The sequence below is a fragment of the Agelaius tricolor genome, unplaced genomic scaffold (genome assembly GCF_023055355.1).
Source record: "Agelaius tricolor isolate 1412-34295 unplaced genomic scaffold, bAgeTri1.0.p SCAF_101, whole genome shotgun sequence".
In the NCBI taxonomy this organism is placed as follows: domain Eukaryota; kingdom Metazoa; phylum Chordata; class Aves; order Passeriformes; family Icteridae; genus Agelaius; species Agelaius tricolor.
This window is the reverse complement of record NW_027269361.1, coordinates 1-63709: the sequence shown is the minus strand read 5'-3', so window position 1 is coordinate 63709 and position 63709 is coordinate 1. Positions and strand designations below refer to the sequence as shown.

Here is a 63709-nt window from a genome sequence, read left to right as displayed (position 1 = left end):
GGGCACACTCCACCCCCAGTCTAAAAAATCGGGATATTAGGCAATTTCCCCTTTTCCTTCCTCAAATCCCCAGCCGGGGTGCAGCCACCTGCAGCACCGAATAAAGCAGCGAGAGGAGCTCCCAGAGAACCCCTGCTGCTGCTGCTCCTCCAGGGTTTATCGGGTGTCCCCTAAACCCAAAATCCCGGGAGCAAACGAGCCCCCGGCGCAGCAGAGCCCCCGCAGCCGCGGGTACCGGGTTCAGCCGCCGCGGTTTGCGTGGGGAAAACGCTTCGAAATCGCCTTTAAATTGATTTAATGAGGCTGAGGAGGGGAAAACAACGTCTGGGAAGAAATGGGAGCTCATCAGAGGCAATTTCGTGGCGCGGAAGGATTTCGGAAGGGTGGGGAGTGGTGGAAGCTGCTCATCCCCATCCCGATGCTTTTGAGATCTTTCCATGATCTCTTTCCGTGCCAAAAAAACGTCCCAAAAATCTCCCAAGGCTTTTCCCCACTGACACAGCCATGCACCAGACCAGCGGGACGCATTTTCCATTCAAATTTTTAACTTTTTCCCGTCTGGAATCTGTGCCCCCCGAGCTCCGGGGAAAGTTTGAGGCCGAGGAGGGTTTAAATTCCCTCCCTCTCTCCTGATTCCCTGTTGCTTTTCTGCCCTCAATCCACAGGGCACGAGGGGTTTGGGGACAAATCCCGGCTCTGCTCCACATCCCCGGGACAGCCGGCACGGGCAGGATTCGGGGAGATTTAATTCCTGATTGGAAATTCCAAGAGCTGTGAGCGGGAGCCGCGGATTTTGTGCTGCTCCAGCCCTGAAAAAGGGATCGGCAGGGCTGGGAGAGGAGGAGGAGGATGGCCCGGGGATGTGGAGTGGCAGGAAGTGGGATCTCCAGATCTTCATGGAATGGTTTGGGCTCGGAAGGGACCTTTCGGATCGTCACTGCCACCCCGGAATTGTCCCTGCACGGGGCTTGGAGCACCTGGGAGGGCGGCACGTGTGGGACAAACGGAGCTGGATGAGCTCCAAGGTCCCTCCCAAAAAATCCCGCGATTCCACGATCCCGTTCCAGGGCTCAGAAATCCCTGAAGGACACACGGAAAAGAGGGGAAAGCCTCAATCCGGTATTTCCCTGTCCTTGGAGCAGCGCTCCCTCATCCCGGAGCTCCTCCGGGGGTGGGTCCGGGCTCGCCCCATCCCGGGAGAGCGGAGATTTCCCGGGAAGCGCTTCCACAATCCCGCCTGCTGGGTGGAAAAGGGGCTTTCCCCCCTTCCGCCCATTCCCGCTGGGTTTGGGGGCAGAAAAAAATTGGTAAAAACACCGGGATCCAGCCCAGGACGCGATAGGAGCCGAGAGGAGGCTGTGGGGGGAATTTTCGGTTCTTTTCCTGCTCTGGGAATTCTCTGCGGGGCCGAGCTCATCCCGCAGCGCATCCCAAGGGACTGGCAGGGATTTCTCTTTTCCCAATCCCACTCCCTTCTCCTTTTCCAGCCCTTCTTCATGCCACAGCCCCCGGGACGGCGCGGGAAGGAAGGAGAGCCGGGAATTCTCCTTCCGCCTGAAATTTCGCTCCTGGGAAGGAGAGAAGAAATGATCCATAAAATTTCCATGGGACACGCACAGGCCGGGCAGGCGGTGCCTCTGGAGCTCACAAAATATTTAAATTTTGCCGTGAATTTGATTTTGATAGTTTGGGTGATTGGGAGAGGGAGGGATTTCGTTTTCCATCGGTTTTCTCTGGGGTGTGCCGGGAAAAAGTCCCGCGCTAGGGAATTTATTGAAGGAAAACGGACCCGGGAGCTGTCGGATCTGAGGGGGAGGTGGGAGGGAATGGCCTGGGGGCGTTTCCCCAGAAATTGAGGGGGGCTGGAGGTGATGCTGGGCTGGACCGGGACAGGGGGGCTCGGACCGCTCGGGACCGCTCCGTACCGGGACGGGGGGGCTCGGAGTGCTCGGGACCGCTCCGTACCGGGACAGGGGAGCCCGGAGTGCTCGGGACGGCTCCGTACCGGGACAGGGGGGCTCGGACCGCTCGGGACCGCTCCGTACCGGGACAGGGGGGCTCGGAGTGCTCGGGACCGCTCCGTACCGGGACAGGGGAGTTCACACTGCTTAGGACCGCTCCGTACCGGGACAGGGGGGCTCGGACCGCTCGGGACGGCTCCGTCCCGGTGTGGGGCCGCTCCGTGCCGGGAGCAGGGCTCTCCCGCCGGTGCGGCCCGAGTCTGGGCTGAGGGGCTCATACTGGGACAGGGACCCCCAAACTGGGGCTCATGAGCTCCATACTGGTTGCAGGCCCCCTTCCCCCTCGCATGCGCGCTCCGGACGGCACGCCCCCGCCGCGCGCACGCGCGCGATTTACGTCACGCCCCGCCCTGCCACACCCTGCCACGCCCAACCGGAACACCGCCTTCCTTCTGCGCGTGCGCGACTCTGACCACGCCCATCGCATGCAAATGAAGGGTGTGGTCAGCCTCCCCACCCCTGATAATTGGCGCATGCGCTTTGGGTGAAACGACGGGGCGTGGCTCTCTAAACCCCGCCTCCCTTGTGACGTGCTATCGATCAGGTGGGCGCGGTATGAATAACCCCGCCCATCTCACGTGCGGAGCAACGGGCGGGGTCACGGCGAGCCCCCGCCCACCCCGTCTCGCGCAGTTGCCATAACGACGGCGGCTGCGCGCGGGGCCGGGGGCGGGGCCGCGGCGGCGGCGGCAGAGGGGCGCCCCCTGGCGGAGAGCGCTGAGGGAAGGGGTCTGTGAGGGGCGCGGCGGGACAGGGGGCGCTGAGGGAGGGGGGTCCCGAGGGTGGGAGTCTGTGAAGGGGAAATTCCGGAGGGAGGGGGTCAATGAGAGAGGGCGTCTTCAAAGGGCGGTTCCTGAGGGAGGGGGACCTTGAGGATGAGGGAGTCTCTGAGGTGGGGTCCGCAGCGGGGCCTGTTCCTCTCGGGGGCTCTCAGGGGCTCTGGGCTGTTCCTGAGGGGACGCGCCGAGCCCCGGAACTGTGTTTTGGGGCGGGGAGATGCTGCTCTCTGTGGAGGAGGGGGTGCCTGGGCAGCGCTGGGTTTTGGGCGGCTGGAAATGGAGCCCATCAAGGTGTCCCCTTCTCCAAGGAAGCCCTTGTGGATGGGGACACTTTGTGATGGCCTTGGGACTGTAGCTTAGAAATGGCTCAAAACCCCTTTAAACAGCCCAGAGGTGCTCCTGCCGCCTGTCCCAGGTGACACGGCCGTCCCCATCACCGCCACCATGGGCTCTGTGCGTTCCCTGTCTGCCGCCAGCGCTGCCCCGAGCCACAGGAAGGCCGAGGATGAGGAGGATGAGGAGGTGTTGGTCAGCCAGGAGCCCGTGCAGGACGGGGCCAAGATCCCCTACATGGAGTTCATGGGCCAGGACAGTGCCACCTGCCCCACCTGTCAAGGCACCGGCTGCATCCCCACAGGTGGCTGCTGCTCTGGGGCGTAAACGCCCCAAAATCCAGCTCTAAACAGCAAAAAAAAGGTCACTTTTAATGTGTTATTCCCATAAAAGGTCACTTTTTTATGTGTTATTCCTATTTTGCTTCCTAGAGCAGGTGAACGAGTTGGTGGCTCTGATCCCCTATGGTGACCAACGGCTTCGTCCTCAGAGAACGTAAGGGAGGAGTTCTTTTATTGCTTTAGTGGTTGTTTTCACCCCAAAATATAGGGTTTAAAGTGTGATTTTAAATATTTCTACCATGAGTACCACGAACCCACTCCCACCTTCCATCCCCTCACTGGAGTTTTGGGAGCAACTGCAAAAAGACCCCAAAATGCTGCTTTGGTTGCTCATTGCCCAACCCCGAATGTGCAATGGGAGGATTTTTGAGCCATTTTGATATTAAAAATGCGACAGCAGCTCTTGGGTGCCTCTTCCAAGGAAACCAAACAGGGGATGGGGTTGTTTTTTAAGAAACTAATCTTGCAGAGGAGGTGAAGAATTTCATTTTTATGGATTTTTTTTCCCAGGAAACTCTATGTGCTGCTCTCAGTGTTGCTCTGCCTGCTGCTGTCTGGCCTGGGGGTCTTCTTCCTGTTCCCCCATTCGGTGCTGGTGGACGATGATGGCATCAAAGTGGTCCAGGTGTGGTTTGACAGGAAAAACTCCGCTGTCCTCCTGGCCATCACGGTAAAGTTTCCGTGGATTTGGGAAAACAAATCCCAAGGGGAACGAGCCAGCGAGGTCAGGGCTGTTTTTGTCCCCTCCAGGCCACCCTGAGGATCAGGAATTCCAACTTCTACTCGGTGGCAGTGAGCAGCCTGAGCAGCCAGGTGCAGTACATGAACACCGTGGTGGGCAGGCAGCAGCTCACCAATGTCTCCAGCATCCAGCCCCTGAGGGACAAACTGGTACTGACTGGGAGAGGTCACCTCGTGATTTCAGTGCCCAGGGGCCACAGCTGCTTTTGCTCTGTGCGCTCCCTCAGAAATGGGGTTGAAAGGTGATGGAGCTGCACTGAAATCTGATTTTTCCGCTCTGTTGCAGGTGAATTTCACCGTGAAGGCAGAGCTGGGTGGATCCCTGTCCTATGTGTAGTAAGGATTTACTGCTCCTTGGAGATACCTGGGGAGGGAGACGGGTGGAGCTGCTTTGATTAAAATTTGGGAAATTAATTGTAAATCACTTACTTTTCCTACTCAATTCCTTTGCCAGGAATTTTCTCAAGGTGCTGTGAGATGGTTTTGTTAACACCAAAGTGAAAAATACCAGCAGGAGCTGCCAAAAAATCCCAAATTCTTCAAGTTTCTCACTTGCTGACCAATTTCCTTGATCTTTTCCAGTTTTTTCTGCACTTTGCCCAAGGTGAAGGTCCACAACATCGTGATCCTCATGAGGTGGGTGCCGCTCCCGCTCTGGGTTCTTGTAACTCTTTTCCCACCTTAAAGATTCTGTTCTGTGGCTCCTGAATCCCAAGGGAATTCCAGCCACGGATTTGGGCCCCAGGGAGAAAATCCTACTTGGATTTTCCCCCAAATCCACCTCAGGGTCAGGTTTTAACCCAGCCCAGGATGGGTAAATATGGGGTGGAGCGCACGGCTCCTTCCAGAGGCTGCAATTCCTGCCATCCCCCCCTTTTCACCAAAACCCACAGGAACTGGGGGGGTTTTTTGAGGAAAAGAGGAGTCTGTGATGAATCCAAACCTGTTGGGCTGTCCCTTTGCCCTGCCAGGACCTCGGTGAAGCTCTCCTACATTGGCCACAGCGCCCAGAGTGCCCTGGAGACCTTCCACTACCTGGACTGCAGCTCCAACTCCACGGCCCCGGCCCGGGGGACGCCCTGAGGGCTCTGCAGGGACAATCCCGGCGCCTCCTCTGCACCCCCCGGGGCTGCTCCTTCCCTTCCTCTTGCCCAGGAATCTGGAACTTTCCCTCCTCAGCCGAGGGCTGCAATCCCGGAGATTTGCAGTGGTTTGCACCTGTTCTGGAAGCTCGGCACCGAAAGGGTGTTCTGGGGTGAATGGATTTAATTTTTGAGAGTAAATGGGTTTATTTTTTTCAGGGGAAATGAGTTTGTTTTCCTGCTCAATGGTGGCAGCACCTCAGGACCCCAAAAAAGGGAGAATTCCCGCCTGGAATGAGCCCCTGTTACACCCTAGAAGGAGGCAAAGGAACCCAAGTCTTTGGAATAAACTTCTCCCTCATTTTCCCCCTGTGGCTCCGACCCCTTTGGCATCCAGAGGCTCTTCCCTGGGGTTTGAAATCCGGGAATTTGCTGCTTTTTGTGCTCCACTTCCCAAAGCAGCGGGGACTGGAGGGGGTTCTGTGGGAGGCTGGGATTCCAAGGCCTCCCTGCCGGGAGCTGGACATTCCTGCCAGCCGCGATCCCGAGCAAAGCCCAGCTGCCAGCCCGGCCCCCGCAGCCCTTTGGCATTTTGCCCCTTTTGGGGAGGTTTTTTTCTGGAATTCCAGCCCTCCTTTCCCATGGGATCCGGGAGCCAGACACAGCTACATGGGAGGGGATCCTTCCTCAGTGGAAAAATTACTGGATTTTCGGGTGACAGTGGCACAAAATGCACACTTTGCTCCCTTTTCCAGCAAGAGATTCCTGCCCCTGCAGCATTTGTAGGGCTGAATTCTTCAATAAACCTGATTTGGATCTTTCCATGTGCTGTCCTTTGTTTTTTTAAAGAAAAGCTCTGGATTTGTCCTAAATCCAGTGCTCTGCTGGAGTTGCTCCTGTGGTGTTTTTTGCCCAAAAATCCCTGTTCTGCTGATGGATTTCTGCAGAATCCCAGAATGGGGTGGGGGGATGCTAAAGCCCCTCCCCAGCAATGGGGAATCCTCTGGGAATTCCATCCTGGAGCCTCTCTTCCCTCACAGGGAGGAATTCCTTCCCAAAATCCCACCTAAACCTCCAGATCCCAGTGGGAAGCCGCTCCCCATGTCCTGTCCCTCTGTCCTTTGTCCCAGGTCTGTCCCCAGCTCTCCTGAAAGGTCACCCTGGAACCTTCCCTTCTCCAGGCTGAAAAATCCCATTTTTCCCTGCCCTTCCCAGGAATTTTTGGGGGAAAATGAGGGGGAAAGAACTCGACCAGGTGCCTGTTCCCAGCTTGGACCATGCCCAGAATCCCAATCCCAACCTCCTTCCCTGGTGACCAATTCCCACTGAGTTTTCCCTTTTTTTTTAGGAAAAGGAAGAAATCCCAAACTTTGCTTTTTCTCCGTTTTCTTCCCCTCCTGGCTGGGTTTAATCCCGATTTTCTGGGGGTCTCCCCTCATTCCCTTTTCCCCTCTTTGCCCCCAGCCCCATCCCACTTTTCCAAGGATCCTGGGGGGTTTTTTGGGGGGGCTGCCCCCAGGAGGGACCCCCGAATTTTCTGCTTGGCTGCACCAGGAGGGGAAAGATTTGACCCCAAACCCTTGGTGCAGAGCCCCCATCGTTAGGAGAGCGTCTCAAAGGGCACTTTTGGGTGGAAAATCCTCTTTAATCCCCCAATCCTCCTTAATGAATTTCCCCTGCCAATGTTTTGGTGCTTGGCCACAACTGGCAGCTGCTGCACTTGAAGCTTGGAGGGTTTAAAACTCAAATTCTGCCCCAAAATGGCTTTTTTAAAGCTGGTTTTAAAAATCTTTTCTCCAAGAGAAGCTTTGCCATCCACAGAGGCAAAAAGAGGAGTTTTGACCCAAAAGAATTGGGGTGAAGCTCAGGAATTCCACACCCAGGAACTGCCTGGGGCCTCTTGCAGGAGAGATCTGAGCAGGTTTGGGGCTCTTCGGGGTCACTGGGCTGATTTTTGTCAAGATCATTAAAAAAATCCCATTTCTGAGCTTTTTGCTCGTAATGAACAGCCTGGCGAGGAGAGGAATTTCCATGTGGGATTTTTTTGTTGCACAGCAAGAGTGGAGTCTCCTGCTTCCAGTGCTGCAAAACAGCCCCAAACTTGAGTTTTTTGCAGGTAGAAAACAGGATAGAATTCGTGGGGAGGAGAGGACAGCCACCCCTTGCCCTGGTGACACCGGGATTGTCCCAGTCCTAATTATAGGATTAATATATAATTATTCCTAATTATATAATTATTCCACAATTAACCTCCTGCTTTCCCAAAAGTTTCTACTTCAAAATTTTGCACTTTCAAATTTTTCCTTTTTTTTTTTTTTGGCTTTTCTGGGGGATTTTGCCCCCCTCTTCCCCCTTAGCTTGAAGTACCCCAACCCAAAAAATGTGCAGTTTTAACCCGAAATGAGGATTTCAATAGGATTTTTTCCCAACCTAAAGAACTTTATGGTGGTTGAAATGGGGAAGAAATATTTAAATTACTGCAAACACACCCAAAAAAAAAAAGAGACTCAACTCAACTTTTACTTTCGACCAAAAGTTTTTTTTTTTAGATTTTTTTTCATTTTATACCAACAGATGTTAAAAAATACAGACTTGTTTTACAAGAATAGCACCATTTTTTGATTTTTTGTGTGTTTTTTAACTCATATTATACATGAACACTCCTGCTGAGGGGAAAGGGGAAAATTCGGGGTGAGGAGGGGATTTTTGATACCTGGATTGGTGAAATCCCATTTTTTTTTTCAGGGAAAAAGGGATCACTGACATTCCCACCTCCACCTGACCTCAAAAACAGGTCTTCCAGGAAGAGAATAAATAAATATTAACGGGTTTTTCCTTTGATTCTGGTGTTGGGATGAGGTGGTTGCTCCCTGATTCGGGGTGAGCCCTTTCAGTGCAGAACTTCTCAGCTCCTTTTTTGGGGTGGATCCCATTTAATGTGGTTTTTTTTCTTTTTTTAAGGAATTGGGCTGGACTTTTTAAAAAAACAAAAACCAAACCAAACAAACAAAAACCACGACAACCAAAAACAAACAACCACACCAAAAAAATCCTTTTTTTTTTTACAAGAAGCAGACGGGGCCGAGGTCGACCCCAAACTCCTGCTCGGGTCCCCCAATGTCCATAGGTGCAATGTCCACGATGGGCAGGCGCGAGGTCTTCTGCGAGCGGTACTCGATGACAGTCCTGCCCCACTTCCCTGTGTGTTTCTGGGGGAAAAACGGGCAAAAATGGGGTCATTTAACCTGTTACATCCTCGCCAAACCCTTCAAATCCCAGCTGGAACCCAAATTTGTCATCAGGCATAGAGGGAGGGGTCCCACTTCTTGGTGTGTTTATAAGGAAAAAAAAGGGGTAACAATGGGGTTATTTGATCCTCCAGAACTCAGTTTGAGCCCAAATTTATCATTAGCATCAGAAAAATGGTGTTGTTTAATCCTCCAGAACCTTCCCAATCTCAGTTTGAGCCCCATTTCATTGTTAAACCAAGAAGGGCCACGTTTCTCAGTGTATTTCTGGTGGGAAAACACTGGAAAATGGGGTTTGGAGTCCCCATGCCTGGAGCACCACAGCCAAATCCTGGCCGTGGTGGCACTTGGTGACAAGATGCTGTCCCCTCGCGGGTTGGTGGCACTTGGTGACAAGATGCTGTCCCCTCCCAGGTCGCTCTCTCTGAGCTCCCCAGTTCCTCCCCATGTGGCGAACCCCGCGGTTTATGGATTTCCCCCGATTTCCCCCCTCTCCCCCCGGCACGCACCGTGCAGCCGTCCTCCAGCACGCTGTAGGTGAACCTGCTGTTGCCCTCGGCGCGGATCTCGACGTCGTTGGAGCCCTGGATGAGCAGCGCCTTCCTCAGGCTGCCCGACTCCTCGTCCAGGTAGGCCACGCTGTTGCGGCAGTGGTAGGTGACGTTCTGGGAGCCCTCGGTGGACAGCAGCCTCAGGAAGGTCATCTGGATGTTGGCCGTGTTGGCCGCCAGCTCCTCGGTGCCGTAGCTGAACTGCAGGGGGGAGGGAGGCTTTCAGACGGCTTTTTTGGGGAATTTTGGGGGAATTTCCACGGTTTGCTTTCCCAGACCTGGAAACTGTCATGGCCTGATGCAAAGATTTCCATGAAAGTCTCTAAATCAACTCGTTCTGGTACAAAACCCATCAATTTCACCTCAAGGAAGGACATCGCTCCAAGTTTTCCTTAAAATCCCTAAATCCACCAATATGTGACCCAATTTCACCCCAAAGAAGGACATGACTCCCAGTTTTCCTTAAAATCCCTAAGTCCACCAATATCTGATCCAAACCCTATCAATTTAACCCCAAAGAAGGACACCGCTCCAGGATTTACATAAAGTCCACTGGATCAACCAGTTCTGATCCAAACACCTGCTAAGTTTCAACTCCAAAGTTTCAGTAAAATGCCCTAAATTAACCGTTTCTGATCCAACAACCACCAGTTCCACCCCCAGGATGGACATCAGCTCCAAGATTTCCATATAATCCTCAAATCACCCAATATCTGATAGAACCACCAAAAATTCCACCCCCAGGAAGGCAATCGGCTCCAGCTCTTCTGTGGAACTCCAGCCCCTCCTTCCCCCCCGTGCCCATCCCAGACACCCACGTGGAAGCCGCCGTTGATGGTCTCGCCGAACCAGACGTGCTTCTTCTCCTTGGCCTTGCTGCTCCACCAGTTCTTCCTGGGGATGCTGCCAGGGCTGGGGTACACGCACGTCTCCCCCGTGGCCATGTTGCAGAAGACCTTGATGGCGTCCAGGGTGCAGCCCTGGTTGGGGTCGATCCAGTAATCACCTGTGGACGGAGGGCGTGGGGTCAGTGAGTGACCACCTGGTGGTGGGGTCAGTGAGGGGGTCAGTGTGGTGAGTGAGTGACTGCCCATGGTGGGGTCAGCGAGGGGGTCAGCGTGGGCCTTGGTGGCCGGGAGGGTGGTGGAGGAGACAAGGAGGAAGAGGCGGACATGGGGATGGACACAGGGATGGACACAGGGATGGCCACAGATGGACACAGATGGACACAGGGCCGGACACAGGGCCGGAGCCTCTCTCTCACCGCTCTTCCAGTCGGGGTGGCAGAGTTTGATGTCTCGGCAGGTCCTGGCCGGGTTCTTGCGAGAGCCCTCGGGGCTGCGGATGCTCTCGATCTGGTTGTTGAGGGCCTTGAGGGTGGCGTCCACCTCGGCGTCGTGCGGCCGCAGCCCTGGCGCCGCCTCGTCCGCCCGCATGTAGCGCCCGGGGTCAGGGCCCTTCTCGGGCTGCCCCAGCCCCGCGAACGCCGACATGTCGATACCGGTGCCGGGGGGCCCGGGGGGGCCGGGCGGGCCAGGGTTCCCGGGGGGGCCCTGCGGGAGGGAGGAGCAGTCATGAGGTGATTGCCAGGGCTTGGATCCCTCTGATGCCCACAGGATCCCTCTGATCCCCGCAGGATCCCTCTGACCCCTGCAGGATCCCTCTGATCCCTGCAGGATCCCTCCCTCGCAGGTTCCCTCTCTCTCACAAGGATCCCTCCCCTCCTGGATCCCCTCTCTCTCACAGGATCCCTCTCCTCCTGGATCCTCTCTCCCCTCCTGGATCCCCTCTGTTCCCCGCAGGATCCCTCCCCTCCCAGATCGCCTCTCTCCGGCGTCCCCGCTCACCGCCGGGCCAGGCTCGCCGCTCCTCCCGCGGGGTCCAGGGGGCCCGATGGGTCCGGGCATCCCATTGGAGCCGTCCTTGCCTGAGGGGCCCACTGGGCCGGGGGGACCCTGAAAAACCCCAAAAAGGGCTCAGGGCACAGCACCTGACAGGGCACAGCCACCTCCAGGTGTGGCACCGGTCCAGGGACGCCTCCTTTTCCCTTTTTCCCCCAAAATTCCAGGACTTACCCTGGGCCCGGAGGGACCCGCAGGTCCGGCAGCACCCTGGTCTCCGGAAGGACCCTGGGAAGGATGGGAGGATGGAGGATTTGGGATCCCACGGGAGATGTGGGATTGGGGTGTGGGATGTAGGATTTGGGACATACGGGGGGCTGTGGTCCCAAATCCCAGCACTTACGGGGGGCCCGGGCAGCCCCTGGAGCCCGGTGAAGCCCCGGTGCCCCTTCAGGCCGCGCTCTCCAGCCTCGCCCGCCTCGCCTTTGTCACCGCGCGGCCCCTGGGGACCCTGCAGGGGGGACACGGTGGGTCAGGAGTGGGGGTGATCCCAAACCAGGGTGCCAAGCTGCGACCCCAAGCTGGGATCCCTAACTGGGATCCCAGGAATTCCACAGTTCCAGGTGGGACGCACTCACCGGCATCCCTCGGGCGCCAGCGGGGCCGGAGGGACCCATGGGACCCTGAGCACCCTGTAGGAGAAAGGAGGGCAGTCAAAAACAGCGGGAATGGGATTTGGGATTTGAGGTGTGGGAATGTGTGGTGTGAGATTTAGCATTCCCAGCTGCCCAGGGCACTGCAAGTGTTCCTGGTTTTATCTCCTGGGGTGCCCAGCTCATTCCCAGCTCCAGCTCCTGGAGCTCCCAGGCAGATCCCAAACCAGGAATCCTCAGGAAGTCGTTCGGAGCTGCTCCCAGTGCCATTCCCAGATGATCCCAAACAGCTCCATGGCGTGGATTTGGGATATTCCCGGTAATTCCCGTCTCCCCCCATCCCGAGGTGTCCCACTCACCGTCTCTCCCCTGTCTCCCTGTTTTCCAGTGGGTCCCACGGGTCCAGGAGCGCCGGGAGCGCCGGGAGCGCCGGGAGCACCCACAGGGCCAGTCTCACCACGATCGCCCTGGGAACAGGGAATGGGCTCAGGAATTCCGGCTCTGGGATGGGGGCAAGCACAGCATAATGGGAATTCCCAGGAATTCCGGCCCTTGAGAAATCTGGGATGAGCTCACCTTCACTCCTGCCGCCCCATCCCTGCCAGGGGGTCCATCAGCACCGGGATTTCCCTGGAAAAGAGGAGGAATTCAGCTTTTGCCTTTGGGATGGGGGGGAAAACTCCTTTATCCAGGCAAATTCCTATGGGGAAAACGTGCTGGGATTTTCTGGGATCAACCTAAAGGCTGTCTCCACCCAGGGTCAGCCAGGGATCCATCCTGGATGTTCCAGACATTCCTAAATTTCTTACCTCCCGTCCAGGCTCTCCGGCTGGTCCAGTCAGCCCAGGGGGTCCCACGGGCCCAGGGGGTCCCCGGTCACCGGCAGATCCAGGTGCTCCCTGTTTTCCAGGCTCTCCCTAAAAACCAGGAAAACCCCCTCATGAGTGAGTCTGGGTGGATTGAGGGAATCAGGAGAGAGGGAGGGAATCCAAACCCTCCTTGGCCACAAACTTTCCCCAGAGATCAGGGGGCACAAATTCCCGTGGGAAAAAGGTAAAAATTTGAATGGAAAATGCGTCCTGCTGGTCTGGTGCATGGCCGTGTCAGTGGGGAAAAGCCTTGGGAGATTTTGGGACATTTTTTTGGCATGGAAAGAGAATCCCAAAAGCACCGGGATGGGGATGAGCAGCTTCCACCACTCCCCACCCTCCCAAAATCCTTCTGCATCACAAAACTGCCTCTGATGAGCTGCCATTTCTTCCCAGATTTTGGGATTTTTTTGGTGTTTTGGGGTTTTTTTTGTGTTTTTTCGGGTTTTTCTCACCGAGGGTCCGGGCAGCCCCGGGAAGCCGCGCTCACCACGCTGCCCTGGGAGCCCCACGATGCCGCGCTGTCCTGCCAGCCCCTGGGGCCCGGGGGGCCCGTCCGGACCCTGCGGGGACACAAAGGGAGGGAGGGCAGGGGTCAGCGCCACTCGGGGGCTGGTGAGGGGCCGGGGGTGGTGTCCCCAAATCCCAAATACCGCGGGGCCGTCCTCGCCGGGCTCGCCCTTCTCGCCGGGGGGGCCGGCGGGGCCCTGCAGCCCCGGGTCTCCCGCTCGGCCCGGGGGTCCCGCGTCGCCCCGGGCGCCCTTGGGGCCGTCCTTGCCCGCGGAGCCGGGGGGTCCTGGGGGTCCAGGGTTACCCTGCAGGAGAGATCGGGGTTAGAGAGAACTCGGGAGGGGTTTCCATGCTCCTGATCCATCCCTGAGCCGTGCCTGATCCCATTCCCGATCTATCCCTGATCCCAGCCCTGGCACTGCTCTGGGACTGGGGAGTACTGGGGATGCCTCTTGGGAAGGGCTGGGCGGTGGCACCTGGGGGTGGCTTTGGTTCGGGGACATCGTGGGGAGCTGCCTGGCCTCCGAAGCTGGGGGCAGCAATCCTGGCTGACCCCGACTGGCCTGAGTGATCCCAGAGCTTCCCGAGTGATCCCGACTGTCCCAAAATGAGCTGTTCCCACATGATCTCAGTTTTTCCCCAGTGATCCCAACTGACCTGAGCAATTGCTGATCTTCCCAAGAGATCCTGGCTGCTCCCAGTGATCCCAGTTCTCCCCCAGTGACCCCAGTTCCTCCCCAGTTCCCCCCCTGAGTTGCCCCCAGCTCACGTTGGGGCCGGGGGGTCCGACGCGTCCAGCGGCTCCAGGGAATCCGGTGGCTCCCTGGGGACGGAGGCAAGAGAGGGTCAGACCCGGCTCCTCCTCCCCTCCCCATCCCCTCCCTCACCCCACACTCACCGGGGGTCCCTGAGCACCCCGGGCTCCTTTGGGACCGGTGACACCTGTGGGACCCTGGGAAGAGGCAGAAAAACAATCAGGACACTCAGGACCTGGAGATTCCTGGGATGAGGGACCCCCACAAGGGCTCAGCCCCAATACTGGGGGTCTTGGCTGGACCCACCTGCGGTCCAGGAGCCCCGGAGGGACCCTGAGGCCCGGGGGCTCCGGCGTCACCCTTCTGGCCAGGCTCGCCTTGCTCGCCCTTGGCTCCGGGCTGGCCATCAGCACCCTGGGAAAGAGCCGTGGTCAGTGGTCAGCAGCCACTGGGGAAACTGGGATGGACTGGGGGCAGAACTGGGATGGAGTGGGGGCAGAACTCACCGGGGGTCCGGCGAATCCGGCAGGGCCGGGGGCTCCGGGCTCTCCGCGCTCTCCCTGTGGGGGAAACGGGGTGAAAATCAAGGGAATGGGGCCAATGTGGCACTGCCAGTACCAGGGGGGGACAGATGGCACTTACGGGGGCACCACGGGCTCCGGCAGCTCCAGACGGGCCGGGGGGGCCAGACTCGCCCTGGAAAGGAAGGAAAGGAAGGGGGAGTTGTGGGGGATGGAGATGGATGGGTCTGTCTGGGTGGGGCAGCGTGGGGCTGCCCCAGGGATCAGGTGGGATCTGCCCCAGAGATTGGGATGGGATCTGCCCCAGGGATCGGGTGGGATCTTCCTCAGGGATCGGGTGGGATCTGTCCCAGGGATCAGGTGGGATCTGCCCCAGGGATCGGGTGGGATCTGTCCCAGGATCGGGTGGGATCTGTCCCTGTGGGAGCACTGGCAGGGCCACCCCGGTCTCACCTTCTCGCCATTGGGGCCAGCGGGGCCAGGGGGGCCGATGGGACCGGTCAGACCCTGTGGGGACAGAGGGGACAGTGAGGTCACCAAGGCCCTGGGTAGCCACCATGGACATCCCTCACTGACCCCCATGAGGAGGAGGCCACCAAGAACATCCCTGGATGGCCACCATGGGCACCTCTGGCTGGCCACCATGAGTGTCCCTGGCCAGCCACCAAGGATATCCCTGCTGGCCACCATGAGTGCCCTTGACCGGCCCCCTCCCACCCCATCCCTGCCCCACTCACGCGAGCTCCGTCCTTTCCGGGGGCTCCCTCAGGTCCTTTCTCTCCAACGTCTCCCTGTGGGGTGGCACGGGGCCAGTGTGAGCCCAGCTGAGCCCTGGTGGCACTGGTGGCAGCCCATGCCCTCCATGTCACCGTCACTCACCCTGTCCCCCTTGGGACCGGCGATGCCAGCGGCTCCTCTCTCCCCGGGCATCCCCTGCAGCCCCGGGGGGCCCTGGGCGCCGTTGGGGCCGGCGGGGCCGGTGGCGCCCTAAAGCAGCAAAGGGACATTATTGGGGTGTCACCCCCGCGGTGGCACCGCCATCGGCGCTGTCCCCTCCCTGTGTCACCCACCTTGGGTCCGTCGGTGCCAGGGGTGCCGGGGAGGCCACGGGGACCCTGCAGGCCTTGGGCGCCAGGAGAGCCGCGCTCGCCGGGGAAGCCGCGCTCACCCTGGGGACAGAGGGGACAGCTCAGCGGGGACACGGGGACAGCTCAGCGGGGACACGGGGACAGCTCAGCGGGGACATGGGGACACCGTGGGGGTGGCACCAGGGGGTGGGGAGGGCACTGTCCCATGCTACCCTGGAGGGACTGGAATGAGGACGGAACCAGCGTGGATCTGGTGGCCCTGGGTGGGGACAACCAGGCCCTGGGACCCTCCAAAGTCCCCGTGGGATGAACATGTCACCAAATGGGAGCACAGGTGACACTGACACTGGCCCCTCAAAGCCCCCCAGGTGAGAGGTGACACTTACCCTGGGACCCACAAGCCCGGGGGCTCCGGCTTCTCCAGGAACGCCCTGTGGGAAGGGGACAAACGGGTCTGGGGTCAGACCTGAGGGATTTGAGGGATCTCGATCCCACCTGGGGGGGACTGGGGAGTCTCACCTGGTCTCCGGGCTTGCCACTCTCGCCAGGGGGACCTGGTGGCCCTGGCAGTCCCTGGGAGGGGACAGGAGCCATGTGAGAACAGTGACAGCAGGACCCTGGGGGTTGGGGTGGCATCACCCCAAACCCCAAACCCCAAACCCCAAACCCATGAGCTCACCTGGAAGCCGGAGGGGCCGGGGGCTCCTTGCTCTCCCCTCTCCCCTGCCGGGCCCTGTGGGATGGACGCTGCTCAAGGACCCCAAAAACCTTTGGGATTTCAGACTTCCCCCACCCCAAGATTTTGGGGATCCCACAAAGCCCCAGCACCACAGGGGCTGGGGATTTGTGGGTTTTGGGATCCCCCAGCAGATCCAGGGGGCTTTAGCCCAAATCTGGGGTTTTTAGCCCCAGTCCTGAGCTCGCCCTGTTGCACTCACAGCAGGTCCTGGGGGTCCGGCAGCTCCGGTCTCTCCATCCTTGCCAGGAAGTCCCTGAGGAGATGGGAAACTGAGCCCCAAATCCCATAATACCTATTTCCCCCCTTCCCGTGCCTCAGTTTCCCCCTTTGGGGGCTTTTAGGGTGGGGTGGCACCAGAAGGTGAATTTTTGGGGTTTGTGTGACAGAAAACCTCACCCTCAGCCCCGGTGCTCCAGGAAGTCCTTTTTCACCAGCTTTTCCAGGCTCACCCTAAAAAAGGATGGAGGACTTAGGGTTCCGGCCCCAGGGAGAATTCCCGGGTATTTTTAGAGGGAAAAAGGTTCTTACTCACATTGGCACCTTTGGGACCAGGGAATCCCATAACACCAGGCTGGCCCCGAGCCCCCTGGGGGCCGGGGGGTCCGGGACGCCCGTCCTCACCGGGGGCACCCTGTGGGGACAGCGGGGTCAGTGGGGACAGGAGCCCACCCCAAACCACCCCAAACCACCCCAAACACCAAACCACCTCCAAACCCAAACCCGAACCCCAAACCACCCCAAACCCCAAACCACCCCAAACCACCCCCAACCCCAAACCACCCCCAACCCCAAACCACCTCCAAACCTAAACCACCCCCAACCCCAAGCCCCTTTTGGGGTGTCACTCACTGTGGGGCCGACTTTGCCTTGGGGCCCAGCGTCCCCAGGGCGTCCTGTGAGACCCTGTGGGGACAAAAAGGGTTTGTGGTGTGACCATGACCCCATGGCCGTGGGGTGACCCCAAAGGGCACCCCAAAGAGCAAGGAACCCCAAGGAGGGATTTTGGGAACCCCTAATGCACCTTGGGAATCCCAAAGAGCATCTGAATTAGCAGAGGGCATCTTAATTAGCCTCAGAGTTTCTTAATTAGCACCAAAGAGTGCCAAGAGACCAAAAAAGGTCTTAATGCCAAAGGGCATCTTGGCTAACTCCAAAAGGGCCTTATTGACCCCGAAAGCTCCTTAAACAACCCCAAAAGCACCTTGAACAACCCTAAGAGCACCTTATCAACCCCAAAGCACCTTATCAACCCCCAAAATCTCCTTAACCACCCCCAAAATCACATTATCGACCCCAAAACCACCTTGACCACTACCAAAATCTCCTTAAACCAACTCCAAAATCACCTCACTGACCCCAAAATCACCTTGACCACCCCCAAAACCACCCTTACCAATCCTAAAAGCACGTTAGTGACCCCAAACCCGCCTTCACCACCCCCAAAATCAGCTAATTGACCCTCAGAGAGCTTTAACCAGCCCCAACCCCCCTGATCCATCCCCAGACCCCCAGGTGCCCCCCGGTCCCGTTTTTGGGGTCGCTGCTGTCCCTCACCCTGGCTCCAGGCAGGCCGGGCTCTCCGGGGCGTCCGGGGTCGCCGGTGGCTCCTTTGGGGCCGGCCAGGCCAGCGGGGCCACGCTCGCCCGGGGCCCCCTGCGGAGGGATGTGGGGTCAGTTTGGGGTATTTGGGGTCACTGTGGGGTCACTTGGGGTTGTCACCCCCGGGACAGCCCCGGTGTCCCCAGAGTCCCACCTTGGGGCCGGCCAGCCCGTCCTGTCCGGGGAAGCCGCGGTTGCCGGGAGCTCCCTGTGGGGGACGATGAGGATTTGTAAGGTCAGGGGAGGGTTTTAGGGCTGAGTGAAGGATTTTTGGGATTGGGGTCAGTTTTTCAGGATCAGGGTTATTTTTTTGGGGTCAGGGTCAGTTTTTTGGGATCGGGGTCAGTGTTTGAGGTCGAGGGCACCACAAACCCTCTCTCCAGGTGGCCCCAAAGGTCCAGCAGCTCCGGGTTCTCCACGGGCTCCTCTCTTCCCTTCCTCCCCGGCCGGTCCGGGGGCACCCTGGGGTCCTGCGGGGCCCTGAGGGCGAGGAGGAAAAGGGGTCACAAGGAGCCTTCATCCCCTCCCTGGCTCCCCCGGGGACTAAACCCATAAACCCGAGTCCCCTCGTGCCCCCCCATCCCCGCTGGCGCCGGGCGCGGCAGGGCCCCATTGATGGTGCTTAATGAGGCGAGGGGGGAATGTCCCCAAGGGGGGGGACGGCCCCACGGGGGGACACTGAACACTGCGGCCATTGTCCCTCTGTCCCCCGGCCACTGTCCCCCCGCGGGGAGGGCGGGGGGACGCTGCTGCCCCAAGGGGCCTCGTTAGGGGAACGGCTCGTTAGGGCCGAGAGGCACCGGAGGGGAGAGAGGGCCCGGGGTGGACACTGGGACGGACACTGGGGTGGGACGGACACTGGGGTGGGATGGACACTGGGGTGGACACTAGGACGGACACTGGGGTGGGATGGACACTGAGGGGGGATGGGCACTGGGATGGACACTAGGATGACCAATGAGGGGCTGGGACTGGACACTCCATGGACAGTGAGGGCCAGGGCTGGACCCCCAGCCGGGGGCTCTGGTGTCCCCCAGCCCCACTCACCGTCTCTCCCTTGGGTCCCTGCTCGCCTTTGAATCCCGCGATGCCAGGCTCGCCCTGAGGAGGGGGGACAGAGTACAGTGTCCCCACAGCTGTCCCCACCCCATCCCTGGCCTGGGCTCCAGGTCCTTGTCCCCATCCCATCCCATCCCATCCCATCCCATCCCATCCCATCCCATCCCATCCCATCCCCAGGGTTCCTTTAGGGCTCAGGGCCGGGTGACCCAGGAGTGACCCAGGAGTGACCCGGGGGTGACTTTGGGGAGGGGACACCCAAAGGAAAAAGGTGTGAAGGGGGCGTGGCCTGGGTATAAAGGGGCGTGGTGATTCGCTGGTAGATGGGCGTGGCCAAAGGGTGTGGCGTGGTCAGTGTCCGGGGCGCGGTCACCAGCATGGCCGGTCCCGGGGGCACATCGGGGGTCTCTCACCGTCTGTCCCTTGGGGCCCAGCGGGCCGGTGGCTCCCTGGGGTCCAGGTGGGCCGCGGGGGCCGGGGAATCCTGGAGCGCCGGCGATGCCTGGAGCGCCCTGCGGACACCGGGGGACATCAGGGACCCGCCACAGCCCTCAGTGTCCCCAGCGTCACCAGTGTCCCCACTGTCCCCATCTCTGCCGGCAGTTGCTGTCCCCCTGCAGCTCAAATCCCACCCTGTCCTTGCAGCCCCAGGGTCCCCCAGCACCCCCCCAGTGTCCCCACACATCTCTGTCCCCCAGCGTCCCCCATCCCTGAGTGCCCCACGACCCCCAGGGGACCCAAATGTCCCAAAATCTCAGCGCAGCATCTGCTCCTCACCCCGGCCCAGTCCCTGTCCCCACAGCCAGGGGCTCACTGGGACATCCCTTTCCCCATCCCTTTCCCCATCCCTGTCCCCGTCCCTGTCCCTGTCCCCACTCACCGCCGATCCCTTGGCTCCGGGGATGCCATCAGTCCCGGGGTTCCCCTATAAGCAAACCTCGCTGAGCTCTGTGCCTCAGTTTCCCTGGATCCGGCCCTGTCCCCGCCGCTCCCAGCTCAGGGCACAAGGCGGGGGGACAAAGCCACCGGGGCGAGGGGACAAAGCCACCAGGACGGGGGGACACAGGCACTTACGGGGGCGCCGGCGGGGCCGGGCGAGCCGGGGGTCCCGGATTCCCCGCGGGGGCCCTGGGCACCCTCGGGTCCTCGCGCTCCGGTGGGACCCGCTTCACCCTGGGGGGAGGTGACCGAGAGGGTCAGGGGTGACATCGGGACCCTGCTGTCCCCACCGGGACCATCCCTGTCCCCTCACCTTGGAGCCGGGGGCGCCGGGGAAGCCGGGGGCTCCTGCGGGGCCGACGGGACCCTGGGGGCGAGAGCAGCGTGAGGGTTCCCCCGGGCTCCGGGGGGCCGTGAGGGACCCCGCTGTCCCCTCGGGGGAATGGCACAAGGGCGGGGGACGTGCCAACCCCCCCTGCACTTACGGGCGGTCCGGCCGGGCCCGGGAGGCCGTCGTTGCCACGAGCGCCCTGTGGGGAGACGGTGCCGGGGGTGAGGGGGGGTCCCCGGGGCGGGGGTCGGGTCCCCCCTGCCACCCCCAGGCGCCACCGGCACCACAGGTGCCGCCGCACTCACCGCAGCGCCCGAGGGGCCCGGGCGTCCTCGCTCTCCGGGCAGCCCGCGGGGACCCTGTGGGGACAGAGGGTGACACGTGAGGGTGACAGAGGTCAGGCCGGGGGGTGCTGGCCCTGGCCGAGCCCACCCGGCCGTGCCTCAGTTTCCCTCTCGCAGCGCGCACTCACCATGGGGCCGGGGGAGCCATTCTCGCCTGGGGAGCCGGACTCGCCCTGCGGGGAGGGACACAGGTGACACAGGGCGGGGACGGTCCCCTGGTGCCACAGGGACAGGCACCGGAGCCAGGGGACCGCCACCCCAGCAGGGGACAGCCCCTGCACCCCAGGAACTGTCCCCAGCCCCAGGCACTGCCACCCCCTCTCACCTTGGCTCCAGGTGCTCCCGCCTCTCCCTTGGCGCCGTCCAGGCCGGGGTAGCCCTGGGGACAGCGACACGGCGGGGGTGTGACAATGACAGAGCCGCTCCGGGTGACGCGGGGACGGGGAGGGGACACGGGGAGAACACGCACTCACCCGGTGGCCTTTGACTCCAGGCAGGCCGGGGGTCCCGGGGAAGCCACGAGCGCCCTACGGGAGAAGGGAGAGTTGGGGACTGGGAAGGGACAGCGGTGGCTTTGTGGCGGGGGCCACCGGTGCCATGCTCACCTGGGGGCCGGGGGGGCCGCGGTCACCGGATTTCCCGGGTTTGCCAGTCTCGCCCTGCGGGGAAAATGGGATTTTTGAGGGGTTGGGGACACAAAAATGTCGCTTTTTGTTCCTTCTCAGCCCGGCTGCCACCGCGGCTGAATGTCACCAGAGTCCCTTTGTCACTCACATCGTCGCCGGGTTTGCCAGGAGGTCCCGGAGGTCCCCGGGGACCCATCGGACCCTGCAGAGGACAAAGAGGTGGTGATGAGCGGCACTGGGGGCTGGCAGTGCCCGGGTTTGGGGACGTTTGGGGACACCTGGGGACACTCACAGCAGCGCCAGGCTCGCCGGGCTCACCGGGGTTGCCTTGAAATCCTTGGGGACCCTGGGGGGACAAGGGGACATCAGCGGGGGTGGCCCCAGCCGGCCCGGCCAGCCCGGAATGTGAGGAGGGGGGCGATACTTACGGGGGAGCCGGAGGGGCCGGGGGGCCCGCGGGGTCCCATGGGGCCCTGGGGGAACACAGCGATGTCACATGGGGGGGACGCCGGCGGGGGACGCCCCCGAAGCCACCCAGGACCCCCCAAAACTGGGGGTTCCCGAGGGGGGTCCCAAATGGGATGGGTTTGCACGGGGCTGGGGAGGGGTTTGGGGCTGTGGGAAGAGGGTTGGGCAGATTTGAGGGGATCTGGGGGGGTTTCATGGAAATTTGGGAGGATTTGGGGGGATTTGGGGGGTTTTTGGGGTGCCATTACCATAGGTCCCTGCATGACGCCCATCTGAGCCCCTCCAGCCTTCTCATCAAAGCCCCCAGCCATCTGAGCCGCGAAGTTCTGCCAGGGAAAGGAGGCTCAGCGCCCCGGAGACCCCCCAGAAAACCCCAAATTCCCCTCAGAAAAACCCAATTCTCATCAAAATCCCCCCAGTTCCCATCAAAATCCCTGCTACTGCACTCAAACCCCAAATTCCCTCAAAACCCTCCCAAATTCCCTCAAAACCTCCCCAAATCTCCTCAAGCCCCCCCAATCACCTTAACCTCCCTAAATCCCCCTCAAAACCTCCCCAAATCAAGCACCCCCAAAATCCCCTCCAAGCCCTCCTCAATTCCCACCAGAGTCCCATGAAACCTGCACAAATTCCCCTCAGCGCCCCAAAATCCCCTCAATTTTCCCCCAAACCCCCCGATCCCATCTCCCCTCCCCCCGGATACTCACCCCTCCCCCGAGGCCGGGGGGTCCCGGGGGTCCGGGGGGCCCGGGGGGGCCGGGGTTTCCTGGGGTTCCGGGCTCCCCATCCCTGCCCCGGGGGCCGGGGGCGCCCTGGGATGGGGGGACAAAGAAAGCGATTTTGGGTGAGTTCTCAGCAGATTTTTGGGTTTTTTGAGGGAGGTCAAAGAGGATTTTAGGTTTTCACAGTGGATTTTGGGTATTTGAAGGGACTTTTAGGGGTTTTGGGGGTCCCTCTCTCTCACCTTCTCGCCCTTCTCGCCGCGGTCCCCTCGCTGTCCCTGCTCACCTGCGGGGCCCTGGGGGGGGGGAAAACAGGATGGGGGAGGGGGGGGTCAGGAGTCCCCTCCCCCCCTCCCGCCCCTCCCCCGCTCTCCCAAACCCCCTCCCCCAAAATTCCAGAGATTTCCCAGCCTGGAGCTGCTCCCACCTGCGGGCCCGGGGGTCCTCGGGGTCCTACGACCTGCGGGGACACAGAAGCGGGGGCATCAGGGCTGGAAGGGTCCCAGCCCCTTTGTGGGGTCTCCCAGCCCCGCCCCTCCCACCTCAGCCCCTTTTTGGGGTCTCCTCCTCACTCACATCTTTGATATCACCGGGTTCACCTTTCTGTCCCTGCAAAGAGAAGCCAAGGGTGAGACCCCAGAACTGCCCCAAAATTCCTCTCTCTGACCCCCCAAGGGCCCAAAACTGCCCCAAAATTCTTCTGTCTGACCCCCAGCAATGAGCACAAAACCACCCCAAAAGCCCCCAATGCAAAGCAAAGGATGAACCCAGAGACCTCAAAACACCAAAACCACCCCAAAATTTGGGACAATTGCCCCCAAATTCACTTACCTTGGGGCCAGGCTTCCCTGTAGGAAAAAAAAAAAAAAAAAAAAAAGAAAAATAAAGAGAAATTAACGGGGGGGGGACACAAGAATTTGGGATGGGGGCAACACGAGGTGGCTCCATCCTGGTCGGGCTGTTGGGCCAAACTGGGGGGCACTGGGGGCTCCCCCAAAGCGGGGCCAGCAGCGAGGGGCTCGAGGGGGCTTTTTGTACAGGTTTGGAGGCATTTTGGGGGTGCTCAACCCTTTAATCCCCCCCAGCTGGGGCAGGGAAGGGTTAAAAAAAGGCAACTTTGGGGGTTTTGGAGGTTTGGGGGAAGCGGGTTTAGGGTTTTCCTTCACTTTGGGGTGAAATTCCACAATTGGGAACCCTGCTTGGGGCTGTCTGTGGGGTTTCCATTCATTTTGGGGTGCATTCCCACAATTTCGGGGGATTTCTACCAAAGCCCGTTTGCCGGGGGTGCAAAATCCCCTCCTACCACCCTTTCCCCCATTTTTTTTCTGTCTAAAACCCCCCAAAACCTCCAAATTTTCAACCAGGGCTAAAAACCTCAATGATTTTTCCCCTGGGGCCGATTTTTCCCCGTTGTTTTGGGGTGAAGTTGCCTTTTCCCTGCGCTGCCGCATGGATGGCGCCATCCATGGCCGGGTAATTTATTTATTAATTCTCTAATGAAGGGAAATAAATAAATTACAACCGCTGGGCTGCTCGGTGGGGCAAATGGGGCAGCACTCTCCGAAGGGGATCTCGGGGCTGGGGCAGTCCCGCAGCTCCTCGCACATGATCTCGTCGCACAGCACCGTCCCCGTGTCGCACACGCAGATCCGGCACGGCTCCGGCTTCCACACGTCCTTGTCGCTGTAGCGGTGCCCGTCCTGCAGGCAGCTGCCAGCCTCGGCTGCGGGGACAGCGCGGGGACAGCGTGGGGACAGCGCGGGGACAGCGCGGGGGGAGGCGGTGGCGCTGCCAGGCTCGCTGTGAGCGCGGCGGGGAGGAGGGGACGCCAGAGGGGCCCCGCAGCCCCCGGTGAGGGGGGACAGCCCGGGGACAGCCCGGGGACAGCTCGGGGACAGCTCGGGGACAGCCAGGAGCGGGGTGGCGGCGCTGCCAGCCCCGTCCTGCAGGCAGCTGCCAGCCTCGGCTGCGGGGACAGCGCGGGGACAGCGCGGGGACACGCGGACCAGGGGGATGGCACTGCCAGCCTCGGCCTCATCACCAGGAGGAGGAGGAGGAGGAGGAGGAGGAGGAGGAAGGGGAGGCCAAAGGAGCCCGGCACCCCCGCAGTGAGGGGACAGCGCGAGGACAGCCAGCGGGGGGTGGTGGCACTGCCAGCCCCCTCTGAGCCCCAAGCAGTGACACCCCCCGAGTGTCCCCGCAGCTCTGGTGGCACCAGTGTCCCCACGGGCTGGGGGACAAGGGGCGCTGGTGTCCCCAGGCTGAACTCATGGGTGACCCGGAGGTGCCCGGGTGCTCCCGGAGGGTCCCGGGGGTCCCCCAGGGTCCCCAGGAGGTGCCTCGGGGTCCCCAGGCTGCACACCGGAGCTCCCAGGTGTCCCCAGGGTCCCTGGAATGTCCCCGGTGTCCCCAGGGATATCTCCAGGGCTGGCCCTCAATGCACCCCCTGTCCCCAACTGGACCCTGTGACCCCAGCCGGACCCTGTGTCCCCAGCCTGTTCCTGCTCCAGGTCACCGCCCACACCCCCGGCTGTCCCTCTGCCCCCTCACTGTCACCTGCGGCCCCCATGTCCCACCTGTGCCCCTCAAGCCATCTCAAACTGTCCCCTTCCTGTCCCAGGCTGTCCCTACTGTCCCTACACTCCGTCCATGCCACACACTGGACCCCAAACTGTCCCCCAGTGTCCCCACCATGTCCCCCCCGCCCGGCCTCGTGCCATCCTCCAGTGTCCCACGCTCCCTGCCCCACCGTGTCCCCCCTCTGTCCCCCAGGCTGCCCCGGGCTGTCCCGCTCTGTTCCACTTCATTTCCCACTGTCCCCCGATGTCCCCAACTCCCCTCGTGCTCTCCCTCCCTGTCCCCCAGTGCCCCTCCGTGCCACCAAGCTTGTCCCACATTTCCCTGACACTTTCCCCGCTGTCCCCCCTCTCCCCCGCGCTGCTGTCCCCGGGACTGCCTCGAAACTTTCCCCCTTTGTCCCGTGCCTGTGTCCCCAGGAAGCCCCCGATGTCCCCACGCAGCCCCCCGGTGTCCTCAAACTCCACTCTGCCCCCTCCCCGCCTCGCTGAAACTTTCCCCGTCCATCTCACGCTGTCCCCCAATGTCCCCAAGCTGTCGCCCGATGTCCCCAGGCTCCGAGCCGTCCCCCCCGCCACTCTGAAACTTTCTCTGTCCATCCCAAAACGTCCCCTAGTGTCCCCCGATGTCCCCTGCTGTCCCCCATCCTCTTTCTGTTCCACCTCCCCTCTGTCCCCATTGTTCCCCGCTGTCCCCTCGCTGTCCCCTCGCTGTCCCCCCCCCTCCCTTCTCCAACTTTCCCTCAACGTGTCCCCCTCGCCCCCCCCCCGGCGATGCCCCAAAAGTTTCCCATCCCTCACCGCTGCAGGTTCCATCTGTGTCCCCGCTCTGTCCCCGCTCTGTCCCCTCTGTGTCCCCGCTCTGTCCCCGTTCTGTCCCCTCTGTGTCCCCATCCCCGCCACTCACGGAGGTCTCGGTCCTGCGCGGCAGCGGCGGCGGCGAGGCAGAGCAGGAGGAGGAGCAGGAGCCCGGGCCGGGGGGCGGCTCCGGGGGCCGCGCCGGTGGCTGCGGGCTCGGGGCGGCGGGAGCGGCGCCCGCCGGGGGCCGGGCGGTGTCCGGGCATGGCGAGGCGGCTGCGCCCGATCCGCGCCCGGGGCCGGCAGTGCCCGCTCGGCCCCGCGGCCCCGTTTAAGTCCCGGCCCCGCCGCCCCCCGGAGCTGTAATCCGAGCCGGGCCGGCCCCGCCGGGCCCCCCGGACCTTCCCCCGGTGGCTCCGGACCCTCCCCCGGCCCCCGAGCGGGGCCGGCCCTCCCGAGCCCTCCTCGGGTCCCCCGAGCCCTCCCCCGGCGACCACCGGGGCCAGAGCGGGCGGAGGGACCCGGGCTCAGGGGGGCTGTGGGGTCTGGGGGCTGTGGGGTCTGGGGGCTGTGGGATCTGGGGGATGTAGGGTTTGGGGGATGTAGGGTTTGGGGGGATGCGGGGGGTGAGGCGGCGCAGCCCATCCCATCCCATCCCATCCCATCCCATCCCATCCCAGTCCCATTTTCCCATCCCATTTTTACTCCATCCCATCCCACTTTCCCATCCCATTTTCCCACCCCATCCCCATCCCATTCCCGGGTCCTGGGAAAACCGGGATACCCCCGACCCCGCCCCGGGATGGGGACCCCCCCCCCCAGCTCCGTCCTCCCCCGCCTCCCTCGCGGTGTCCCCGAATCCCCGCCCCCCTCCGGGGCCCCCTCGGGCCCAGCGCGACCCCTCCCCCTTTCGCTGTCCCCATTCCCGGCGGAATTCCCGGCGCCAATTGTGGGATCAGCGGGGGGACACGGGGAAACCTCCCCGACCCCAAAGCCAGCGCAGACCCACCCCCAGATTGCCCAGCCTGGATAGGGACCATCCCCTTCCCCTTCCCCAAATCCCCCAAATTCCCCTAAATGCTCCAGAAACTCCCCCAAGTTTTTGGGAGTTAGGGCGGGATTTGGGGGGGGATTTGAGGGGTTTTGGGGGAAATTTAAGGGGGGTTTGAGGGAGTTTTGGGGGAGATTCTGGGGGAGGTTGGGGGGATTTTTTGGGGCGGGATTTTGAGGGCTTTGGGAGGAGTTTTGGGGGCGATTGGGGGGATTTGGGTGTTCCCAGCCCCAGCAGGTGGAAGAGCGCTCGGCGTGGCCGGATCTGGCCGGGACCGGGGCCAGGCCTTGGCTGCAGCCGCCGCTTTCCGATGGAACAGAAAATTTGGGAATGAATCAAAGCGCCAGGGAGGGGCTGCCCGACCCCTCCCCAAATTTGGGGGCGGCTCCGCTGCTGTCCCCAGGGTGACAGAGCCGGGACGGGGCCGGGGACGAGCCCAAATCCCCCTGAACCCTCCCCACATCCCCCCAAAAAGTCCCCCAAAAGCGGGGTGGGGGTGAGGACATCGCCTCCCGCCCTCCTCGGAGCGCGGACACGCCGGTGGCACCGGTGGTGCTGGAGGCACTGGTGGCACTGGTGGCACTGGTGGCGCAGGTGACAGCTGACAGTGGCACTGGTGGCACTGATGACAGCTGACAGTGGCACTGGTGGCACTGGTGGTACTGGTGGCACCGATGACAGCTGACAGTGGCGCTGGTGGCACCGGTGGCACCGGTGGAAGTGGCGGGGACAGAGGTAAGGCCGGGCCCCCGCAGTTTCCCAGCCCCCGGCCCCCGGTGGCCTCTCCAGAGCCGGGGACAGGAGGGGACACCGGGAGGGGGCGTGGGGGGCAGAGCGGGGGGCGTGGTTTGGGACCGAACCGGCCCCGCCCCGATGTCCCCACGGGATCCTGGCTGTCCCCACCCCGGTGCCGCCACCCGCGAGCGTCACCGGCCCCGTCCCGATGGGTTTGGGACTCGATTTTCTCATCCCAAATTCCCCAAATCCCCCAGTTTAGGCTCAAAATTACTCTGAGAGTGGAAGGGGAATTCAGTTTTTACCATTTTTCCCCATTTCCCCCCCCATTTTTATCCTATTTTCCCCCATTTTTACCCCTAATTTCCCCCAATTTTTACTCCATTTTTGACCTATTTCTGTCTCATTTGGCTCTTAGCTCCCTCCATTTCTGCCCCATTTTACTCCGTTTTGGTCCCATCTTAACCCAAATTTTTCCCCATTTTCACCTGATATAAACCTCATTTCTGCCCCATTTTTACCCCATTTTGCCCTATTTTAATTCCCATTCCCCCTAATTTCTGCTCCTTTTCCACCCCATTTTTACCCAAATTTCCCCCCACTTCCCCCGCCATTTCCCTCCCGATTTTTCCCACTTTCCCAAACCACCCAATCCCATGAAAACCCCAAACCCAGAGAGGGAGTTCCTTCACGGGGGCATGAGCCAGGAATTTATTTTTCCCTTCTAAAAGGGCTTTTTTCAACACAAAACCTCCCCAGTTTCCATTTTTTTCCCTCTGGCACCTTGCAATAACCTCAGATCTGGCCCCAAATATTCCCTAGGATCCTTTTGGGATTGAGGAGCAGAAAAAAGATCTTTGTCCCCCACCTAAAACTCCCAGTTTTTACTTTTTCCTCCTAATTTCACAGCTATTTCACTCCATATTTTCAATTATACCATGACATTTCCTATTAAAAATTAATATTTAATAATATAAAAATGATATCCTTTTTTGAGCCTCTAATTGATTTTTTTAGGGGATGCAAAACCCCCCAAAGCCCCAATTTTGCAGCGGATTCATGTGAAAAAAGCACTTTTGAAGACCCCAAGCCTTACAGAAAACCTGATTTTGGGGCGAATTTGCCCCCTTAACAATTAATTGTAGGGACAAAAATTTGCTTTTAAACCCTAAAAAACCCCAAAATCCCAAATTCCTTTTTTCCATTTAGGGTTTTCCCTTCCCCTCCTTTTCCTGGTGGGAAGATCCCCAAAATTTCCTTTTTCATCCCATTTTTGGGGTTTTGTCACACAGAGCCCCTTTGTCCCTTTTCCCCCTGGAAAGGTGGGAAGGGGCCCGAAATGGGGGAAAAATCCGGGAATTTTTGTGGGATGAGGTCAAAGCCTTCCCCCCTCACACGGCCTCTTCCTCCTCCTCCTCCTTTCCCTCCTCCCCCTTTTTTGGGATGAAAAGGCGATTTTTTGGGAAAGGTACAAAGGGATCCTTTCAGGGAGCAGGGGGGGAGGGCGCTCAGGGCCTCACCGGGGATTTTTTGGGGGCTATTTTGATTTATTTTGATTTATTTTATTTTTTAGTTTTTAATGTTCTTATTAGGGTGGGTGGTTTGGGTTTTTTTTTTCAGTTTTTGGTATTTTTAATTTTTTTTTCTGTGCATTTTTAGGGTATTTTTGTGTATTATTTTAATTTTTTCTGGGGCCTTTTTTATTTATTGAATATTTTTTATAATATTTGTGTATTTTTCAAATATTGCTTGGAATTTTTAAAAGATTTTTGTGTGCATTTGTATATTTTGGGGCTATTTAAAATTTTTTTTTGTGCATTTTAAAATATTCTTGTGTATTAAAAAATATTTTAAAAATATTTTGGGGGTATTTTTGTGTGGTTTTTATTTCTGGGGTATTTGGGGTGAAACGCTAGGAATTGGATGAATGGGTTTGAGGGATACTTTGGGATTTTTTGGTGTCCCTTAAGGGATTTGTCCCATTCCCAAAGCTGATTTTCCCCCTGGAATTCCCAATTTTTTCCCTCGGGGGTCACTCTATGTTACAGGGGGTCACTCCACCCTTTGATTTTTTAGGATCTCCCCCCAAAACTTGGGAGTTTTTGCCCCCTAAATGCCTGAAATTCAGGATTTTCATCCAACTCCAAACCCTAAAAATTTCCTTTTTTTTTTCTCTCCTGTCTGGAGCGAGGAAGAGGTGAAAAAAACGCCGGGATTTTGGATCCTTTGATGGCGAATTCTCCCATCCCCCCATCCCAAAAAATCCCTATTTGGGGTGGCACCGAGCCAGGGCCCCAAAAGCCACGGGGACAAAGCCGCCCCTGTGTCCCAGAACCGGAAAAATCCCAAAAAATAAATAAATCCAGGGGAAAAAAAAAAATTTAAAAACCACCAAAAACACCCAAAATCCCAAAAAACCCCCAACCCTAAAAGAGATTTTTGATGGGGGCTGGGCGGAGGGTCCCAGGGTTTGAAGGGAGATCAGGTTCAGGGATTTTTTTGGGATTTTTGGGGGTTTTTTTGGGGATTTTTTTTTTTTTTTTTTTGCTTTTGGGCAAAACCAGAAAAAAAGCCCAGCAGGGCTGTGGGTTAATTAATTAATGAATGAGGGCTCAAGCCTGTGGGGGATTAATGGGGTCGGGGTCGTTAGGAGGAATTAGGATCAGGAGGCTCCTGGAGTGTGAGGACCCTGCCCCAGTTTGGGGGTAAAAATGGCCCCAAATCACCCCAAAATTGGGGTTTGGGGGAAGTAGCCCTGATCTGGAGGGTCTGGGGTGAAAAATTACCCCAAATTACCCTAAAATTGCCTGTAGTTACTCCAAAATGACCCCAAAATTGGGGTTTGGAGGGTTAAAGTGCCCTGCTTGGGGTTTGGGATTAAAAATTACCCAAAATGACCCCAAAATGACCAAATTTGGGTTTGGGGGGGGGGGGGGGGGGGGGGTAGCTCAGACCTGGCTGGATGTGGGGTCAAAAATGACCTAAAATTACCCAAAATGACCCAAAGTGACCTAAAATTGAAGGCTTTGAGGGGCAGCTCTGAACTCTGGGGTCTCCCAGCTCAGAATTTGGAGTCCCAGCCCTGAATTATGGGGAATCTTTCTCACATTTTGGGGCATTTTTCCTGCATTTGGGGCATTTGTGTCTGATTTTGGCACAGGCATCCCCTGTTTTGGGAGCACTTTCCCTGGATTCTGGGGCATTTCCCTTGATTTTGGGGCACTTTCCCTGGATTTTGGGGCATTTCCGGGATTTTGGGGCATTTCCTGGGATTTTGGGGCATTTTCCCTGGATTTTGGGGCATTTCCCGGGATTTTGGGGCACTTTCCCTGGATTTTGGGGCATTTTCCAGGATTTTGGGGCATTTCCTGGGATTTTGGGGCATTTTCCGGGATTTTGGGGCATTTTCCCGGTTTTCGGGGTGCCCTGCCTGGGCAGCACGGGGGGGATGGGGGCTCCGTGTCCCGGAATTTTTTGGGATCCTGGGATTCCCGGGGGAGGAGCCCAGCCCGGCCCCGCCGCTGCCGGGCCCAGCCACGGCCCTACAGAGGGAGCTTTCATCCCAAATCCCAGATTTTTCTGGGAATTTTTGTAAAAATAGCAGCGGATCTGGGGGGGGGTGGAGGCGAGTGAAGGGACCTTTGTCACCTGGAGGGGATTTGAGGGGGTTCCTGGGGAATTCGGGGTAATTTTCTGATGGGTTTTGGGGCATTTCCCGGGGTTTTGGGGCATTTTTCCCAGGTTTTCGGGCGCTTTCTCTGATTTCTTCAGCTGAGGACGAACTCCAAACCCTTTTCCAGAGATTCCCACTGCGAACAGGAATGGAGACAGACAAATAAATAAATGTACAACTGCATCTGAACAATGTCACCTAGCACATGAGGAGTTGGCAAAAAAAAAAAAATTAAATTTATCGCATATTTATAAACTCATAATTAAAATGTGTTCTTATCTAGCATAAAAAGCAGGAAAATTCCTCAATTCCAGTTTTTTTTTTTTTCAGATCTTTAATTTCATTAAAAGATAAAAAAAGTAGGAAATGAATCTGGTATAAAACAGGGGAGGGAGTTTGGGATCCAAAGGGACACGAAGGGCTGGGAAAAACTGGGAAAAGGGGCTCCAAAAATTCGGGAATTTGGTACAAAACTTCATCTCCCAGCTCGGGAAAAATAGAAAAAATTCCCAGCTCCTGCAGGAGAGGGAAAATACAAAAACTTGGGATTTTCCCCCACTTTTCTTATTAAAAATCGTCTTTTCCACCAGGAAGAGCAAATCCAGAGGCTTGGGAAGGTCCAAAAAATTTGGGAATAAATTAATCCAGGGAAAGGGGTGGGAAAAGCTCCCCAAATAAATCCTGGGTATTGTTTGGGAAAAATTGAAAGAATTCCAGGATTTTGGGGCTTTTCCCATGGTTCTGCAGTTCCTGCGGTTTGGGAGGATTTTTTCATGGAAAAAGTGGGAAAAGCAACTGGAAAAAGCAACAGGAGCTGCTGGGATGAAGCAGCCTGAAAAGGAAGGGAAAATTACCAAAAATTCACCAAAAATCCCAGATTTTGCTCAGGTTTTGGGATTTATCCCTTGGAAAAGCAAAGTCTGGGTGTAAATCCAGAGGAATTTTGGCATTCCAAAGCTTAATCCTGGAAAAATCACCCAAAAGTGGGAAGTTGGGAAGAAAAAACGGGATTTAAGCAGGAATTATTCCCAGGGATTCCAATCCAAGTTCTCCTATGGATAAAATCCACAAACTTTGGGAATGAGGTGGAAAAAATGGGAATGATCCCCAAAAATTCCCTCCAGAACCAAACCTTTCCCCTGCTTTTCCCAAATCCAGATTTTCCCAACCCAAATCCACGGAGGCTCCTCCCTTTTCCCAAAAATCCAGCTCCAAAAAGCCCAAAATTCCCAAATTTCCCCATCCCAGCAGACGGAAAAGCGGGAAAATCCATCCTGGAATCTCAAAAAAGAGGGAAAGAAACTCCAAAGAATCCCAACTGTGCTTCCAAACTTTTCTATTCCCCCCGAATGCGGGGGGGTTTGGGAGGAGCAGGACCCGGAGTTCCTTGGCTGCGTCCCCAGGAGAATCCTGGGATTCTTCTGATCCAAATCTGTGGAATTTCAGGATTTTTCTGGCATCAGAGGAGCTTCCTGTGCAGGATTTCCCAGGCCATCCTCTTCCGGAAGTAGGGCATGTGTTGCTTTGGGAATTTTGTGGGGAGAAATGGGAAAAAACGGGAATTTTGGTCAGGTTTGCTCATCCAGGGGCAGATTCAGGCTTTTTTCCCCATGGAAAATAATGGGAAAGGAGGAAATTTGAGGCTTTGGGGTTGTGGGAATGGTGGGAAAAAACTGGGAATTTCTGGGGATTCAGGCAAAAAATGGGGGAATTCATCCCAGATTTCGCTGGGATTGTGGCAAGTTTGGGGTTTTCCTGGCCCTGGGGGTCCGGGACCTGAGGGAATTTGGGAGTGTTGGGATCTGGAAATGCTGGAGGAGGGAAGTGGGATATTCCTGGAGGTTGGGAATTACCCAGGAATTCCTTGGAACTTTGGGGAGGAATGGGGGGGATTCGTCCCAGATTTTGGGGGGAATATTTGGGATTTTCCCTGGCACTGGGGCTTGGGAGCTTTTTCCAGGGACTTGGGACAGGGATTTGGGGACAATTCCATGGAGGGGGGGGGCACAGCCAGGAATGGGAAATAAGGCGGGGATTCCTTGGGTTGGGTGAGGGATGCTGGACGCTCCCCCAAATCCCGCTGGAATTTTGGGGTCTGTAGGGTGGGAATTTTGGGATCTGTTCCCTGTGCAGCCCCGGGTACCTGGGTGAAGTTGATGGGTTTGTCCTTGGAGATGCACTCGGCGTAGCGGCAGGCGAACATCCCGCAGTCGCTGCCGTTCATCTGCTGCGGGATCTCCTGCCGAGAAAACGGGAATCAGCATTCCCAAACCCCCACATTCCCAAATCCCCACAGCCCCCAAACCCCCCAGGCCAGGAAAAAACCCCGAAATCCCAGCGAAATCTGCGGGAAGGCCCCAGAATTCCGGGATTTTTTGCATTCCCACCTTGCCCAAATCCCACCCAAACCCTTCCCCTGTGGAACATTTCCTCTCCCAAGGATTGGGATTTGTGCCCTCCTTTTCTCCCCTGGGGGAAAAGGGGCCCAAAAAGGGCTGGGAATCCAAGGAAATGCTGAATTCTTTGGGAATTCTGGGCTGTCCAGACCTGGCTCTTCTTGCTCAGCAGGGCCCATCCATTGGTATCGAATTCCTTCCTTTTCTTATCCAAACTTTCCTGTTTCAGGTACTGCCTGTGGGAAAAGGAGCAGGAAAAGCTGGAATTCATGGGAAAATGGCAATTCTGAGATTCTGCTCTGTCTGGCTGTTCCCAAAGGGATTCAGGGTTGGGATTCACAAATCAATCCCCCCAAAAAATCCAAAATTGGATCAGGAGAGGCCGAAATCCCATGGGGAGAAAACAGGGAGAGAATTCCAGGGAAGAGAAGAAATTTTTCATGTCCTGGAAAGGGAGAATGAGCCTGAAAAAGGGAGCAAAAATTACCCTAAAGGAGCCCCCATAAAATGACCCTAAAGGGACCTAAGAATGACCCTAAAAGGGCCCAAAAATGACCCCAAAAAAGCCCCAAAATGGGTAAAGTAGGAGTTTCCAAGGCTGGGGAAGCAGGAGTGGGATTTTGCCAGGGAAGGGATTTCACTCACAGCAGGATCCTGCAGGCCTCACTGTTGATCCCTCCCATGGAATCGTAGTAGGTGATGGTTTTTTTCCTGAAATCCACGACCTGCACAGAGAAAAATTCCTTAAAATGGGAAAAAAAATCAGGAATGCTTTTCTTGCAAAAACAATGCAGGGTGCTTCACACCACAGGAGGATTTCCCCCAAAAATCCCCGTTTCCTGCTGTGTTTTTAATCCCTGAATGTCTCAATGAGCCATTATTGTTGTTATTGCTGTTTTTGTTATTATTGTTGTTACTATTATTCCTCCCACGGGTTTACAACAGTTTTGCCCCATCTCTCAAGGGCCAGATCTAGGTGGCTTTGAGTGTTTTCCCTCCCCATTCCCATGCCATTTTCGCTGGAAATTACCTCTTTTCCATGGAATTAACAATTCAAGCAGGAATTAATAAATTAAGGAGGCTTTTGCTAGAGGAGCTGAAAATCCCTGCAATATCCCAGAAGCCAGGGCAGGGGATGGGACAAAGGAAGGGGAAAAGTGAAATATCTGTGGCCTAAATCTCTTTAACAAGATCCTGTGGCACCAGCAGTTGGTGGGAACGAGGAAATCAGATCTTCTCAAGGGAATAAATTCCCCAAAATGACCTCCAGGCTGAATTTAAGTACTAAAAACCCCACAAAAAGCTGGTCCTACCTTTGTATTTCCCTTTAAACTCAGATTTGAGACACAAACACAAATTTTTCCCTTCAGCGCCACCCAAAAACAACAAAATTTGGGCCCTAAATCCCAAACTGAAGATTTTTTGGGATAATTCAGGCACTCACGGCCAGGCACCAGTGCACTCCCAGGTGGATGGGCACCAGGAGCAGATCCACAGAGAAAATATCCACTTTTTTTGTCCATCTTTTCACAGCTTGGTACCCTGCAGTCTTTAATTTGGTGAAGAAAAAGGTGTTGAAGGCATGGACTGCAGGCAAATCCTTGTCCTTGCTCCTCTCCATCAGCAAATTCATGTAGAAATTTATAATCTAGGGGGAAAAAAAAAGGGAAAACAGACCAGGTTTTTGATTTTTTTAGTAGTTTTTTATTTATTTTATTATGGTGTCTGGATTTGTGGCGCTGTGTAAAGTTAGGGAATAAAGCCCCAAAAAGGAAGATTTGCATTAAAATCTTCAAAAAACCCAGGGGGGTTTGCAGTAGCTCCATTGTAGTAAAACATTCCAGAGAAAACTCAAGGATTTTTAGGAATTTGCCTTTATTTAGGTCTGTGTTTAAGATTTACTTATTGTTTCCCCTGTTCACACCAATCCCATCCTCCCACTATCATTAATTCCCCACATAAATTCAATTATTTTTATTTTGCGGAGCTTCCCCCACAGATTTATCAGTCCAGGGTGGAATCCCAACCCACAAACCCCCTCCCAGCACCCAACCCGACCATTTTCCCCTCCCAAGCTGCTGGAAACGGGTGGGAAACGGGAATTGTTTGGCTCTCACCTCGTCGTTGAGCCAGTTGAGGTTGTTGAGGGTCTGGATGTCCTTCCTGGTGATGGTCAGGCGGAAAGCCTCGCTCAGCACCTCGTCCTGGTTCCCTCCTCGGAAAAGGCTCTTGATTTCCTTCTCCATTTCCTGGTGAAAGGGCAGGTGGAATTCCTGCTTTTCCTGACCCCCAATACCCAAGGCTTTCATGCCCAATTGTCCCTTAAGCCATAAATTCACCAGGACGAGGGTGCAGGGCTCCATCCCCATGCCCAAACCCCAGGAGTTCCCTGAAGTGAATTCCCTGAACTGACCCCAAATCCCAGGAATTCCCTGAACTGATCTGCCTCAGTTGAGGTAGAATTGCTGCTTTTTGTGCCCCAAATCCCCAAGGCTTTAACACCAAACTGATTCCCGAGCCACAGTTCCACCGTGAGGAGGGCTCAGGGCCCATCCCTGTGCCCAGGGCCCCCGGGCTCAGCCCCACCTCGGTGATCTCGGGGAAGTCGTCGTCGGCCTGGCCGGGGCGGGTGCGCTCGGGGCCCTCGGGCCCCACGGCCACCGGGATCTCCTTCTCCAGGGGCACGCGCAGGTGCAGATCCACCAGGTCCTGCACCGAGCGCTCCTGCTCCTGCAGCCGCTGCGGAGGCACAGAGAGGGAAAAGGAGCGCCTGGCATTGATGGAACTGGGACAAACCTCCGGGATTACGGAACCAAACCTTCACAGAGCCACCCAGGCCTGTCCCCAAGTACCACGGCTGCATTTTTCCCCATTTCCCTGGATTCTGACTCCTTTTCCAAGCCCTGACCACCCTCCCAGTGACAAAATTTCCTGTAGTTTCCAATGTGAGACAATATTCCCTCTTTTCCTTGCTGTTTATCCCAGGATTGAGAAGAAAAAAGGGCTAAAAAAGTTGATTTTTCCTGTTTTCCAACTGTTTTTCCCTAACTGTCCCAGTCCAGGGTGTTTTTCCGTGTAATTCTCACCTGGCTCTGGAGCTGCAGGGCCAAAGCTTTCTGCTCCTCTATTTGCCTCCACCTCTCTCTGGCTCGGGAATCATAGACACTGGTCCTAGAAAAAAACAAAATTTTCATGGACAAATTGATTTAAAAAATCAGGATTTTGGTTTTTCCACCCCAAAAATCCCAGGAAAAGCCAGCAGGGAATATTAACTCACAGCTCTTTGATCCATAGCTCGGCCTGGAAAAAGGGGAGGCTGGAAAGAGAGAGAAAGGAGGGTTGGAAGTGACCAAAAATACCAGAATTTCCCCAGAATTCCCTCATTTCCCAAATTCTCACTCTGTGTCTCTTCATTGTCACCTCCCCGCGTCCCTAAAATCCCCCAAATCCCCCCATTTCGCACCCCTTACCTTGGAGCTGGAGTTCTGGAATCCTTGACCTTGAGCAAAATGACAGAATCTGACCCTAAAAATGGGAAAAATTCCTGGATTTCTGTTCCCCTTGATTCCCACCCCAAATATTTCCCAATCCTGAATAAATACTCCAGATTGGCCACAGAATTTAAATCCCTTTCCCAGAGTTTGGGGTTATTTGGGATTTGGTTTCATTTGGTTTGGGATTCGGGGGATTTTTGGGGGTATTTTCTTTGGGACTTTCTTGGGGAGTTTTTTGGGATTTTTTTTTTTTTTTTTTAGTGAATTTCAGATTTTTTTGGGGGTTTTATTTGTGGTCTTGTTTTATTTGAGATTTTGGCGGTTTAGGGGTCATTTTCCTGCAATTCTCAGGAATCTTTACCTTCGCTCTGTGCCTCAGCTCCTGGCTCCTCCTCCCGCTGCTGTGGGGCCGCGGAATTCCGGGGCTGGAACTCCCCAGGAAACCCTGGAGAGGGGCCCAGGGGGGGATTTTGGGAATTCTGGGGTGGCTCTGGGGAATGTGGAACAGGAGCCGGAATTTTGTGAATTTCCGGTGCCTCGGGATCATCCCTGGGAGCCTCCTGGGGCAGGGAGGGGCCAGAACGGGGACAGCGGGAGCTGCAAAAAAAAAAATCAAAACACTCAGTTAGGGAAATTCCTGGGAAAAGACTGGAAATTTGAGATTTGGGGAGAGGATTTAGATTTTTTTGGGGGGGTTAGGAAAGGGGTTTTGGAGAGGTTTGGGGTTTGGGCAGGGTCTCTGATGATTTTCAGGGATTTGCAGAGGGTTTTTTGGGATTCGAGCAGGGATTTTGAGGTTCTTTGGGATGTGGGGCAGGTTTGCAGGGATTTTTTGGGATGCTCCCGACTCACAGGTGGAAGGGGAGCAGCGGGGAGGGTTTGCAGCTGGAGAATCTCTTCCCGGTCACCATCTGCAACAGCTGCCGGTAAATCTCCCGCTCCTCCTCCCGCACCGTCTGCGGGGAAAGACCATGGAAAAAACTCTTCTCAAAACCCTGGAATTCACTGATCCCAGGGATTCCCCCCAGATTCAGGGATCTGGTGGAATCCCACGAAGGCAATGCTGAGAAAAACCCCCAAAAAAAGGGGATTTAGGGCTGGAAAACCCCAAGAATTTGGTGTTTAACCCCAGATGTGCCCCCAGCTCTGCCTGGACACCCCAACCCCACAAATCCCCAGGATTTCTCAGGATTTCCATTCCCAGCCCTGCCTGGACACCCCAACCCCACAAATCCCCAGGATTTCTCAGGATTTCCATTCCCAGCCCTGCCTGGACACCCCAACCCCACAAATCCCCAGGATTTCCATTCCCAGCCCTGCCTGGACACCCCAAGCCCACAAATCCCCAGGATTTCTCAGGATTTCCATGCCCAGCCCTGCCTGGACACCCCAAGCCCACAAATCCCCGGGATTTCTCAGGATTTCCATGCCCAGCCCTGCCTGGACACCCCAAGCCCACAAACCCCTGGGATCCCCCAGGGTTTCCCCGTCACCTCCTCGGCCGCGCTCAGGAAGCGCCGCGGGGCCTTCTTGGGGCTGCGGCGGCTCCAGGAGGGGCTCGGGGCCGGCTTCAGGGGGAAGGAGGCTCCATGGAGGGCGGATTTTCCCCCAAAAGTGCTGGGGTTCCCGCTAGAAGGAGGGAAAAACACCGCGGGTTTGTTGTAAATCCTGAAAATCGGTTTAAAATCCTGAATAAAATCGCAAAAGGTTGCACGGAAGGAGAAATGAAAGGCCCCCAAATTCCAAATAAAGCCCCAAAAAATCACACACGAAAACAAAAACCCAACCCCCCCCCCCCAATTAAATTCCCCAAATCCCCCTGCTTCAAAATCCCAAATAAAATTAAAAAAAAAAAAAAAAAACAAGAATCCCAATCCCTACCAAAAAATCCTCCCTCAAATAACCAAAATCCCAAATTAAACCCACCAAAAAACCCCCCAAAAAAGAAATTAAAACCATCAAAAAATCCCCAAAATAAAACCACCTCAAAAAATTGTCAAATCACAAAACTCCAAAATCCCAACTAAACCCCACCAAAAATATCAACCAAAACCTGGAAATCTGAGATCTGCTGCACCCACCTGGAATTTTTACGGGTCTCCAGGAAGGAGCCTCGGCTCACCCTGGGCTTGGAGCTCCTCCACTGCCCGTTGGCTCCTGGGAATCTTTCAGGAATTTCTGAGGGGAAAAACACTGGGAGTTCCCAGAAAAACCCAAATTTCCCCTTCTCCAGGGGTTGTTTTCAGGGAAAACATCCCCAAACCCAAAATTCCAGAGGGAAAACTCACCTGGGGTGAAGCTGAGGGAGCAGGAGGAGTTCCCAGCAGGGCAGGAGAAGCTGCTGAGTTTGGGGAGGAAAAACTGGGGGAAAAAAAATAATGGGAAAAATTCCAATATTTTGCTTAGAAGTGGGAAAATGCCAGGGAAGAATCCAGGAAAATTACAGGGAAAAGGTTAGGGTGTTCCCAGGGTTGGTTGGGAATGGCGGCAGGACTTCACAATTCCCAAAATTCACAATTCCTAAAATTAATAATTCCCCAAATTTACAATTCCTAAGGTTTGCAATTCCTACCCATCACAGCTCCCCAAACTCCCCAAATTCCCAACTTTTAAAGGTTACAACTCCCATATTTTGTGGAGAGAATTTATGGAGCAGCAAGAACGCAAAAACTGCTGGGAAAATCCTGAATTTCGCAGCTCCGGACCCGCGGTTGATCCCACACTTGGGCTCCCCATTCCTGGCACATTCCAGGCCGAATTCCCACGCCGGGAACGGGGAATTCCCAAAACCGGGATTGGGATTTGACTTTTGAGGTTTCCAGGCTGGGTTTCCCCAGAGAAACCGCGGCTGGAAGTGCCCTAGGATTTCCTGGGATGGGGGAATTGTCCCGAATATTCCCAAATCCGCTTCCCGCCCAAATCCCGCCGTGGTTCCGTGAGGGAAGGACTTGTGGCGGCTCCGGCCCGGTGGAAACGGAGCCTGGGAACGCCCCGGCCCCGCGGCCCCCCGCTCCGCACCTTGCTCTCGGCGCCGAAACCCTTGAAGGCCGGGCCAGGCCGGGCCCGCGCCGCCTCCCGGGCCTCCATCCTCATGGGGGGCAGCGCCGCCGCCTCGGCCCCGGGCAGCGGCAGGACCTGGCACGGGAAAAGGCCCGGCGGCGGCGGAGTCCGGTGTGAAGGCAGCGGGAGAGGGAGGAGCGCGGTCCGGGAGCGGAGCAGAATCCGGAGCCGCCGCCGCTTCTCTTGCCTCAGCCGGCCCGGCCGCCGCACCGGAAGCGGAAATGGAACCGGAAGCCTCCCGAGCGCGCGCGGCTCTCCCGGTCTCCGCGGCGGCAGCGAGGAGGAGGCGGCGGAAGCGGAAGTGAGCGGCGGCAGCGCTGCCAGAAGTGCCGCCAGAGCAGGCGAGCGAGCCGCACATTGCTGGAAGCGGAGAGCGTCCCCTGGCGGCTGGGAGGTCCAGGGGGGCAGCCAGAAAGGAGGGGCCACCCTGGACGGGGGGGTGACCCTACAGGGGTCACTCTGTGGTGGGGGGTCATTCTCTGGGGCCTCTGACCCTATAGGGGGCCATCCTGTGGGGGCTGTGACCCTATGGAGGGATCACTCTGTGTGTGAGTCCCTACTACCGATCCCATCACAGTCGATCCCGTTACAGCTGATCCCATTCCAAGTATGCCCCTATGGTCAGTCCTGTTACAGCTGGTCCCTACATCCAAAACTGTTACAGCCTATCCCATAACAGCCGATCCCATTACAGCTGATCCCATAACCGGCGATCCCATAACGAGCGATCCCATTACACCGATCCCGTTACCCCGATCTCATAACGGGCGATCCCATTACAGCCGATCCCGTTACAGCCTATCCCATTACACCGATCCCGTCACCCCGATCCCATTACAGCGACCCCGTCACAGCCGATCCCCTTACACCGATCCCGTTACCCTGATCCCCTAACGGGCGATCCCATTACAGCCGATCCCGTCACCCCGATCCCATTACAGCGCTCCCCGCGGCCAATCCCAGGTCCCAGCCCGTGTCCCCGCGCTGTCCCCGGGCCATGGTGGCGCTGTCTCCGGGCCATGGTGGCGGTCCCGGTGGCCCCGGCGCTGTCCCGGTTCGTGGCCCCGGCCGCGCTCTCCGTGGCCGCGCTCCTCCTCCTCCTCCTGCTGTCCTTCCTCCCGCCCGGGCCGGGCCGGCGGCGCTCCGCAGGTCAGTGCTCCCGGTGGGCAGCGGGACTGGCGCCACTAACGGCCCCGGGAGGGCACCGGTAACGCCCGCGGACCGGCACTGGTAACGCCCGCGGGACCGGGACCGGGACCGAACCGGAGCCGGGAGAGGCAGCGGCAGGGAACGGGGACTGGGAGCAGTAAGAAAAGCAGAGCAGATCCCACCGGGAACAGCGACCCGGACCGGTAACGGCCCCGTACCGGGACCGGCGATGAACTGGAACCGGTTAGGGAGAGGTACTGGAACCAGCAGGGAACAGGAACTGGCACCAGTAACGCCCCCAGACTGGGACCGGCGGGGAACTGGAACCGGGAGATGCAGGGAGTGGGGACTGGGACCAGTATGGAAAGCAGTCTGGAACCAGTGGGGAGCGCAGAGTCCCACAGGGAACACAGACAGGGAGTGGTAAGGATGGACTGGGACCAGTAAGGAGGATAAACTGGCACCAGAAAGGAGGGCAGACCAGTAACCACAGGGAATAGAGACTGGGATGAACAGGGAATCCAGACTGGAACCAGTAAGGACAGAGTGGCACCAGTAAGGACAAACTGGCACCAGTAAGGAGTGCAGAGCAGCTCTCACTGGGAGTAAAGACTGGAACCAGTAAGAACAAACTGGGACCAGTAAGGACAAAGTGGCCCTGCTAAAGAGGGACTGGGACCATTAAGGAGAGCAGGGCAGGAAAAACAAACTGGAACTGGTAAGGACAGACTGGCACCAGTAAGGAACAGAGACTGGCACCAGTAAGAAGGACGGAGCAGCTCCCAGAGAGAGTATGCACCGGGTCCAGTAAAGACAAACTGGGACCAGTAAGGAGAGGCTGGGACCACTAAGGACAGCCTGGCCCCAGTAGGGAATCGAGACTGGGACCAGTAACGAGAACTCCCAGTAAGGAGTCCCCCCACGCCCCCCCGGGCGGGAGTGTCCCGGCGGTGTCAGCGGGGCTGTCCCAGTGTCGCCGCGTTCCTCCCCAGCGGTGCCACTCTGCGCTGGCAGCGTCACCCGGAGGGACAGAGCTGCTCTTCCCGCCTTGGGATTTGCCCGAATTTCCCGATTTTTTCCAGGCAGGAAAATGCCCTCGAGCCCCGCGGGACCCCAGCACACCGAGACCCTGGGGGTCGGCAAAGCCATCGCCGTCCTCACCTCCGGGGGGGACGCGCAGGGTAAGAGGACCCCGAAACCCCGGGATCCAAAATCCCTAGAAATCCCCAGCCCGAAATCCCTGGAAATCCCCCCCGAATTTCTCCCCCCTCCTCCAAAACTCCATAAAACCCTTGGGATCCCGGAATCCCCGGGATCACTAAGCCCCTGCCCCAAATCCCCCCCCCCCCCCAAATTCCCCCCAAAATCCCTCACCCCCCCCCCCAAGTCCCTAAAACCGCTCGTTTGGAGGTAAAAATCGGGATTTTGATGCCACAACCATCAGGGTTTTCCCTGGACTGAGGTTCTGGGAATGACCTTGGTGGGGGTTTGGGGTCGGGTGGAGCTTGAGGAGTTTTGGGATAGCGGAGGGGAACAACAGTGACAAAATTCGGGCAGGGGACTCCAAGTGGGCACCGGTGGCACTTTGGCACTGAGCCAAAATAATCAGGATTGCCCAAAATTCCAAGGATTCATCCCCAGGTTTGGGATTTTTCTGGGGGTCCCAAGGATGGGGGGCGGATGGACGTGGGGGGGGGTGCCAGGCCATGGGGGCCCCCCCGGAGTGTCCCCTCCCCCCACCCCCGTGTTTGTCACCCGTGTCAGGCGCTGCCACCAAAGGTCACCGGGGCAAAAATAACTCAGGCAGTGGCAGCTGCGAGGGGGGGGGACAGGGGGGGTACGGGGGGGACAGATTGGGGGTGTCCACCGAGGGGTGGCAGCCGCAGGGAGGTGCCAGGGGCTTGGGGATGTCACCAAGGGGTGACAGGATGATGGCGGTGCCCCACAGGCATGAACGCGGCCGTGCGCGCCGTGGTGCGGGTGGGGATCTACACCGGGGCCAAGGTGTTCTTCGTGTGTGAGGTCAGTGTCAGCCCCAACCCCAAAATTCCACAGCCCCACCACAAAAGTTGGGAAAAGTTGTCCTTGAACCACTGTCCACTCTGTCCCCCCAGGGCTACCAGGGGCTGGTGGACGGAGGTGACCACATCAGGGAGGCCACGTGGGAAAGCGTGTCCATGATGTTGCAGCTGGTGAGGGACACGGACAGGGGGACACACGGACAGGGGGACACTGGGGAATCCCCTCCTGGGCTGGGGAGGCATTGGGCATGCTCCTCACCGGTCCCAGTTTGTCCCTCACTGGTTCCAGTCTGAGCCTGGGCTCAGCAGAAAATGACCCAAAAGCAGAGCTGGGATGGGGGGAGGGAGGGAAGGGTGGACACAGGGACGCACATGGGGATGGGATGGGTGGATGGACAGAAGGATGGACATGAGGATGGGACAGAGGGATGGACATGGGGATGAGATGGGTGGATGGACACACAGGGACAGATATGGGGATGAGATGGGTGGACAGACACAGGGACAGGTATGGGGATGAGATGGGAGGACAGACACAGGGATGGATATGGGGATGAGATGGGAGGACAGACACAGGGACAGATATGGGGATGAGATGGGTGGACAGACACAGGGACAGCCGGCCAGCCCCGAGGCCAGCCGTGCCCCGCCGTCCCTCCCCAGGGTGGCACGGTGATCGGCAGCGCGCGCTGCCAGGATTTCCGCACGCGCGAGGGGCGGCTCCGCGCCGCGCGGAACTTGGTCAAGCGCGGCATCACCAACCTGTGCGTGATCGGCGGCGACGGCAGCCTCACCGGCGCCGACACCTTCCGCGCCGAGTGGGGCGGGCTCCTGGCAGAGCTGCTCAAAACCGGTACGGGGGCGACAGAGGAAAAGGATTGGGGTCAAAAGACAAAGGTTTGGGTTCAAAAGCACGCAAAAATTTGGGTCTTCCCACATAATAATGTGGTGTTCTTCCCTAGTTATGGAAGTTTAGGACACTTTTGCTCCCCAAGGGGACATTTTGAAGGAGGGCAGAGAGAGAACAGGGGGTGTGGAAAGGTTTGGTTTTGAATCGGGATGTGGAACTCAAAAATTGGGTTTTTTCCATAATTATGGAGGTTTGGGGCACTGTTGAAGATGTTTTAAAGGGGGACACAGAAGAAAAAAAGGGTGTGGTTAAAAAAAGCAGGGTGTGGCACTCAAAAATTTGAGGTTTTCCCCCAAAACAGAGATTTGTGGCGCTGCTTCCCCCTAAGGGGACATTTTGGGGGTGTCCCACATCAGGAAAGGAGGGTGTGGGAAGGTTTGTTGTTGCAGTGTGATGTAAGTTTGTGATTCTAAAAAAACTTTGGTTCCAAAATCAAGGTGTCCTACACAAAAATACAGGGTTTTGTCACCCAAAACTGAGTGTTTTCCCCCCAAACAATCCCTTTGACACCTCTACCCCCCAAGTGACCATCTGGGGATGGCGTCCCCCTCCTGTCCACCCCCTCCCCAGGTGGCATCACGGCAGAGGAGGCGCAGCGCTCGAGCCACCTGAACATCGTGGGCATGGTGGGCTCCATCGACAACGACTTCTGTGGCACCGACATGACCATCGGCACCGACTCGGCGCTGCACCGCATCATGGAGATTGTGGACGCCATCACCACCACGGCGCAGAGGTGACAAGGACACCCTCGTTGTCCCCAGCCCCCCGGTGTTCCCGTTTCGGGTGGGTGACGCTTTCTTGTCCCCGCAGCCACCAGAGGACTTTCGTGCTGGAGGTGATGGGGCGGCACTGCGGGTACGTTCTGGTGGCACCTAGGAAGGGTTCTTGTCATGCCAAAAATTGGGGGAAGTGGCTCAAAAGCAGTTTTTGGCCCCATTTCAGGTATCTGGCGCTGATCACAGCCCTGGCCTGTGGTGCTGATTGGGTTTTCATTCCTGAGTCACCCCCTGAGGACGACTGGGAGGAGCACCTGTGCAGGAGGCTGGCTGAGGTGGGAGGGAGGGATGGACACGGGGATGGATGGATGATGGATGGATGGATGGATGGATGGATGGATGGATGGATGGATGGATGGATGATGGATGGATGGATGATGGATGATGGATGGAGGGATGGATGATCTCCCCCTGTCCCCATCCTTGTTGACACCCTGTGATCCCCCCCCAGACCCGTGATGGTGGCTCCAGGCTCAACATCATCATTGTGGCTGAGGGTGCCATCGACAGGCATGGCAAGGCCATCACCTCGGACGAGATCAAAGCTGTGAGTGGGGATGGTGGGGGGACATCCCCCTTTGCCCCCTCCCTTTTTGGGGCCAGTCCCAGAGCTCTCCTGTGTCCCTGCAGCTGGTGGTGAAACGTCTGGGGTACGACACCAGGGTGACCATCCTGGGCCACGTCCAGCGTGGGGGGACCCCCTCAGCCTTCGACCGCATCCTGGTGGGCACCTCCTTCCTCACCCCAGTCCCAAACGAGGGGACCTGGAGGTGACTGACAGCCCCCCTTGGGAGGTGACACCCCTGATGTCCCCTCAGGCCAGCAGGATGGGTGTGGAGGCTGTGATGGCGCTGCTGGAGGGGACGCCGGAGACACCGGCCTGTGTGGTCAGTCTGTCTGGCAACCAGGCCGTGCGCCTGCCCCTCATGGAATGTGTCCAGGTGGTGAGTGGGAATGGGGGGACACTGGGAGTGGCCCCAGACCCAGTCTGGGTCCCTAAGATGGTTCCCATCCCTAAGATGTCCCCAAACCCTCCAGGGAGTGTCCCCAAGCCAGCCCCAGGCACGGATCCCACCCCAGGACACCCCATTCCACCCCAATCCCATCCAAAACACTCCAACCCTACCCAGGACACCCTGATCCCATCCCAGGACACTCCAATCCCACCCAGGAAACCCCAATCCCCCTCTGTGCCCCCAGACCAAGGACGTCACCACAGCCATGAACGAAGGACGCTTCGAGGACGCGGTGAAGCTGCGGGGCCGGTGGGTGGCACCTCCATGTCCCTGTCCCTGCAACCCCAATGTCCTTAAAACGTCTCAAAACCCCAACTTCCCTGATTTTTAGGAGCTTTCAGAACAACTGGAATGTCTATAAGCTGCTGGCTCACATCCGCCCGCCTGCCACCAAGGTAGGGAGCACTGGAGAGGGCATGGGAAGGGGCCCGAGCCGGGACACCCCAATTCCATCCCAGGCACGGATACCACCCAACCCCAACCCCAACCCCCAGTGAGCCCTGTCCCTGTCCCCAGAGCGGGTACACGGTGGCCGTGATGAACGTGGGCGCTCCGGCCGCAGGGATGAACGCGGCCGTGCGGGCGACCGTGAGGATCGGCCTCATCCATGGGCACCGCATGCTCGCGGTGCACGACGGCTTTGAGGGGCTGGCCTTTGGCATGGTGAGGGTCCCGAGGGGAATGGGGTGGGAAAAGCGTCAGGAGAGGGACTGGGATGGGGAGATTCCCACAGGGAATGGGGTTTGGGATGGATTTGAGGGGCTGGCATTCGGGATAGTGAGGGTCCTATGGGGGAAAGGAGTTGGGATGGGGAGATCCCTATGGGATAAAGGGGTGGCCAGGGCATGACGGATTTGAAGGGTTGGGTTTTGGAATGGGGAGATCCCAGTGGAGAAACAGGCTGGGAAAAGAGTTTGGGAAATGCAGGATGGATTTGAGGGGTTGGATTTTGGGATGGGGAGATCCATGTGGGAGAAGGGTGCAAGAAAAGGGCCTGGGAAGGGGCAGTTGTGGCACTGCAGGGATGGAGATTCCTCAGGAATTCCTCAGGATGGGGGTGTTTAATCCCTGTCCAAACCCCAGCCCTGCTGTGGGTCTGATCTGCTGCTGTCCCTGAGCCAGGGGACATTGTGTGACCTCCTGAGAGGGCTGAGGGGACATTGTGTGACCCCAATGTCACTCTGATAGGGCTGAGGGGGACCATTGTGACCCCAGATCCTTCTCCCACCCCATTAAACCCATTTCACCCCCCAGGTGGAGGAGATCGGCTGGAATACTGTGGGCAGCTGGACGGGGCTGGGAGGATCCAAACTAGGCACCAAGAGGTGACTCCCCCCTGCGTGTGGGGTCATTTGGGGTCCCCCTGGGGTCCCCCTCTTGTCAGGCTCATCCCGAGGAGTTTCCCCTTCCCAGGACTCTGCCCAAGAAGCATTTTGAGGAGATCAGTGCCAACATCAGCAAATTTGGGATTCATGGTCTTATCATCATCGGTGGCTTTGAGGTCAGTGGGGTGTGGGCAGGGTGTGGTCAGCGGGATGGGGTCAGTGGGGCTTGGTCAGAGCATGGTTGGGGTGTGGTCAGGATGGGCTTAGAGAGGCATGGTTAGAGTGTGGCCAGGGTGGGGTCAAGGTCCCTCTGCTATCCCCCAGGCATTCACCGGCAGCCTGGAGCTGGTGGAGGGCCAGGTCTGGTCAAGGTGTGGTCAGTGCCCCCCTGTTCCTCTCCTCTCTGCATTGTCCCCTGATGTCCCCATTGTCCCTCAGGCGTTCACAGGTGGCCTGGAGCTGGTGGAGGGCCGGGCACGCTTCGAGGAGCTCTGCATCCCCCTGTGCATCGTGCCCGCCACCGTCTCCAACAACGTCCCCGGCTCTGACTTCAGCATCGGCGCCGACACCGCCCTCAACACCATCACCACTGTGAGACCCCAGATACCTCCCCAAAATCCCCCTCGTCCCAAACACCACCACCCCGGTCAGACCCCCCATCCTGTAGCCTCTGCTCCCAAACATCATCACCACAGTGAGAACCCAAATCCTGTGTCCCATATCCCTCCTGATGCCAAACACCATCACCACAGTAAGATCCCAGTGGAAGTCCCAAATTCCCCTGATCCCAAAGCACTTCTCCTACCACTATCACCACTCTGAGACCCCGATGGAAATCCCCCAACTGCCCTGACATTAAACCCCTTTTCCTGACCCCAAATCCCACATTTCAGACGTGTGACCTGATCAAGCAGTCTGCAGTGGGCACCCCAAATCCCCTGGCCCTAAATCCCTTCTCCTGATCCCAAATCCTGTCCCCACTGCAGACGTGTGACCTGATCAAGCAGTCGGCTGCAGGCACCAAGCGCCGCGTGTTCATCATCGAGACCATGGGTGGCTTCTGTGGCTACCTGGCCACCATGGCCGGGCTGGCAGCCGGCGCCGACGCCGCCTACATCTTCGAGGAGCCCTTCAGCAGCCGTGACCTGCAGGTGGGGACAGTCCTGTCCCCTGTCCCCAGTGGCACCAGGGTGGTGTGGAATGAGTAGGTTCCCCACTGACCCCACTCCCACCTCCATTCCCGACCCCACAGGCCAATGTGGACCACCTGACGGAGAAGATGAAGACCACGGTGAAGAGGGGGCTTGTGCTCAGGTGGGCTCCAGCTTTGGGGGGACCTCGTGGCACCCCTGTGGGGATTGGGTTTGGGATCAGGGGAACTGGGCTCTCACCGTGGTGATGGGCAAGGGATGGAAGATTTGGAGTCTCATTGTGGTGCTGCTGTTGGGGATCAGTGGAATTGTTTGGGATGGGGTGAATTGTGGGATTTGATCCTGATCCTGTCCCTGGTGTAGGAATGAGCGTTGCAATGAGAACTACACCACAGATTTCATCTACAACCTCTACTGCGAGGAGGGCAAAGGGATTTTTGACTGCCGGAAAAATGTCCTGGGGCACATGCAGCAGGTGGGAATGGGGTGAGGGTTTGGGAATTCCCCCAGGAACAGGATCGGTGTTCAGGGGGTTTCCCTGGGAAGAGGACTGGGACTTGGGGGATTTCACTGGCTCATCCTGGATTCTCCTGGGGCAGGGAGGCAGCCCCACCCCCTTTGACCGAAATTTCGGCACCAAGATGGGCGCCAAGGCCGTGGCCTGGATCACCGGGAAGATCAAGGAGTGCTCCCGGCATGGTGGGTGCTGCTGGATGGGGGATCCCAAAGGGATCCCAGAGTGACCCTACATTCCCAAACCATTCCCAAAAAGCCCTCCTGTGGATTCTGGGGGATGTTCCCCACTCCTGGATGATCCCAAACATTCCTAACCTCCCCTCTCGTTTTTGAAAGGTCCCAAATATTCCCAACCTACCCTCCCATAGGTTTTACCCTCATGGAGCATCCTGAGCATTCCCAAGCCCTGCTCCAGGAGGATCCCAAACATTCCTGACTTCCTGTCCCAGGTGTTTTCCCATCCCTGAAGATTCCCAAACATTCCCACCCTTTCCTCCCACATCCCTGGAGAATCCCAACCATTCCCAAGTCGCCTCCAGGAGGTTCCCAACCATTCCTGTGTTCCTCCCAGGCCGGATCTTTGCCAACACGGCGGACTCAGCGTGCCTGCTGGGGATGCGCAAGCGCAGCCTGGTGTTCCAACCCATCGCTGAGCTGCGCCAGCAGACGGATTTTGAGTGCGTGTCCCTCCCTGTCCCTCCCTTCCCCACCCTGCCAAAGCGGACAAAGCCTGGGATCCCTCCCCAGGGATGTCCCCAGTCTGTCCCTGTCCCCTCAGGCACCGCATCCCCAAGGAGCAGTGGTGGCTGAAGCTGCGGCCCATCCTCAAAATCCTGGCCAAGTACAACATTGAGCTAGACACGTCTGAGACAGCGCACCTGGAGCACCTGACCCGCAAGGTCCTGGTCCCCGACGCCACCCTGTGACAGGGACAGCAGCCACTGCCAGCCTGAGGAACCCCAAAAATCCCCTTTTCTCACAGCATCCCAGGGCTTTTCAGGGATTTTATGGGATTTTGAGAAGTGGTCCCCAAGCGGTATCAGGATAAATTGAGGATGGATGGTGGAGGTTGAGGTTTTTAGGGTTAAAAGTCATAAAATGGAGATGTTTCAATAAATTCAGTGCTTGTCCAAGTGCTCCAGGTCTCTGTGAATCCATGGAAAGGCAAACCTGGACCCCACTGACACCAAATCCCTCCTCATCCTCAGGATTTCCCTGCCCAGCATAACACAGAGGGATAAAACAGGGATAAAATTTGAGCCCCAAGTTCATCCCAGAAAATAACAATGACAGTTTTTAGCCGCTTGGTTTCACCTTGGAGAGCTGCTCTTCCATTGGATCCTGGAATAGATCCCAAAAAAAAAACCCCAAACCAACACCAAAGGGTGAATTCCTAGTGGGAAACCTCAGGAAGAGCTTGAAGAGATGGGAGGGAAGCCCTCAGCTCCATGTGGAGCTCTCTGAAGATTTCTTTCGCCTACAAGAATTCCAGCCCTGCAAAATTTTGGTTTTTGAGGTGGTTTCACTCCTGATGCAGCATAAAAGTTATGGATAAACAGGCAGAACTTCACTCTCCATGCTGGAGAAACACCTGGATCTTTGATTTTCAGCCAACCCATCCCACAGGATTACTCTGCATCCTAACCCACAATTTCTTGCCTTGGGTCCTTCCTCAAAGGAGACTTTTCCCTTAAAACCTTCCTTTTGCAAGGCAAAAAAACAAAAAAAAAAAAGGGGAAAAATAGATTAATCCAACAGCTGGGATATAATTTGCCATCAGAGGGATATTGTTCATTGCAGAGAGTGAAAGGGGGGGACAGGGAGAGAAGCAGAGGGAACAGAGAGGAGGAAATGGAGGGAGCGTGACAGAACAGGGGGAGAAAGGGAGGGGACAAAATGGAAGGGCCAAGGGGAGGAAACGGAGGCAGCGTGAGGGGCCAGCAGAGTGCCGGGTGGCTGAGGGGAACAAAACCACGGAGAAGAACCTGGGAAGTGACAAAGTGAGCGGGGATCCTCCGGGGGAAGGGCAGCTGTCCCTGGCTCAGGTGAGCAGCAGCAGGTACTCCTTGAGGCAGGCAGGCAGCGGCAGCTGCTGCACGGCCTGGGGCAGGAAGCGCAGGCCGAGCGAGCGGCGCACGGCGTAGCGCGACAGCGCCTGCAGCGTGCCCGGCGCCGAGCACAGCAGCGTCAGCCGCTGGCACAGCTGCGGGTCCCGGGCCACCTCCCAGGGCAGGCTCCCGTTCTTGCGCAGCTCGAAGTGTCCCGTGGCCCTGTGCAGCAAATCCAGGCAGGAATCCTCCCGCTCCGTGCCCAGGCCCCGCACCAGCAGCGCCACCAGGCGTGAGATGGGGCTCTGGCCCTTCAGGTTGACCACGCGCACCTCGGCGCCGAAGTCCAGCAGGACGCTGACGCTCTCCAGGTTGCCCTTCATGGCCGCCCAGCTCAGGGGGGTGTCGTTGTTGTAGTCCAGGGCGTTGACCAGGGCGCCGTTGGCCAGCAGGGCCCGCACGCACTCCGCGTTGTTCTTGAAGGCCGCCCAGTGCAGGGGCGTGTCCTTGTTGCCGTCCAGGGCGTTGGGGTTGGCGCCGTACTCCAATAAAATCTCCACGCAGGTTTCATCTTTTTCTGCTGCGTAGTGAAGGGCTGTCCGGTTGTAGCCGTCCAGGGCGTTCACCTGGGGGAGGAAAAAAAAAAAAAGGTTTGGGGGTCAGGGAGTGGCTCCAGCTGGATCCCGCAGCAAGGGAAGAGCTAAAGGTCCCAAATCCCAAACGCAGGGAAAAATAAGGAAGGGTTTTACCCAAGTAGCCAGGGGAAAGTGGCTTCCTTCCCAGCCTCCTGAAATCTCAGTGCAAAAATTTAGGTTTCAATCCTTCCTCCTCTCCCAAAAATCTCAGCCCAAGAATTCCCTCCCTGTTGGGACAATGAACCTTTCCCTGGTGCCACTTTGTGAGGGGATACAAGCCCATGGAATATGCTGAGGTGGAAAAGACCTACAAAGACCTACAAATCCAAGCCCCGGCCCTGCACGGGACACTCAAAAATCCCCCTCTATGCTGGGAGCATTGTCCAAACCCCAGTTCCCAGAGCTTGTGACACTCTGGGGGAAGAACGTTTTCCCAAAATCCAACTTAAACACATCAGCTCCAATGTCAACTCTTAATCAGCTCTTCCTGACTTCCCTGCCCATTATCTCGGAATTTTTTCTACCTGTTTTTGGTTTTTTCAAAGCTTTACCTCAGCTCCTTTTTGCAGCAGCAGCTCCACGCAGTCGGCATCAGCCACCATGCAGGCACAGTGCAGGGGTTTGAGGGTGCCATGCAGGCAGTTCACATCGGCACCCTGGGGAGCACAGGAACACCCCCCGGTAAGGAACTCCCCCCCTTTCCATCCCTTCAGAAAGGGTTAATTCACACAAATCCCGAGGGTTTGCAGGAACTACCCCGGGGTCAGAAAAACCCACCCTTTCCCTGCCCTTCCCATCCCCCCTTCAAGAAAGGCTTAATTAAGAGAAATCTCGGGGGTTTGTTCGCAAAAACACTCCCGGTCTTAATCCCAGCTCCCGCTTGTGTTTCACTAATTCACTGTCACCAAACGGTGCCCGGAGACCCCCAGAGACCCCACCAGCCCCGGGGGTTCGGAGGGTGGAAGGAAAAGCCTGGAGTCTCTAAACCAACCAGAGATGCCCTGATCTTCCCCTCCAGGGGATCCCCACGGAGGCTCCGCAGGGAGCGGGACAGCCGGCGACAGCTCGGCAGGGCCCGTCAGAGGGACCCGGAGTCCGGGGGGGACTCAAGCAGGCCGGTCTGGCCGCGGAAGGGGTGGGATGTCCCGGTCACGGGGCCTCACCCGGCCGATGAGATCCTCCACGTTGTCCCGAGGGAAGGAGCGGATGGCGGCGATGGTGCGGATAAGGCGCTCGGACAGCGAGTACTTGCTCTGAATGCTCTGCATGATGTACCACATGGCGCGGGCCGCGCCGCGGCATCCCCGGCCGGCCCTGCCGAGCCCCGCGCCGGACCCGGGGCGGGGAGGGAGCGGCCCGGGCCGGACCGAGCCGCAGGAGAGTGCGGAGGTGGAGCCGCGGCTGTTCCGGAGGAATGCGTAGTGGCTCCGGAGCGGTCGCGGGGCGGTTCCGGGGGCCCGAGCCGCTCCCGGACCAGCGGCGGCGGCCGGCCAAGCAGGACGCGGAAATGCCGCTAACCAGAAGTGGCGTCACACCAAGTGCCCCGCCCCGACCACCTCGCCACAAATCCGGCTACGGCTCCCCCGCTGGTCCCGCCCCCTCCATGCCTGTCCTCCAATCCCCAGCACCGATCGCTCTTAAGCCGCGCCTCCTATCGGCTTTTCACCAATCCGCGCTTTCCTAAGATCACGAAGGCCCTCCCCCTCCTCCATACACCCCCCCCCCCCGTAACCCCCTCAATTTTCCCCCAATTTTCCCCATTTTTCCCCAATTTGCCTCCATATCCCGCTTTCCCCTTAGGCCACGCGCACACCGACCCACCAACCAATAGGAACCCAGCACCGGCAACACAACCTCGATAAGCCCGGGGGGCGGGGCCTCGCGGTAGAGGCCACGCCCCCCCGGCCCCACAAACGGACCCAGAACGGCACCAAAATTGGAATTTTTTTTTTTATTCCTTTTTAACAACTACTGCCCCCAGCCATCTCCAGGGAACCCCCGGAGCTGCTGTTCAGGAGCCTCGGATCCCGTCAGAGATCTCTGTTTGTCCTTTATGGCCGTGGGTTGAGATCCCACTGGGAGCGCCCGCCCCTCGCCAGCCGCCGAGCAGAGCCCTAAATAAAGAAGATTAAATTCCTGGCTACCGAATAGCGGGGTGGCTATCGCGTTTTAGGGAGTGCCTACTGAATTCTGGGCGGGCTTGGTTACCGAATTTGGCGGGGGTGGCCTCTGAATTTGGGGAATAGCTACTGCATTTGGAGGTTTTGTCTTGATTTCGGAGGAAAAGGGGTGGGAAAAGGGAGGGGCAAGGAGGAGGGGGTAGAGCTGGGGTCCTCCCAGCGCTCCCAGTATCACCAAGCCCCCCTCCCAGTAACCCAAACGTCCCCTCCCAGTGCTCCCAGGAATCCAAATTCTCTCCCAGTAACCAATCTCTCCTTCCAGTCCCTCCCAGTAACCCCCTCCCAGTGCCCCCAGGTCCCTCCTGGGGCTCCCTATATCCCCTCCCAGTCCCTCCCAGTTTATCCCAGTCCCCCCCAGATTCCCCTCTCCACATCTCCCGGTTTATCCCAAGGCCCCCAGTCCCCTCCCAGTTCCTCCCAGTGCCCCCAGTACCTGTCCCTCGCTTGTCCCAGCCAAGGGGGGCACTGAAGAGGGAAAGGGGCGTTAGGGGGTTTTTTGAGGTCACCCCATAGATCAGGGTCAGGGGTTTCTCTGGGAGGGCTTGGGGTCCTGCAGGGGGTTTGGGGAGCTCTGGGCTCCTTCCGTGGGGGTTTGGGGTCCCTGTGGGGAGAGATCAGGGGTTTGGGGTCACACTATGGGAGTTTGAGGCCCTATATGAGCTTTTAGGGTCCCTCCTTGGAGACGAGGAAAGGGGATGGTGCTTGGAGCTGAAGGTCGGGGCTTGGGACATTATTTTGGGATAAATCCTGTAGAATTTGGGGTCACTCACCTACGCTGGAGGTCCCTGAATTTCTGTAGGCTATGCCAGCCTGTGGGGGGAGAGCAAACCATTATGGGAACCCCCCTATTTTGGGGTGGCCCCCATTTGGGGTGAGGTCTCACCTGCCATCCTGGGGTGCTGTGGGACTGGGGGGGCTCCAGTGGGGCGAAGCGGCTGCAAAAGAGAGGCAGGAAGTTTGGGGGACCCCCCTGTGCAATTGAGGGACCCCCATTCCAATTTAGGATGCCCCACACCCCTTACCTGACCACTTGACTGCTGAGCTGCCGGCGGGGCTGGGGGGTGACTGGAAAGGAGACAGAAAATTTGGAAGGACCCCTATGAGCAAGGAGGGGATGAGGAGGTGTTTCAGGGTGTGGAAGACCCCCCTACAAATCTGGGGGGCACTTACCTGAATGTGTGGGGGAGGGATGGGGGGTGCTGCTGCGGCTGCTCCAGCGCCAGCCTGGGGAGAGCTGTGGGGAGATTTGAGGGGGACAGTTTTGGGGGTGAGGGAAGGGGCAGGAGGGCTCTGGGGGGAGTTTGCGGTCCAGGAAAGGGGCAGGGGGACTTTGGGGGGCAGTTTGGGGTCCAGGGAAGGGGAAGGGGGGCTTTGGGGGCCACCTGCATGCGGCGCAGCTCTTCATTCTCCCGGCGAAGTGACTCCAGCTCCCTGGGAAGGGGGAGAATTTAATGGAGGGTGGGTTTTCCCCCCCATTTGGGGTGGGGGTCCCTCCATAGGGTATCTAAGGGGGGCAGAGCAAGGGGGTGGGAGCTCAGCAAGATGGCAGCAAATGGCAGAACATGCTGTCACCAATGTGGCAGCCAAGGGGGGGTAAGACCCTCCCAAGAAAGGGGCCAGAAGGATGAGGACTGTCGTTAAGGAGTGCTGCCTCACCCACATGCCCAGAGGAGCCCAAGATGTAGGTGCGAACCCCCTTCCATAGCGTCCCACTCACCTCCTCCTCTCCCCCTGCTCCTCTCTGGCCTTGTCCAGCTCTGCCTGCACCCGCCGAGTTCTGTCCGCGTGCAAGTCCACCAGAAGTTGTGCCTGTGCCATCTGGAACTGCCACACCTGGGGGATGTCGGTCACTCCCTTGTACCCCCCAGCGTGTGGGGTTGGGGACAGCGGTGGAACCTCATCCCCCATCATCCGTGTCCTCACCTGCGTGATGTGGGCAAGGTGCTTGAGGGCGAGGTCCACTGGGTTCTTGAAGAAAACCTTCTCCTCTGGGCGCATCTATTGGGCATGGGGGTGTCAAAATGATGGGAAGAAGGTTGGGAACGGGAAGGGAAAACGGTGGGAAGGGGATGTGGGGAACAATATGGAGGACACTGGCCTGATCAGATATGGGCAGGTAGCAGCAGGCGGTGCCACAGACTGGGCAGGGACCTGTGGGAAGGGGAGAAAAAAGAAAAAGAGAGAAAAAGATGTCCAAAAGTCCCAAAAATGGTGTTCCTTGAGGGAAATGGACCATTTCCCTTCATTTCAGGTTTTTAAATTGAGGCAGGATCCTCCATTTCCACCATGCTAAGGGTGTAAATTGAGGGAAATCCTCCTTTTCCCATCATTTAAAAGACAGAAATTGAGGGGAAACCCTCTTTTCCCGATATTTTAGGGGTTTAAATTGAGGGCAGAGCCCTCACTTATTTATTTCCTTGAGTTGAGGTGACCCTTCCTTTCCCTCTTATTTTAAGGGACTAAATTGAAAGAAACTCCCCCTTTCTCAGCATTTAAAGGGCTTAAACTGAGGGTTTCCCTCAATTTTACCTGAGCCCCCACAGCCCTCGCACAGGATGTGGCCACAGTTGGTGATGGCGAAGCGGGCGCCATCCTGGCGGAAGCAGCGACTGCAGTGGAACCAGTCCATGATGGCGCCGGAGCGAGGAGCCGCCTGTGCTGCCTCCACACAGGAGAGCCTGGGAGGGAATGAGGGGGAAAGGTGAAGGGAAAAGAGTGGGAAAAGGTGAGAGAAAAAAGAGATGGAAATGTGAGGGGGAAAGGGTCAGAAATGTGAGGGAAGAAGGGCTGGAAGCGTGAGGCGAAAAAGGGCGGGAAACGTGAGGGGGAAAGGGTCAGAAATGTGAGGGAAGAAGGGCTGGAAGCGTGAGGCGAAAAAGGGCGGGAAACGTGAGGGGGAAAGGGTTGGAAATGTGAGGGGAAAAAACAGCAGGAAAGGTGAGAGGAAGAAGAGTGGGAAAAGGGAGAAAAAAAAGTGTGGGAAACGAGAGAAAAAAGGGTGGGAAATGTGAGGGGGAAAAGGGCGGAAAAGGTGATGGGGGAAATGGTGGGGTAAAAGGAGAGAAAAAGAACAAGAAAGGGGAGAGATGAAAAAAGTGGGAAATGGGAGGGGGAAAAGGCCACCTGGATGGGGACAGGGAAACCAGGATTGGGACATCAGGATGGGGACAGCAACACCTGTACCTATGGGGGCAGATGGGGATAGGGACACCAAGCCTGTGGAGACATTGGGAGTGGCATGGGGACACACGAATGGGGGTGTCGGGATGGGGACACTGTGATGGGGATGGGGACCCCATGGTGGGGACAGGGATTCAAGGACCCTGGGGATAGGGTCCCCAGGATGGGAATCCTGGGATTTGGGCACATGGATCTGCTGATGACATCAATTAAAGGTCTCTGAGCAGCCTCGGTCCACTATATGGATTTGGGGACACCAGCCAGGGGTGATGACATTGTCCAACTGTGAGATTTTGGGGTCACCCACAGTGATCCCAGTATGGCCATGCAGAGCTTTTCCCATCCTTCAGGAACCAGTGCCTGGGGTGAGGGAAGGAGATGGAGACCCCATACTCCCAGCCCAGCACCCCTAAACCCTCTGAGGGGCTCTGGGGGCATGGGGTGCAGGGGGAGCACCCCAAAACCCTGATCTTACTATTCCATGCTCCCAGAATCACAAAATTCTGCTAAATCTTTGTCTGTGTTGCATAATTCCAACAATTTTTAACTGGGGGGTTGGGGGGCAGAAAAAGCACCCCCAGAATATCGGGGGAGGGGCTCAGCGTTTGGAGGGCACAGGAGTCACCCCGGAACCGCAATCCTATCATGACCTGATCCCAAAATCCCTCCATGCCACTGTTGAACCCTCTGGCCTCGCTGTGCGATTCCAGCCATTTTTAATTCTAGAGATGGCGGGGGGCAGAAATGCATCCCCAGGCCTCGTGAGGGAGAATCTGGGGGGCGCAGGGGCCACCTCAAAACCCCGATCCCCCCCAGTCCCTCTATCTCGGGATCCCGTGATCCGTCATTGTGTAATTCCAACCAGTTTCTGATTCCCGGGGTCGGAGGGAGGGGGGCAGGAAATGCCCCGATAAAACCCTTTGGGGGATCATTCAGGGATTTGGGGGGGGGCGCGCAGGGGACGCCCCGAAGCCCCCATCCCGCCGTTCCCGGAATCCCTGGATGCCGCTGCCGAGCCCTCCGCCCTCGTTGCGTAATTCCAACCATTTTTAATTCCCGGGAGGGCAGGAAACGCGTCGCTGCCGTTACACAAAGCAGGAAGGGGGGAGGGAGAGGTCTGGGGGGGCTCCCTGTCCTTATTCCCCTTAAACCCACCCTGCCCAACCTCCCCCCCCCAGATCCATCCCCCGCTTGGAAAACACCTCCCTTTATAACAAAATAACCAAACCCCAACAATTCGGGCAATTCGCACAATTCCCCCACTCAATACCGGGCGGTTCGGGGGTGTCCCTGCTGGGACCCGCCCTTTTTTTTTCCCCCTAGGGGTTCCCCCCGCCCAAATTCCCTTTTTCCAAGGTTTCCCCCCCACTTTTCCCAGCGTTTTTTCCCCGCTTTTTTCCCAGCGGCGCATCCGGCGGGGAATGGGATGACGGGACCTTCCTGTTCCCGGCCCCGTGCCCGCCTCGCGCCCGGGGGACGCCCCCGCCACCACCCCCCCGCACCGCCGAGCCCGACGGGACCCCCGGAGCCGCCCCCGGAGCCCTCCGGAACGCCCCCGGCCCCTCCCGCGCCGCGGAGCCGCCGAGGTGAGTCGGGGGGCGCGGGGGGAGGGAAACGGGCCCGTTTTTGGGGGGGAAGGGGACGGGAAAAAGCGGAGACACCCCCCCAGAAAATTTGGGAGACCCCCTCCCCCCCAATTTGGGATATCCCGATGTTAGATTTGGGATGGGGGAGGCGGTGGCGGAGGGGCGCCGTTGGGGGGCTGGAAATGAGGGAAAAAGGAGAGTGGGAACCCTCCCACAAAAACTGGATGGACACCCCCCCCCCCCGACCACCAACTGGAGATACCCCCGGGTATGGATTTGGGATGGGGAGGCGATGGCGGAGGGATGGCAAAAGATTTGGGGCGGGGGGGGGGGGTGTGGATGAACGGCGAATTTTGCGGATTGAAAAGAGAGGAAAGAGAGCGGGGACCCCCCCAAAAAAATGTGGGAGATCCACCCCGTCCAGCTGGGGATACCCAGGGGATAGAGCGGAACGATGGATTGGAGCCCGGGGGGGTGGGGCGGTGGAAATGAGGCGCCGTTTGTAGGGTTGGAAAAGATGGAAAAAGGAGAGTGGGGAACACTCTCCCCCCCGCCCCCCCCAAATTCAGGAGATCCCTCTCCGATTTGGCATGCACCCGGTCTTGGATTTGGGAAGGAGAAGGCGGTGGCAGGGGGGCCACAATGGAAGGGGAGGGGGGTGTGCCGTTTTTAGGTTTGGAAAAGAGGGAAAAAGGAGAGTAGGGACCCCCCACAAAAATTTGGGAGACCCCTCCCGCAGTTGTGGATAACCGCCGTCTTGGATTTGGGATGGGAGGGGAGATGGATTTGGGGCTGGGAGGAGGGATCAGGCTCTGTTTTGGGGGGGGCAGAAAGGAGGCAATGACAGTGGGGACCCCCTCCAAAAAATCTGGGAGACTCTCCCCAAAAATTTGGGTTACCTCCATGTTGGATTTGAAGGGGGGGGGGACTGTGGATAAACCGTTTTGGAAGGGAGGGCAAGAGAGTGGGGACCCCTCAAAAAAAAGCTGGGAGTCCCCCCCCAGTATTCAATTTGGGGGTGAATTTTGGGGAAGGGTCCTGGGGCTCTGTTGTTCTTTTGTGCCCCCTTGGAAAAATTAAAGTGGGGGAGGAGCAAACCTTGGGGGACTGGGAGTAATTTGGGAGCACCCTGGGTGATTTGGGGGGTCCTGGGTGATTTTGAGGGGAACTCGGTGACCCCCCCCCTTTGTGACCCCCCCCCCCTCCATCTGCATCCTTCCATCCCCCTCACCCCAGATTTTAGGGGCTGAGTCCGGAGCAGCTGTGAGACCCTCCCAAGACCCTCAGAGAGCAGGTGGGAGGGGAACTGGGGAGTACAGGGTGATTTGGGGAGACACAGAGGGATTTGGGGTCACACAGAAGGATTTGGGGGGACACAAAGGGATTTTATGGGGGGAACAGGGATATTTGGGGAGGCACAGAGGGATCTGGGATCACATGGAGGAGTTTGAAATTACACTGAGGGATTTGTGGGGACATGAAGAGATTTAGGGTGACACAGAGATTTTGGGGGGAATAGATGGATGGGGGGGAAAAAAGGTTTTTGTGGGGATGAGGCTTAGGGGGGTACAAGGGGATTTGGGATCTCCCTGAAGGGTTTGGACAGGTAACACAGAAGGATTTTGGCGGGGTAAATGGAAATTGAGGGGGGCAAAAAAGGATTTGGGGTCACACTGAGAAATATGGGAGGCACAGCAGGAACCAAGATGCAAACAATCCTTTGGAATTGTGGGGGGAGGCGGTTGTGGTTTTCTGCTGCTCAGGGGGGTCCTGGGGCGTTTTGGGGTGCTCAGGGCCCCCCTTGATGCTGCAGTCCTTGCAGGAGCCCCCATGGAGCAGGACGAGCCGGACGTGGTGGAGCTGCAGGACTCGGACGAGGGGGACGTGGTCCGGAGGGTCTTCATTGGTGAGGAGGGGACCCCAAAAGTGGATGGGGGGGTTGGAGGGCTCCAGATAACCTAGAAAAGCAGTACAGAAAATTTTGGGGGGGATACGGATACTTTTGGGGTGGGCTGTAGGCAAATTTGGGGGGTCCTAGGCACTCCAAGAAGGGGGTGCAGGCAATGTGGGGGGCTGCAGGCAAATTTGGGGAGGCTCCAGATGTACCTAGAAGGGGGTAGAGGCATTTGGGATGGGATTCAAGGGTTTTTGAGGGTCTACAGACACCACTGGAGGGGGGTAGAGGAATTTGAAGGGGGCTTAAAACACTCTTGAGAGGGTTCCAGACCCCCCAAGAAGGGGTTATTGGGAATTTTGGGGGCCTTCAGGTACTTTTGGGGGGCTCCAGACACTCCAGGAGGGGGCATAGCCCCTTTTTGGGGCACAGTGAGCATTTGGGTAGGGTGTGCAGCCCCTTTCTGGGGTGCACTGGACACCAGGAGAGGGCCACAGCCCCTTTTTGTGCCCCCTTTTGGGTCACAACAAATATTTGGGTCAGGGGTCCAGCCAATTTTTGGGATCCAGTGAACATTTGGGATGGATGTCTGGCCCCTTTTTGGAGCACAATGAATATTTGGTCAGGGTTGCAGCCCTTTCTGGGTCACAATGAACATTTGGGTCAGGGGCACAACCCCTTTCTGGGGCTCAATAAATATTTGAGGAGAAGGCCTAGCCCCTTTTTGTGTCACAACGAACATTTTGAGGAGGCTTCAGGCAAACTGGGGAGGCTCCAGGCACCCTTTTAGGGTGCAATGAGCATTCGAGGAGGGGGCCCAGCCCGTTTTAGGAATACAATAAACATTTGTGTTGGGGTCCCAGCCCGTTTTAGGGTCACAGCAAACATTTGGTTTGGAGGTCTAGCCCCTCCTGTGCTCTCACCCCCTGGCCATGTTCCCCCAGCCGATGACGGCATTGTGAGTGACGGCGAGGCCGAGGTGCTGCCGCACGAGATCATCCGCACGGTGATCCCGCACAGCCCCCTGCGCCCCCCGCCGCCCCGCGGGACCCCCGGCCCAGCCCCGGGGGGCTCCGAGGAGGGCGGAGGGCGGCGGGGCGGGGGCCGCCAGCGCCCCTTCATCTGCAACGAGTGCGGCAAGAGCTTCAGCCACTGGTCCAAGCTGCTGCGGCACCAGCGCACGCACACGGGCGAGCGGCCCAGCACCTGCGGCGAGTGCGGCAAGAGCTTCTCGCAGAACTCGCACCTGGTGCAGCACCGCCGCACCCACACCGGGGAGAAGCCGTACAGGTGCGGCCACTGCGGCAAGAGCTTCTCCTGGAGCTCCAACCTCATCCAGCACCAGCGCATTCACACTGGGGAGCGCCCGTACGGCTGCGCTGAGTGCGGCAAGAGCTTCACGCAGAGCAAGAATCTCATCAAGCACCAGCGCACCCATGCCGGGCCGGGGGCAGCGCGGCCACGGCGCTGCGCCCACCCCGCCGGTGCCCCGAGGGCTCTGAAGGGGCCTCGGGTGGGGGGCGAGGGGCCCACAGGGGCCGAGGGCGGCTGTGGGCAGGAGCCACTGATCTGCGTGGAGTGCGGGGAGAGCTTTGCCCGGAGCGCCGCGCTCAGGAGGCACCGCCGGGGGCACCGCCCGCTCTTCGTGCCCTGAGGGGACAATGTGGGGACAGTGCCCGCTCTTCGTGCCCTGAGGGGACAATGTGGGGACAGTGCCCGCTCTTTGTGCCCTGAGGGGACAATGTGGGGACAGTGCCCGCTCTTCGTGCCCTGAGGGGACAATGTGGGGGCAGTGCCCGCTCTTCGTGCCCTGAGGGAGCATGGGGACACTGTGGAGGGGGCACAGGGACAGTGGGGCACTGTCCTCACACTGCTGGGGGCACCGCCCACTCTTTGTGCCCTGAGGGGCAGGGGGACAGTGGCACCGGGACATAGGGACACACGGAGTGTGGGGCATCCGTGTTAGATAGTTGGGGCATCACCCGCTTTTCATGCCCTTTTCGTGCACACCGTGGTGGGGACACAAGGACTGTTGGATAATGCTCTGGCAGTGCCTGCTGTCGGTGACCTGTGGGGACACACAGACAGTGGGCCACCCTGGTGGGGGACACAGGGACAGTGCTACAGACAGGAGACATGGTGCCACCATGTGAGGAGACACAGGGAGTGTTTCATGGGCAGGACGTGGTGACGGAGCTGGGGTCGCACGAGTTATGGAGTTATGCCACAGGTGAGGGAATGTGACACCAAGCTGGGAGACTGTGGGGGGGCACCTGGACTGGGACAAGGACAGGACACAGTGACTCCAAGGTGGACGACACACGGACAGGACAGAGGACACAGAGCTGATGACCCCAAGCCCACCCCATGCCCCATGCCCTGTGTCCCCCTCTGTGCCCCTCGCTGTTCCGTGTCAGTGCCACATCCCAGAGCTGTAAATAGGGGAAGGGACATGGGGCGGGGGGGGGGGGAGGTGACACTGGGAGACTCCCCTGTGGGGTGTGGAGAGGGCATGGACAGGGCTGGGCTGTGAATAAAGTTGTGTTTTGGGGGACCTGGGAGTTGGTTTTAGGGGGTGACAGAAATGGCGGGGAGGGGGTGGGGGGAGAACCCTGGGAGTTCTCCCTGAGGGAGGGAGGGCAAAAAGCCCCCAGGAGGGGAGTTTGAGGGGCTCAGGGGTTTGGACAGTCTCTGGTCAGTCCCTGCAAAGCCCGAAAGGACAGGGGGAGTGGCAGAGGGAATTTGGGAGTCAAAAAAGGGGTCTCAAAACTTGGAAGGGATTGCAGGGAGGTCCCAAATTGGAAGGGAGTCGGGGGGACCCCAAAACCGAGAAGGGCGTTGAAGGGGCTGTTTCAGGAGGTGGCTGCCCACTCTGGGCCACAGGCCCCTGAACACCAATGCTGGCCCTTTTCCCTGGCAAACAAAACTCTGCCACCAGGTTCCTGGTGGCAGATTGCAGGAGGTGCTTGGCACTCCAAGGCCAACCAGAGTTTTATTTTACTGCAGTGTTTTTCTGGGAGATACGGCGTGCCCCCTCCTAACCCTTACCTCCTCCCCTCAGCCCTCTTCTGCCGTGTCCTCTTCTCAGCCCCTCACCCCTACTCGAACTTGGAGCCCAGCTCTGCCCCATCCCTCACTCTGCCCTTTTCCCCTCCCCATCCTGCCCCTGCCCCATCCCTCACTCTGCCCTTTTCCCCTCCCCAGCCTGCCCTGCCCCATCCCTCTCTCCCCTCACCCCCCACCCGTGCCTCTCTGCAGCAGCACGTGGGAGCCTGAACATGGGGACAGTGTGGCCCTCGTAGCAGGACAAGACCCAAATAAATCAACCTGTAATGAAAATAGAAAAAGGGTATCATCTTGTGTTAATATGTGTTTT

General features: G+C 58.0%; 8 protein-coding genes across 12 annotated transcripts; 3 read left to right on the top strand and 5 right to left on the bottom strand.

The window, feature by feature from the left end:
• Positions 1-2622: 2622 nt before the first annotated feature.
• On the top strand, positions 2623-6119 carry TMEM106C (transmembrane protein 106C). Of its 2 annotated transcripts, none has more exons than XM_071419184.1 (8): positions 2623-2750; positions 3187-3437; positions 3565-3628; positions 3985-4144; positions 4225-4365; positions 4502-4551; positions 4798-4851; positions 5517-6119. In XM_071419184.1, the coding sequence occupies exons 2-8, from the start codon at positions 3245-3247 to the stop codon at positions 5593-5595; spliced, it is 741 nt and encodes a 246-aa protein (XP_071275285.1). In that variant the 5' UTR covers positions 2623-2750; positions 3187-3244; the 3' UTR covers positions 5596-6119. The 2 variants fall into 2 exon arrangements, with proteins under 2 accessions (XP_071275285.1, XP_071275284.1); XM_071419183.1 differs by having other exon boundaries at positions 5187-6119.
• A 1538-nt stretch (positions 6120-7657) lies between these two features.
• Positions 7658-21310, bottom strand: COL2A1 (collagen type II alpha 1 chain). The gene is made up of 45 exons (XM_071419180.1): positions 21263-21310; positions 21119-21172; positions 20950-21003; positions 20818-20871; positions 20670-20723; positions 20473-20517; positions 20306-20359; positions 20155-20199; positions 19983-20036; positions 19805-19903; positions 19611-19655; positions 19144-19242; positions 18719-18772; positions 18044-18151; positions 17826-17879; positions 17627-17725; positions 16922-16975; positions 16605-16703; positions 16469-16522; positions 16272-16325; positions 16013-16066; positions 15853-15906; positions 15720-15764; positions 15316-15414; positions 15125-15232; positions 14983-15036; positions 14699-14752; positions 14367-14420; positions 14231-14284; positions 14031-14138; positions 13868-13921; positions 13739-13792; positions 13113-13274; positions 12915-13022; positions 12400-12507; positions 12167-12220; positions 11950-12057; positions 11576-11629; positions 11341-11448; positions 11172-11225; positions 10944-11051; positions 10361-10649; positions 9915-10102; positions 9055-9297; positions 7658-8506 (listed from the first exon to the last, which is right to left on the bottom strand). The coding sequence occupies exons 2-45, from the start codon at positions 21164-21166 to the stop codon at positions 8360-8362; spliced, it is 3750 nt and encodes a 1249-aa protein (XP_071275281.1). The 5' UTR covers positions 21167-21172; positions 21263-21310; the 3' UTR covers positions 7658-8359.
• Positions 21311-21335: 25 nt separating this feature from the next.
• On the bottom strand, positions 21336-23877 carry LOC139586047 (collagen alpha-1(II) chain-like). Its single transcript, XM_071419191.1, has 8 exons — positions 23683-23877; positions 22992-23008; positions 22737-22769; positions 22588-22620; positions 22403-22456; positions 22146-22250; positions 21687-21764; positions 21336-21443 (listed from the first exon to the last, which is right to left on the bottom strand). Exons 1-8 carry the CDS (start codon positions 23765-23767, stop codon positions 21336-21338), a joined length of 513 nt encoding a protein of 170 aa, XP_071275292.1. The 5' UTR covers positions 23768-23877.
• Positions 23878-31301: 7424 nt separating this feature from the next.
• On the bottom strand, positions 31302-40621 carry SENP1 (SUMO specific peptidase 1). The gene is made up of 16 exons (XM_071419211.1): positions 39902-40621; positions 39172-39244; positions 38965-39061; positions 38377-38512; positions 37736-37839; positions 37245-37480; positions 36860-36914; positions 36667-36705; positions 36476-36560; positions 35976-36128; positions 35507-35638; positions 34834-35037; positions 34035-34114; positions 33541-33625; positions 33137-33232; positions 31302-32515 (listed from the first exon to the last, which is right to left on the bottom strand). The coding sequence occupies exons 1-16, from the start codon at positions 39974-39976 to the stop codon at positions 32453-32455; spliced, it is 1713 nt and encodes a 570-aa protein (XP_071275312.1). The 5' UTR covers positions 39977-40621; the 3' UTR covers positions 31302-32452.
• Positions 40622-40810: 189 nt separating this feature from the next.
• PFKM (phosphofructokinase, muscle) lies at positions 40811-49946 on the top strand. Of its 2 annotated transcripts, none has more exons than XM_071419209.1 (23): positions 40811-41092; positions 42175-42273; positions 43041-43114; positions 43207-43284; positions 43777-43966; positions 44594-44759; positions 44837-44881; positions 44969-45077; positions 45254-45349; positions 45433-45525; positions 45621-45746; positions 46003-46067; positions 46150-46213; positions 46335-46481; positions 47073-47143; positions 47232-47319; positions 47582-47734; positions 48130-48294; positions 48396-48457; positions 48658-48769; positions 48894-48993; positions 49382-49487; positions 49589-49946. In XM_071419209.1, the coding sequence occupies exons 1-23, from the start codon at positions 40963-40965 to the stop codon at positions 49734-49736; spliced, it is 2487 nt and encodes an 828-aa protein (XP_071275310.1). In that variant the 5' UTR covers positions 40811-40962; the 3' UTR covers positions 49737-49946. The 2 variants fall into 2 exon arrangements, with proteins under 2 accessions (XP_071275310.1, XP_071275311.1); XM_071419210.1 differs by lacking the exon at positions 40811-41092 and adding an exon at positions 41139-41346.
• Positions 49947-50556: 610 nt separating this feature from the next.
• Positions 50557-53031, bottom strand: ASB8 (ankyrin repeat and SOCS box containing 8). 2 transcript variants are annotated; one of them, XM_071419213.1, is made up of 3 exons: positions 52657-53031; positions 52045-52190; positions 50557-51484 (listed from the first exon to the last, which is right to left on the bottom strand). In XM_071419213.1, exons 1-3 carry the CDS (start codon positions 52793-52795, stop codon positions 50852-50854), a joined length of 918 nt encoding a protein of 305 aa, XP_071275314.1. In that variant the 5' UTR covers positions 52796-53031; the 3' UTR covers positions 50557-50851. The 2 variants fall into 2 exon arrangements, with proteins under 2 accessions (XP_071275314.1, XP_071275313.1); XM_071419212.1 differs by having other exon boundaries at positions 52045-52149; positions 52657-53030.
• Positions 53032-53443: 412 nt separating this feature from the next.
• Positions 53444-57601, bottom strand: RNF212B (ring finger protein 212B). The gene is made up of 11 exons (XM_071419155.1): positions 56203-57601; positions 55772-55824; positions 55597-55671; positions 55391-55506; positions 55056-55104; positions 54844-54907; positions 54696-54738; positions 54557-54608; positions 54444-54483; positions 54107-54138; positions 53444-53607 (listed from the first exon to the last, which is right to left on the bottom strand). Exons 1-11 carry the CDS (start codon positions 56300-56302, stop codon positions 53545-53547), a joined length of 687 nt encoding a protein of 228 aa, XP_071275256.1. The 5' UTR covers positions 56303-57601; the 3' UTR covers positions 53444-53544.
• Positions 57602-57903: 302 nt separating this feature from the next.
• Positions 57904-63699, top strand: LOC139586023 (zinc finger protein 787-like). Of its 2 annotated transcripts, none has more exons than XM_071419154.1 (4): positions 57904-58439; positions 59676-59733; positions 60253-60345; positions 61278-63699. In XM_071419154.1, exons 3-4 carry the CDS (start codon positions 60270-60272, stop codon positions 61985-61987), a joined length of 786 nt encoding a protein of 261 aa, XP_071275255.1. In that variant the 5' UTR covers positions 57904-58439; positions 59676-59733; positions 60253-60269; the 3' UTR covers positions 61988-63699. The 2 variants fall into 2 exon arrangements, with proteins under 2 accessions (XP_071275255.1, XP_071275254.1); XM_071419153.1 differs by having other exon boundaries at positions 57906-58439; positions 60262-60345.
• The last annotated feature ends 10 nt before the right edge of the window (positions 63700-63709 follow it).

Excerpts from the sequence above, each read along its gene's own strand:
- TMEM106C (XM_071419183.1), top strand. The coding sequence starts at position 3,245 with ATGGGCTCTGTGCGTTCCCTGTCTGCCGCCAGCGCTGCCCCGAGCCAC. Across the intron at positions 3,438-3,564 it reads CACCGGCTGCATCCCCACAG|AGCAGGTGAACGAGTTGGTG; the intron begins GTGGCTGCTGCT and ends TTTGCTTCCTAG. Across the intron at positions 4,552-4,797 it reads GGATCCCTGTCCTATGTGTA|TTTTTTCTGCACTTTGCCCA; the intron begins GTAAGGATTTAC and ends GATCTTTTCCAG.
- COL2A1 (XM_071419180.1), bottom strand. The coding sequence starts at position 21,166 with ATGGGTCCCCGGGGACCTCCGGGACCTCCTGGCAAACCCGGCGACGAT. Across the intron at positions 15,415-15,719 it reads CCGGGCTTGTGGGTCCCAGG|GGTGAGCGCGGCTTCCCCGG; the intron begins GTAAGTGTCACC and ends CTCTGTCCCCAG. Across the intron at positions 10,650-10,943 it reads GCGGCGAGCCTGGCCCGGCG|GGCCCCCCCGGGAACCCTGG; the intron begins GTGAGCGGGGAC and ends TCCCTCCCGCAG.
- LOC139586047 (XM_071419191.1), bottom strand. The coding sequence starts at position 23,767 with ATGTGCGAGGAGCTGCGGGACTGCCCCAGCCCCGAGATCCCCTTCGGA. Across the intron at positions 22,457-22,587 it reads GAGGACCCCCGGGCCCGCAG|GGCCCCGCAGGTGAGCAGGG; the intron begins GTGGGAGCAGCT and ends CCCCCCCCCCAG. Across the intron at positions 22,251-22,402 it reads GCGGCGAGAAGGGCGAGAAG|GGCGCCCCCGGCCCCCGGGG; the intron begins GTGAGAGAGAGG and ends CCCCCATCCCAG.
- SENP1 (XM_071419211.1), bottom strand. The coding sequence starts at position 39,976 with ATGAGGATGGAGGCCCGGGAGGCGGCGCGGGCCCGGCCTGGCCCGGCC. Across the intron at positions 36,915-37,244 it reads AGCTGAGGCACAGAGCGAAG|GGTCAGATTCTGTCATTTTG; the intron begins GTAAAGATTCCT and ends TCCCATTTTTAG. Across the intron at positions 36,561-36,666 it reads GAGCTATGGATCAAAGAGCT|GACCAGTGTCTATGATTCCC; the intron begins GTGAGTTAATAT and ends GTTTTTTTCTAG.
- PFKM (XM_071419209.1), top strand. The coding sequence starts at position 40,963 with ATGGTGGCGGTCCCGGTGGCCCCGGCGCTGTCCCGGTTCGTGGCCCCG. Across the intron at positions 43,285-43,776 it reads TGTCCATGATGTTGCAGCTG|GGTGGCACGGTGATCGGCAG; the intron begins GTGAGGGACACG and ends GTCCCTCCCCAG. Across the intron at positions 46,068-46,149 it reads GCGGTGAAGCTGCGGGGCCG|GAGCTTTCAGAACAACTGGA; the intron begins GTGGGTGGCACC and ends CCTGATTTTTAG.
- ASB8 (XM_071419213.1), bottom strand. The coding sequence starts at position 52,795 with ATGCCGCGGCGCGGCCCGCGCCATGTGGTACATCATGCAGAGCATTCA. Across the intron at positions 52,191-52,656 it reads TGGAGGATCTCATCGGCCGG|GGGGGGAGTTCCTTACCGGG; the intron begins GTGAGGCCCCGT and ends AGGGATGGAAAG. Across the intron at positions 51,485-52,044 it reads TGCTGCAAAAAGGAGCTGAG|GTGAACGCCCTGGACGGCTA; the intron begins GTAAAGCTTTGA and ends TTCCTCCCCCAG.
- RNF212B (XM_071419155.1), bottom strand. The coding sequence starts at position 56,302 with ATGGACTGGTTCCACTGCAGTCGCTGCTTCCGCCAGGATGGCGCCCGC. Across the intron at positions 54,739-54,843 it reads TCCCTCCCCCACACATTCAG|TCACCCCCCAGCCCCGCCGG; the intron begins GTAAGTGCCCCC and ends TCTCCTTTCCAG. Across the intron at positions 54,484-54,556 it reads ACAGCACCCCAGGATGGCAG|GCTGGCATAGCCTACAGAAA; the intron begins GTGAGACCTCAC and ends CTCCCCCCACAG.
- LOC139586023 (XM_071419154.1), top strand. The coding sequence starts at position 60,270 with ATGGAGCAGGACGAGCCGGACGTGGTGGAGCTGCAGGACTCGGACGAG. Across the intron at positions 60,346-61,277 it reads GGTCCGGAGGGTCTTCATTG|CCGATGACGGCATTGTGAGT; the intron begins GTGAGGAGGGGA and ends ATGTTCCCCCAG.